This window comes from Gopherus flavomarginatus, chromosome 1, assembly GCF_025201925.1.
Source record: "Gopherus flavomarginatus isolate rGopFla2 chromosome 1, rGopFla2.mat.asm, whole genome shotgun sequence".
NCBI lineage: Eukaryota > Metazoa > Chordata > Testudines > Testudinidae > Gopherus > Gopherus flavomarginatus.
The window spans coordinates 129,836,160-129,908,091 of record NC_066617.1 but is presented as its reverse complement, the minus strand read 5'-3'; the positions used below and the strand labels follow the sequence as shown (position 1 = coordinate 129,908,091).

The 71,932-nt window shown below is 42.9% G+C and overlaps 2 protein-coding genes across 3 annotated transcripts; one reads left to right on the top strand and one right to left on the bottom strand.

Annotated features, from left to right (window-relative positions):
• Positions 1 to 1,663: 1,663 nt before the first annotated feature.
• Positions 1,664 to 25,075, bottom strand: LOC127032648 (poly(U)-specific endoribonuclease-like). The gene is made up of 7 exons (XM_050919988.1): positions 24,963 to 25,075; positions 18,009 to 18,108; positions 9,896 to 10,007; positions 8,651 to 8,772; positions 8,450 to 8,562; positions 7,427 to 7,580; positions 1,664 to 4,152 (listed from the first exon to the last, which is right to left on the bottom strand). The coding sequence occupies exons 1-7, from the start codon at positions 24,971 to 24,973 to the stop codon at positions 3,889 to 3,891; spliced, it is 876 nt and encodes a 291-aa protein (XP_050775945.1). The 5' UTR covers positions 24,974 to 25,075; the 3' UTR covers positions 1,664 to 3,888.
• Positions 25,076 to 33,445: 8,370 nt separating this feature from the next.
• On the top strand, positions 33,446 to 69,780 carry LOC127032639 (NADH-cytochrome b5 reductase 3). Of its 2 annotated transcripts, XM_050919974.1 has the most exons (10): positions 33,446 to 33,573; positions 45,027 to 45,193; positions 46,313 to 46,444; positions 51,409 to 51,481; positions 52,215 to 52,321; positions 56,165 to 56,294; positions 64,516 to 64,599; positions 64,697 to 64,782; positions 67,739 to 67,838; positions 68,659 to 69,780. In XM_050919974.1, the coding sequence occupies exons 2-10, from the start codon at positions 45,185 to 45,187 to the stop codon at positions 68,829 to 68,831; spliced, it is 894 nt and encodes a 297-aa protein (XP_050775931.1). In that variant the 5' UTR covers positions 33,446 to 33,573; positions 45,027 to 45,184; the 3' UTR covers positions 68,832 to 69,780. The 2 variants fall into 2 exon arrangements, with proteins under 2 accessions (XP_050775931.1, XP_050775922.1); XM_050919965.1 differs by lacking the exon at positions 45,027 to 45,193 and having other exon boundaries at positions 33,455 to 33,573.
• Positions 69,781 to 71,932: the final 2,152 nt, after the last annotated feature.

Below are 71,932 nucleotides of genomic sequence, written 5' to 3'. Positions count from 1 at the left end.
AAAGATGGATCGATCAGCAAAACAAAACTGAGGTAATGACACTGAGTGATTCATAGATTTGTTTTTACAGAGTGTTTTTGCCTTGGCAGAGTGTACTGAACACAGTGTAATGAAGAGATTTAGATTTTTACCCATGACCATCCAGAAGGGAGAAGGATTGCAGAATGAGCGACACAGAGAGGTAGAGTAAAGGCAGGGACACGTCACATCTCCCAGACCTGCAAACAGAACATATTTCTTGTGTCAGCATGCTCAGAGTGAGACTGCACTGAGATGAGTTCTGATCCCTGCAGAGATGAGCCCATTTCTGAGAGAAGAGCTCTTCCATGGGAAGGAAACTGCACCATGTATCTAGTAAAGAAAACAGCTTGATAACAGAAAAAAAAAAAAAAAAAAAAAAAAAAAAAAAGAACAGGAACTGTGCCAGGTTTGCAGAGTATTAACTCTGTTAAATGCAGGTGCTTGCTGAGTAGAGCTGTATGAATGAATGATAGATTTTTTTGATTCAATGGCTGAACTGAACAAATTTTAAAAATGGTTTTGGGCTGATTTTAAATTTTTTTGAGGGGGAATCAATACTCAAAAAAAATTGTTTTGGGTCAAAGGCAACATTTTTTTGGCCCAAAACAAAATATTTGTTCTGTTTTACCCTCTTTGCCTTTTCCTGCAGTGTGGAGTCTGGGGTGCTTATCAGGATTATCTGTGTCTATTTCATTTAATCATTTCTCTGCCACTGCAGAGGCCTTGAGCACTGGTACACCTCAGGCCTTCCTAGTCTGTACCTATGGCACATACTAGTGCAGTCTCCTGTGGGCTATAATACCTTGGTCTAATTTTGGTTGTTGGGTTTAGCATAGATATTGTTGGGTTTAGTGGTGTTGGTGGCTGTCCCTTCTGGCCTTAAATTCTGTGACTTGACGACTCAATTCTTTTTTAAATTTAAATCGCAGTAAAATTCTAAATGAAAAGATGAACCAAATGAAAAATCATTTGAAAATGTTGAAACAACACTTCATCATTTTTTTTTCAGAGATTTTTTTAATTTGCTTTTAGTAAGCAGCCAAGAGTTGCGAGGAGAGGCCTGGAGCTGCTGACTCAAATTTCATTTTATTGGAATGTTTCTCTTATATGGAGTATTAATACTATGCCAGCTGAGGAAGTAGCCTCCCCCACCCCCACAACAGCTACATAGCCAAACGAGATGATTAGTCATTTTTCACTCTGTTTTACCCATTTTTTTTCTGCTGAAACAAACAGCAGAAGAGCGAAATATAAACAGAGGCTACTTTTTAATCTCTTTGTATTTGAAAATAAATAGAGGATGCATTTGTATCTCACTTTAGATTTTCAGTTTGACATTAGAGGGAGAAGTTAATGTCCAAGAACATTTCACGCTCTCTTGTACGACACCACACTACACAACAGAAGCTAACAGCGATAGAGCACAAGCATTCCTACAGGTTGTTTAAAATGTACCCATTATTAAAATGCAAATTACTGTTTATTTTATGAATAACAGAATTCTTAGCTGGTGTGAACTGATGTAAGTTCCTTTTGAATATATTTTACAGCCATCCATAAAAAGATATTTGAATCTGGATTTGCCCTGAAACTAATGACATATGATGTTACATAAATCAAAAATTTCACAGAAATGCCAATGTAAAAAAGAACCAGGACTTTACTTGAAACTTTCATAGAAACATCTGATGTTAGGTGTCAAACAAATGAAAAACTTGCTACCACAATTAGTATAAAACCTTTTTGATTTTATGAAAATATAAATTTGTTAAAATTCACCATATTTGCAATCAAGAAAAAAAGGAAGCAGCTTTTTCATCTTATTACAGTGAAAACTCAGCAAGTAAATTTTTTGGAAATTTTTTTCCATGAACAGCAATAATTCTTTAACAGACTTCCTTGGCTTAGTAGGACTACATTTTTTAAATGTTTTTTTTTTTTTGGCTAATAGAGCTTTGCTTTAAATAAACTTTCTATCAATTTAAAATGTTGACAGTCTACGTGTGATTATTTTGATCCCCTCACGGAGAACAAAAAAACCCAGAAAACAATTGCTTTAGGCGATGGTGGTGTACAGTATGGAGTTATTAAGAAACCTGGTTAGGAAACTGATTGCCAGAGGAGATGGTGAAGTATGTTTTGAATGGATCTGGACAGGAGAAATTCTTTTTCTTATTTTTTTAAAATGCTGCACATTCAGGTCAATTTTGTGCTGAATGTTTAGAGTGGAATGTTAAAGAGTGTTCAAAAGATAAACTCTTAAACAAACTACCCAATGGTGCCCACAGGCAACATTTCCATCTTGGAATTGTGGAAGCATGATATTGCAGGGAGCTTTTCTTAAAAATCTCATGATATTTCTTAGGCAGAAAACACTATCTGGGCAGTGTGTATATGAGTCAAGAGCCCCTTGATGGCTGTGCTCTGTCAAGTATTCAACAAGCCAGTGTCCATGTAGGTGTGTATAGTGATGTGTGTTGATCACTAAGCCTTGTGAGCTCAGAAGCGCGTTACCATGTGGGATCCCATCTGATGGGATCACATCTAAGAAAGTCTCTTTTGTGTAAGGGTGTGTTGATCAAGCAGGTGATACCCGCTTAGTGTCCATAGTCACCAAGAATTAAATAAGACCCTTTGTCTGTTATTTAACTCAATAACGTTGTCAAGAACCCTCCTCCCCCACAGTCCTGGCCAACAAAGGCTTAGCAAAGCATATTTCTGCTCTCGGGTTTCCATTTTAATGAACAGTACATTCCTGGTTGGGAGACAGGCTATGGGCAATGATAGCATAACCCTGTGCAAGCTCCTGAGGTGTGATTAACAGCAGGCAATCTTTCATGTGTTTACCTGCCATCTGCACATAGCACATGGTCTCGCTCACACAGCTCCCAGCCTCTAAGCCTCGATTGAGTAGCATAGCAGCTACCTGCTCACCATCCACCTCCAGCAGCCTAGAATTAATATCAATAAAGTTGAAAACTGAAGGCCCAAAGCCAACAATGATTAATTAGGATAGCTGTTCCAAGAATACAGCTGCCTGTGGAGACAAGACAAAATGTCATTGCCATGCAGAGCCCACAGAACATTTAGCCCTGGCACGAAGCAGGACCCCAGTTAATTATTTCACTACTCACAGAGGTGAAAGTAAGCCGGTACCCCGACTATGGCGTACCGGCTTCAGGCAGTCAAGTTATTCTGGCTTCCTGCTAGTTTTCATTAATCATTGTTTTAAGATGTGTCCTGTCCTGTAGAAGAATGATTGGATGTAGTGTGATAAGTGCTGCACTGACTTTCATTCCAGGAAGTCCTTCTGTGTTCATAAGGCTTGTGCTGGTTGGGAAGGGGAGGGATTATGTCATAATTGTCCAGATTGCCATTGGCAGAAATCCTTTTCTCAGTCTATAACTGAGGATGGGAGCACAAAATACAGCTATTCAGTATTGTTTTACACTGCCATAATAGAGAGCTTAATTTTAACACTAATGCCACAAGATACAATTATTATGGGATATTCTGGTCTGTATTTTATATGGTTTTATCAGTCTTTCTAGGTGTGCAGTAGTTAACAAATAAAACCCCTATTTTCATTTTAACAGGGCATAGTTTAAAAAATTGTTGTCTGGTCAGGAAGTTAAAAGTACAGATTTATGATTTATGAAGGCACTTTAATACAAAGTCTTTCATCCTTGGTTACAGTGATAAAAAGGATTTCAAAGCCTGGACAGGCACTGAACTTTTCTTTAAAAGGCACATCTTAGGTTAAGTATCTTAATACAGAACAAAAGGAAATTATTCCAAACATGACATTTAAAATTATACAAAACTACAGTTAAACTCAAAAAGAAAATCAGGTTAGCTTGGTCCTTTTCAATACAAATCTTCATTGTTGCTGCTAAGGAGGACAGGATACGCTGTTCCAATGTATTTACCATGGCGATACACAACTATCTGTAGTTCATACTCCTCTAGCCGCACCATCTCACGAGTGACCTTTTCCTGAGACTGAAGAAAAATGATCGTATAGAGGGCAAATTCAAACTCAGGGCTGACACCAATAAAGGTGCTTCCCACAGGTTTTACTAGACCTTTCCAGCTGAACTGTAGGCTCAGAACTTGATCATCTTCATCAGGCTGTAACCAAAAATAAAAGACATGAAAATCCCTGAATACTCCTTATGACCAGACAGATATATTTTCACATTCAGGTTTATTCTGCAAACACAAATGTGGGAGTGTAGCGGGGTGGTTACTCCGCTCCTGCCCTGAAGTGACATCTCTGTCAGTTTCCCTTGCATCAGTGTCTAAAATTATGGCCTCCTTTATGGTTGAAAGGTGACATCTATAGGCACAAATGAAAACTGCACCACTGTGAAAACAAAATAAAACTATGTACAACTCCTCACTTAAAGTCGTCCCGGTTAACATTGTTTCATTGCTGATCAATTAGGGAACATGCTCGTTTAAAGTTGTGCAATGCTCCCTTCTAACGTCATTTGGCAGCCTCCTGCTTTGTCCACTGCTTGCAGGAAGAGCAGCCCGTTGCAGTAGCTGGTGGGGGCTTGGAACCAGGGTGGACCGGCAGCCCCCTATCAGCTCCCCACTCTCCTAAGTTCCCTGTGTGGCAGCTGCACAGCAGGCTAGCAATTGCTGGGCTGTTCCCCACCCCCTCACTGCCATGTGCTGCTCTGCCCTCTGCCTTGGAGCTGCTCCCCGAGCCTCCTGCTTGCTGTGCAGGGGTGGGGGGAAATGGGGTGGGCTAATGTCAGGGTGGCTGCCTCCTGTCTGCTCCTGCACCCTGCTTACCCTTTCTGCATATAGAGCAGGGAGGGGACACAGACGGAGAGAGACAGAGAGTGCTTGGGGCAGCAGCTGCTATCTCAACTTCCTGATCCACTTACAGAGACAATGCACTTAAGAGTGGGTCAGCTTACTTAAAGGGGCAGTGTGCATTTTTCTCTCTCTCTCCCACACATAAGGTGTGTGTCAGCCTCTGTCTGCTATACTGTCTCCCCTCCCCTCCATTCCTGCTGCCTTGTAGAGTGTGAGAGGCTACATTAACAACGTGTTAACCCTTGAGGGCTCAGCCGAGTGCTAGTTCATCATGTAGCAGCAAGGCATTCCCTGGGAAATATCCCATCCTCTGCCACCCTCTAACTTCACCACCTCAACCACGCTTCACAATCATCATAGCTGTGAATAGTATTCAATTGTTTGTTTAAAACATATACTCTGTGTGCGTGTGTGTGTATACACCTCTACCTCGATATAACACTATCCTCGGGAGCCAAAAAATCTTACCGCGTTATAGGTGAAACCACATTATATCGAACTTGCTTTGATACGCTGGAGCGTGCAGCCCCGCCCCCCCCCCCCCCCGGATTGCTGCTTTACCGCATTATATCCAAATTTGTGTTATATCAGGTCGTGTTATAATAGGGTAGAGGTGTATATAATATATAGTTTTTTTTGTCGGCTGAAAAAATTTTCCCTGGAACCTAACCCCCCCATTTATACTAATTCTTATGGAGAAATTGGACTCACTTAACATTGTTTCGCTTAATGTCGCGTTTTTCAGGAATGTATCTACAACGTTAAGCGAGGAGTTACTGTACAATACAGCACTTTTATAGCAGTGATTCTCAAACTTTCCAGACTACTGTACCCCTTTCAGGAGTCTGATTTGTCTTGCTTACCCCCAAGTTACACCTCACTTAAAAACTACTGTACTTAAAATAAGAAAATGTCACAGCACATTACAGAAAAATTGCTGACTTTCTCGTTTTTAACCATATAATTATAAAATAAATCAATTGGAATATAAATATTGTACTTGTAGTTCAGTGTATAGTACAGGTCTGTCTCATCTTACGTTGGGGTATGTTCTGCAGACAGTGTGTAAAGCGAAAATTGCATATAGTCAAAATTACATTGAGTGTAATGGCGGGCGGAATCACCCGTACTACGGAAACAGTATTTAAATTGCTATTTTTCTCTTTTTTTTCTGTTTTTGCCGACCACGTAAAGCTGAAATCCTGCATGTTAAATGCGTCTCAGATGCGACAGACTTGTATTTAGAACAGTATAAACAAGTCATTGTCTGTATGAAATGATAGCTTGTACTGACTTTGCTAGTGCTTTTTATGTCACCTGTTGTAAAACAAGGCAAATACCTAGATGAGTTGATGTACCCACTGGAAGACCTCTGTGTACCCCCAGGAGCACGCGTACCCCTGGTTGAGAACCATTGTTCTATAGCACCTCTCACTCACAGTTCTCACAATACATTGCCTGAATTTAAGGGACACTATTAACTTCAAGTTGATACTTGCTTGATTATTTTAACCTACTATTGTTACAAGTAACACCCAAGATTATTTTTGAGAGAATATTTTCTCTATATTTTCTGTACTTTCTCTTTGTGCATTAGCTAGCAATTTGAGTAAGAGTCATTTTTCACTGTTTCCTCTGTTCAGTCAGGTCAGCGTCCCCTGTCTGTATAGGCACTTCACACAGCCATAGTGCAGAGAATTCATTTTTGTAAATAGGAAAATGATTGTTAAACCAAAACAATTGGCAGGGGTTCTCCAAGGCTAAAACTATTTTTAATTCACAATTTTTATAACTCAGCAGATTAAGTTGTCGGTGTTCATTTAATTAAGCCTCACAACAGCACTATGAGTTAGGTATGATTGGCATTGTGTTACAGATGAGGAAACTACAGTACAGAATGTTTAAGTGCCTGATCCAAAGCCCATTGAAGTCAATGGGAGTCTTCCAATGACTTCATTGGGTATTGGATAAGACCCTAAGTCCCAAGATCTCAGATCAAGAGAGTAACAAAAAGTCCCAGTCTCATTCTTTAACCCTGATACATCATGCGAATGACAAAATTATGCTGTTTTTTTATGGACATACTTGTCTGAACCCATTATCCTAACAGAGCTCAACAGCTCCCAGAATTGGGCCCTTTGAAACTTAATGCATTGGGACTTGGCAGAAAGGCAGCAAACTTACAGGGTTCTGGCCAATGTCATCTGAAAGGCAGGGGAATTTCCAAGGGATTTTTGTGGTGAATACACTCTGCATCTTTCAATATAAGGCATTCTTGCTTGAGTCCAGCATGGTAAATCAATGGAGACACTAGCGGATTATTAATCCCCTCTGACCACAAGTGGTATTGGGGGAAAAGGTGGCTTGAGAAAATTTTAGCATCTCAGTGGGGAATTAAAAATTGGGTGGGCATTGAGCTTTAACAGCAGACAAAATCAACAGCAAAAATAAAAATAATCTGTCTCCCCCAACACCATGATGCCCTGGACTCATTAACAGAGACATTGTGAGTAGATTTACTCACCTTATCTATAAATTGTACACATACAAACAGACAACTCTAAATCTCTTTTACCCTGCTCTTTTTCCTCCTGGCAATATAGCCTTTGTAGTCAACTTGTTTATGCTTTTCCTGAAGGTAAAATTGTACCCAGTTGTGCAAACCCAGAATCTCTTTTCCATGTTTTGTTTCTCCGACAAACACATGTTCGAATCCACAGGAATCAGGCCTACAATAAAATCAGCATAAAAAATAATTAGCTACAAAATTTAATTTGCTGGATGCAGAAGGCCAGGAAATGAACAAAATTGGCACTTGCTGAGAGTTATCCATGAACATTGCCAGTTTTGAATGTTTTCTTTTTCTTTTTTGTGGAAATAAAAATAAAGAGCTGGTTGTGAAATCTAAAGTTGCTACTTGATGTTAAAGGAATAACTACTGGTAAAAAACAAACAAACAAAAAAAACCCAGTGGACCAGAACATTTGTCTTTTCCATTTTAAATTGACATTTATCTGTAAATTGCTTTTTGTCTCTCAAATGCATCTATTTTCATAAAAGGGATTGCGTATCTGGTAATCATTCAGTCTTCAAAAAATAAAATAAATAGTCTTTGACAAGCCAGGACAGTCTATTACAGAAACAGTGGGACATTAAAAATTACTTTCACCCAATTAATACATAACCAATTAATACATAACTTTCTCCATTTTCTGTGGTTATGTCTGTGAGACATACAGACTTAGCCCTCGTCCAGACTAACCCGCGGCATCGGCGGGTTAAAATCGATTGCTCGGGGATCGATATATCGCGTCTAGTCTGGACGCGGTGTATCGATCCCCGAGCGCGCTTACATCGATTCCGGAACTCCATCAATCCGAACGGAGTTCCGGAATCGACACGGAGAGCCGCGGACATCGATGCCGCGCCGTTCAGACTGGTGAGTACCTCGATTTTAGAAATTCAACTTCAGCTACGTTATTCCCGTAGCTGAAGTTGCGTATCTAAAATCGATTTTAATTCCTAGTCTGGACGTGGCCTTATTTCTTACATCCTCTTAAATATGGTTACTACTCAGATCCACATTGACCATACATACCCCTTTCCTGTTTCCCTGGTGTATAGCTGAAACCAGATGTCATAGAGCTGAGACTTGAAATCATTAAGACTGGGTTTTGACCAATTTTTTCTAACTAAATATTGATGAGTAATCTGGAGGATTGAAAACAAGGAAATATAATTAGTTTAATTTACAGTTAACTGTGGCAAGTGATAAATCATGAAGAGCTGCTCTACTCACTTTCATTACTTCTGTTTCTAAGATAGCATCAAGAAAACGATTGTTTTCAGCCATTTCTTGTGGGGTCACAACTTCTGCTACACCAGTTGACGTTTCATAGTTATCCAATAGGGAGACAAAAGCTGCAAAGAAAGATTCCATTCAGCCTGGCACCTGGTATAGATGTTCAACAGTGTGTAGACTAAAATCACCTTTGTAGCTTGGCCTCTAGAAGGCAACATAATCACAAAAAAAGGATCAATTCTGGTATTCTATCTCGTATAGCAGATATATAAATAACAGTGTTCTGGTGAAGCTCCACTAATCGCTGTATCATTGCATCTTTCCTCTGATCAAGGGTTTTAAGCCCAGTAGGCATTGCTGTTCAATAATATGAAGTTTGCCCATCCCCAGGTGAGCCCAGCCCTGGCGTGGGTGCTAATCCTTGCCAAAAAAAAAAAAAAAGATCTATGTGAATAATAGGTCCTTGTTCCACAGTAGAAGTAGTAATGCCAGAAAACATCCTCCATGCAGAAAAGGAGTCAGTGTGAACTTGAATGGCTGCAAAATGAGAAATAATGTTACAACCCAATTAATTAGTTAATGATTCTAGAGATACCAAGGAATAAGTAATAAATTGGAAAGGCAGTTTCTGGAACTGCCATTTAACAGGCATAAAGCCAAATTCTGCTCTGAGTTACGCAGCTGTGTAAATACAGAGAGATTGCTGCCACTGCTTATATTGCCATTGTCTCACAGGTATAACAGATATCAGAATACTGCTCAGAGACTTTTGTTTGAAATAAAGGTAATGTTGGTAGTTTGTATTCTCTTTTAATACCGGTGCAGCCAACCATCTGAGCAACAAAAGTATTAAGTGTGAACAAGTTAGATTTTAAAACTTGCTGCGTTCTGCTGATTGAATTTATTCTTGTAAATACGTATAATTCTAGCCAATCTTACCAAAAATCTGTACATTGTTTACCTGCATATTTCCTCTGGAGATCAGTATACTTTCTGAAATAGAGGCCACAGGTAAACTCCAAGATCTTATTGAAAATCTAGGGGAAATTCCCTTTCAAATGACATACTGCGTGATGATCTTCATCTCCAAATAGTCTCCATTCAAGCTATACATAATGCTACATTTTAAGTCAACATTTTAAAAAAATGCAGATTCATCATTCCATTTCCAATGTTACCAAAATGGCAATGAGAAGAAAGGATGCACAATTACTGAGGAACAAACCACAGGAAAGATCTCACCTGCAAAAGTTTTTATGCTCTTCAGACGCTCTTCATTTACGTAGCGAAACAGCGGCTCAGATGCACTGTCCCTTGCAACACCGCTACTCTGTTGTACAAAGCCTGCTTTTTCCTATGAGAAATATCCAAACAAAACAATGAAGGATGCAAAATGTATTTAAAGGGGATAATCCCTCTCCTAGTAGTAATCAAAGCACAGCAAGAAGTTAACTGCTATTAAAACTGTTTATTATACTACAAAACAATAGAGATCGTTATACAATAAATCATAGCATCAAGAAGAGAAAAATATTATTTTTTTGTCATTGTAAGAGTTTGAAAGGGTCCTGTTGCCTCCTTCTCAGGGCTAACAGTGATGGCTCATTGGAGCATACCTATAATGAATGACCAAAGATACCTCTGTGTTGTATAAATAATAAGCAATCAAGTGGCGCAATGTGGGTCTGATGCTGCACTCCTAGCACAAACAAAACTCCCATTGACTTCAGGGAAATTAGTGCCTGCTTTAGAATTGTGGAATCAGGCCCAGAGGGGGAGATTCTCAAAGGTATAAAGGACAGCCAGGCGCCCAACTCACATTGCCTTTAAATAAGAGTTGGGCACTTAACTGCCCTTTGTGTTTTTGAACGTCAGCCGTGTTCCAGTAAGAGATTTTAAGTTTTCGGAGTGGAAATTCTTCTCTTGGATTCAAATTCTCAGTGTAGCATCCAGGCCAAGCACTGCGTAGATGCACTGCAGAGCTGGTGTGGTACATACCCAAACCCCTGGTGCAAAGGAAAGGAGGAAGAACATAGCAACTGATCCTCTAGCCCCACTTCCAGCAGTCCCTAGCCCACCCATATAGTGCGCCCCTATGTGCTGCTGCATTCCACACTGAATAGGGGTGCACATGCCCTGCAGGGCTGCCCACATTTAGTTCCCTGCTCCATCACAAAGCAAAACTGCACCAGTTCCCCTGCAAAGGGAGGAGTCTAGACTTAGCGCTTGGTGTGTAACACTCCGATAATAATTTTAGTATTAATGGAAAACAGAAATCAGATAAATCAATATCTTTAGAAGAAAATAGAAAACAATTTGCACAAAACTTTTGGGACTTAAACTTCATTTAAAAAAATACTCCTCTAATATTTTTTATTTGACACTTGCCAACTTGCCTTTCTTTTTATTTCAGTTGCTGGAAGTCGCTGCTCTTACTCCAAGTGCAGCTCAGCTAGCTGAAGAACAGAATTGTCATTCTAAATGGATGCTGTGAGAGTTACCTGTTTTCCTGCCTGCCATGCATTATAAAATGCTCTGACGAGGTTGTGGTTTCACAGCCATGGTGTTAACTGTTTCTTCTCTCTGTATATGGTAAAATTCTGCTAGACAGCAGAACCTCACTAATTTGTGCTTTGCCAGTCCGTGCCCTCATAACTTATACACACATAGCCATCTCTTCCTACTTTATGATAAAAAAAATAAGCTCAGAATCACTGTAGTGAGGTCTGATACTATTAAGATTTCATTACTTTTACAGAATATGCTATGGAATATTTTCTAGCATATTAAAAATTATTGTGTGTGTTTACCTCTCACTTGAATATTAATTCAATAGCTAGTTGTCTTTTGAGCCCTAGCACAGTAGATTTCTTTAATAAAACAGAGTATTATAATAAGAATGACAGACAATAATATGCACTATGGCCTCAATCCAGCAAAGCATTTCATCACATTCATAAATTTAAGCATGTGACTAAAGCCCTGCATGGATACAAAATTTGTATCCGCATCCAATGTGAGATCTGCAAACATGGTCTGTGGATATCCACAGGTTTGCAGGGCTCTAGATATAAAGTTTGGATCTGCATCCATCTGCGATCCGCAAACATGGTCCACAGATATGGATATCCGCAGATATAAAGCAGATATCCATAGATTTGCAGGGCTCTATGAATAGTCCTACTGAAATCAACTGGCTTGACTGATTTGCTGTACTGGTTCATTGATTTCACCTCCTGGTTCTCACTACAGGTGGTTGCTTTGGGGCCTGATCCTACAGTATTAAAATCATTGTTACGGACTTCAGTGAGAGCAGGATCGGGGCCTCAGTGACTAAGGGATGTTGCTGGTGTGAGAGAAACTGACCTCTAAACAGGAAATTATCTGCTATCACCAAGGAATATGGAAAGCAGAATTCCGCAAGGATCTATGGCCTCCATGATGTTCAACATTTTTACTTGGCTTCCTATCTCTTGCTCTGCTCCTTTAGCAGATAGCTATTTAATAGTCATAGAATTCTAGAACATTTTCCAGCGACTAACCGGAATCTACGGAAATACAATAAAACTCAAATATCTGATAAAGAAACAGATTTGTTACAGAATAAACCTTCTGGCCAGCCTTTCAAAAGTAGGAGCTTAAAATCCCTATATGGAAACCTACCTGATTTTCAACAGTGCTGAGCACCAAACAGCTCTCACTGAAGCTTTTGAAAATGAGACTAGTGCCCAAGTATGGATTTGGGGGGGGTCTAATTTTGAAGCCAATGGAAGCTGTTGAGTGCTCAGCATTTCTGAATTCTGATTTTAATTATATTGGTATAAATTCAGAATAACTCCATTTATTTCAATGTGCTACAGAAAGCAGAATTTGGCCTTAGATGTGTTAAATGAAGACATTTACCAAGCTAAAAACATACTGCATTATAAGCAATGTGCTACTGCTAGATTTCATTGCCCCTCCCCCCATTGCTACATTATGCATTTAGCTAATTTCAGGCATCATAAAATATGTTCCTTTCCTCATTCTCATAACATTTGATTTACCTGGCATTGAAAAAACTCAAAAACATTAACAACTGAACTGGCACTTCTCCACATGGTCTCTGTTAGAGCAGACAGGCATTACATAAGAGGAAGAAATCTGACAAATCTTGTTAACTCCATAGGAAGAAAAGAAAAAAAGCAAAGTGAGTCACATTATGCCCTGACTGTGCAACCCGTTCAAAGTGAGTGGGGTTGACTGAAGGCAAAATTGAGCCCAATGTATATAATTTATAACAGCAACCGTATTCAGCATAATTCCCACAAATGTGGCATCAACAATAAATTCTATATTTAAATGCCTCAGTTTAGTGGAATATGTTTTATGCTGCTGAGTTTTGATCCCATTTACACATATGAACTGTGAAACTTTCCTAAAGGATCCTGTTAGAAAAGCAGAACATTTTGATGCAATAATATTAGATGACTAGTATGTTTAATCTATACATGGATTTTGAACAAGAAACAGTGTTACCAGAGCAAGCAGATCCTTCTCTAAATGCTTAGTGCCAGCTAAATATCAGTAAATTACCCCTGGCTGAATATCTCCAAGAAAAAAAGTGTTTAACTGTTGACTCTGAAACTCCATGAGCAGACTGGATCTCAGAGCCCAAGCTCCAGCCTGAGCCCGAATATCTACACTGTAATTTTTAGCCCCACAGTTCGAGCCATGTGAGCCTGAGTCAATTTCCCCAGACTCTGAGACTTGGTGCTGCAGGTTTTTTATTGCAGTGTCTTCATAAACAGATAGCTAAGGGTTAATGTCTCTTTCACCTGAAGCACCTGACCAGAGGACCAATCAGAAAACCAGATTTTTTTCAACTCTGGGTGGAGGGAAGTTTGTGTCTGAGTCTTTTGTCTGTCTGCCTGCTTTCTCTGAGCTTTGGAGAAGTAGTTTCTGTTTTCTAATCTTCTGTTTCTAAGTGTAAGGACAAAGAGATCAGATAGTAAGTTATATGGCTTCTTTTCTTTGGTATTTGCATGAATATAAGTGCTGGAGTGCTTTGATTTGTATTCTTTTTGAATAAGGCTGTTTATTCAATATTCTTTTAAGCAATTGACCCTGTATTTTGTCACCTTAATACCGAGAGACCATTTGTATGTATTTTTTTCTTTCTTTTTTTATATAAAGCTTTCTTTTAAGACCTGTTGGAGTTTTCTTTTCTGGGAAATTTCAGGGAAATTGAGTCTGTACTCACCAGGGAATTGGTGGGAGGAAGAATTCAGGGGGAGATCTGTGTGTGTTGGATTTGCTAGCCTGATTTTGCATTCCCTCTGGGTGAAGAGGAAAGTGCTTTTGTTTCCAGGACTGGGAACGGAGAGGGGGAGTCACTCTGTTTGGATTCACAGAGCTTGTGTCTGTGTATCTCTCCAGGAGCACCTGGAGGGGGGAAGGGAAAAGGATTATTTCCCTTTGTTGTGAGACTCAAGGGATTTGGGTCTTGGGGTCCCCAGGGAAGGTTTTTCAGGGGACCAGAGTGCCCCAAAAACACTCTAATTTTTGGGTGGTGGCAGCAAGTACCAGGTCCAAGCTGGTAACTAAGCTTGGAGGTTTTCATGCTAACCCCCATATTTGGACGCTAAGGTCCAAATCTGGGACTAAGGTTATGATAGTGTCACAGCAAGGAAACAGTAGATGTGGTATATTTGGACTTTAGTAAGACTTTTGACACAGTCCAACATGACATTTTCATGTGCAAATTAGGTAAATATGATCTAAATGAAATTACTATATGGTGGGAGCACAGCTGCTTGAAAGGCCATACTCAAAGAGTAGTCATCAATGATTCGATGTAAAACAGGAAGAACACATCAAGTAGGATCCCAGAGGGGTCTGTCTTAGGTCTGGTGCTATTCAATATTTTTATCAATGATTTGGATGATGGAATGGAGAGTATGCTTATAAAATTTGTGAATGACACCAAGCTGGGAGGATTTGCAAGTACTTTGGAGGACAAGATTGGAATTCAAAATGATTTTGACAAACTCGAGAAATGGTCTGAAACCAAAAGCCTGAGATTCAATAAAGATATGAACCAAATACTACACTTAGGATTGAAAAATTGAATGCACAAATACGAAATGGGGAATAACTATATAGGCAGAAGTATTGAAGAGAAAGATTTGGGGTTAATAGTGGATCACAAATTGAACGAGTCAAGAGTGAGATGCAGTTGTGACAAAGGCAAAAGTCAATCTGGCATGTATTAATGGGAGTGTTGTATGTAAAACACAGGAGGTAATTGGTCTATTTCTATGTGGCACTGGTGAGGCCTCCACTGGAGTATTGTGTCCAGTTCTGGGTGACACACCTGAAGAAAGATGTGGACAAACTGGAGACAGTCCAGAGGGCAGCAACAAAAATGATAAAAGGTTTAGAATACCTGACCTATGAAGAAACATTGAAAAAAATAGGCATGTTTAGTTTAGAAAAGGGAAGGGTGAGGGAGGACATCATAGTCTTCAAATATGTTTAGGGTTATTAAAAAAAGGATAGTGATCAATTGTTCTCCATGTCCACTGAGGGTAGAATCATAGAATATCAGGGTTGGAAGGGACCTCAGGAGGTCATCTAATCCAACCCCCTACTTAAAGCAGGACCAATCCTCAACTAAATCATCCCAGCCAGGACTCTGTCAAGCCTGACCTTAAAAACCTCTAAGGAAGGAGATTCCACCAGCTCCCTAGGTAACCCATTCCAGTGCTTCACCACCTTCCTAGTGAAAAAGTTTTTCCTAATATCCAACCTAACCTCCCCCACTGCAACTTGAGACCATTACTCCTTGTTCTGTCATCTGGTACCACTAAGAACAGTCCTCTTTGGAGCCCCTTTTCAGGCAGTTGAAAGCAGCTATCAAATCCCCCCTCATTCTTCTCTTCTGCAGATTAAACAATCCCAGTAGGACAAGAAGTAATCAGCTTAGTTTGAAGCAAGAGAAATTTATGTTAGCTATTAGGAAAGACTTTCTAACTATAAGGATAGTAAAGCACTGGAACAGATTACAAAGGAGGTTGTGGAATCCACATCACTGGAGGTTTTAAAGAATAGATTAGATGAACACTGGTCAGGGTTGGTCTAGGTTTACTTGGCCCAGCCTCAGCATTGGCATGGCGGGGGGTGGGGGGGACAGGGAGTGGACTAGACATCCTCTTGAGGTCTCTTCCAGCTCTATATTCCTGTGATTCTATGATCAATGGATTTTGTCTTCACAACACCCCGGTGAGGTAATGAAATAATATCCCCCTTTTACAGATGGGGAACTGAGGCACAGGGTAGATGAAGTGACTTGCTCAAAGTCAAATAAAAGTCTGTGGTAGAGCCAGGAATTAAACCCAGATCTCCTGTATTCTAGCCTACTAACTTAACCACAGGATCATCCTTCCATGCCAAGCAATGTAAGAGGTACTCCGCCTCTGTGGGCAGAGAGCCTCATTCTCACTTTACCTACCAGCCTGGTTAATTTTACTCCAGAATTGAAGGCAGTTTGCATTTTCTAGCCACAGCCTGAACAAGCAGCATGCACTGCCTCGGAGAAGAATAGATAGTTAGCAGGTTGGAAAAGGTGGGGCTTGTCAGGAGAATAGTACTGGGAAGAGTGAGGCTTTCAGAATTCACTCCAGATGGAGTTCCAAACTGGCTCCATCACCCAGTGGCCAGAAAATCTTCCTCATCCTCATCTACTGACCACAATCCATAGGCGCTAACCAATATGAACACTGTTGAAGACCTAGAGTGAAATCCTGATCTTACTGAACTCAAAGGGAATGTTGCCATTGACTTCAGTTGGGACAGGATTTTACCCTTAGAGATTAGCTGGTGTTTAATTCCCCTTATCAAAACATTGCAAAACACATTTCCCCATAATAGACTGATCTGATAATACTGACGATTGTACGGAAGATGCAACAGGTAACTAAATGGCTAGCACACTCAGTGACAGAATTGCCATACATTGTGTCTTGAAGATTTCTCAGGGCAATACAAGGAAATCCACACTGTCATCAATAAAGGTAAAAAACTTGGGTTTCTCTTAGTACAACATTGAGAAACATTTTTAGAGAACAACAAGTTTATATGTATTGGGTCCAATTTATGGGCTCAGCACAATGCCCAAGATAGCAGGGAAAAGGAGACCTTTGACAAAAGCTTGAGTAATTGCAAGGCTGCTTTAAACTATATTCAATTGCAATAGCTCTATAACAGGGTGACTGTCACCTTAAGGATAGTAAGGAGGTCAGTCAAGCTCTGTTCTGTGATGTGTCCCTGTAAGTCCTGGGACTTTTTAGAAAGCATGAAGACCTATGGATAGCAAAGCTAGATTATTTTATTATTATTTATTTATTTGGGGGGAGGGAGATGGTCCCAGACTACTTTTTCTTTAAGGGTCTGAGCCCAAGAGCCTTGTAGGGTGGGTGAGGCAGGGTTCCCCTCTCTCCTAGCCAAGTAAGACAAGCTCTGGAAAGAAGGCTGTTTATTTTCTGTCTCTTCCTTCAGAACAGGGGAGATAGCAGTAGATGAAGGTTAATTTGCTCATGCTCTCAGCCTGAGGGTGAAAGGGCTGACTGGAGAAAGGCCAGCTCGGGGAGAAGTTGGCTGGGTTTCTACAGCTGGCCTAATTTACAACTCCATCTCCCAAGGAAGAGAGCTGGGGAAGTCCTGTCTTAAGGAGAGGAACAAAGGAATTGTCTGGGGACTCCTGAACGGAGGAAGGAAACTGACCAAGGCTCTTACACGGACCCAGAGTGGGTGCAAACATGGGTGACTAAAGAAGTGAGTAGAAAGAGTCAATAAACCAGACCCCTCAAAGGGAGTACATGATTGAACTAATCTAGTCTGGGTAACTGACTGAAAGAACCTGAGTGGGCACTGAGGCAAGGTGCTGCAGATCCACACCTGGCCACAATGGGGTATGCAGGGATTGCCCACACCTTTACCAGATCCAAGGGGCAGTTATGTTTGCCAAAAGTAGCCAGAATGCAGAAGTTCTCTGGTCATTACCCCTATGCCCCAACCAAAATCTTGGGGGAGGTGGGGGGTATTTGAGAACAGAGCCAGCTATTTGGCTCTGCTGCCCAGGGAATTCTATTATGCTGAGAATGTCTCAGGGGTCTGTATCCAGCCTCTTTGCAGCCTCTCTACAGCACTTTTTCTGTCATTCTAGTGATGTAATGGACCTGGGAATTGGGCCCATTATATATATATACACACATAAACAGTGCCCCCCCCCCCCAACCCTCTGTGCTCCTACTCCCACTATTTCATATAGATTCATCCTGTCCTCACTCCTCCTGATATTTATTAGCTAAATTACCTGTAAGTCAATTGTATAATCTTTCCCAGGCACAAAGCGGTTAACATCTGCATCCCATAGCTCATTGAAAAGTTTAGAAAGTTCATGATTTAACTCCAGCCTGCAAAGAAATTCAGAAAAATATCAATGCTTAAATAAAAAAAAAAGACCCAGATCAATATAACTTTGTCAACAGCAGCATCCATATTTCTGGTGGTACTTCAGTAGCATTTAGGTGATTTCAGGGCATTGAGGGAGCTTTCTCTGCTCATGACACTCGCAGTCAGTGCTACTCTTGTCTGAGGGGCAATATTAATTAGTAGTACAGTCTGTGGATAATACCTAAAGTACTTTATGAAGAAATGGGAAATTATTTATTTTGTAAGTTTTCAAAGTAAGTTTTTCCTTTTTAGAGCAATTGATATTACTTTTGAACAGTAGATTTCAGTTTTATTTTATAATTAGTGAAATCTATTAATAAAAATTTTTAAAATAAAGATGACAACCATTCATCCAGAAGGATTCTATAAACTCATCACAAAAATGCAGCCATCTCTAGTGTGGAAGGCAGCAGATGTTTAACAGCCAACAGCAACACTACACAACAGAATAGAAAAAGAAGTGAAGAATTCCATTTTTTTTATGGTTGGTTTTCTAGGGAAGATCCCTTACTCCATCACATTCCCTATTCCCGCCAATTCTCCACCTTCCAATCCTTCAAATTCCCATATCAGAGCAGCTTTCCTTTGCTCAAAGAGGGGATTTCCTTCAGAGTACATCATTGCTTCTCCTAGATCAGTCAGGAAGATTGTTGTGGAGCAATTCATGGTGCTTCCTCCCTTCCAAAAAACCCAGTGGACCTCAAAACACCAGCATAAAACTAGACTAATCCAGGGGCAAATCGAGTCTCGCGTCTGTGGTCTTCCTCCAGCATGGAGTGGCACTAAGCACTCACTGTAAGGCTATCATGTTGGCCCCTCCACACTTTGAAAGACATTTGTCTCACTTAGAAATAGAATTACATAGCCACCAGCAAGGAGCTTTCATCAAGAAGGCATGTGAAGGTGACATTTTGTTTCTCTTTAATATTCATGACGAACCTGCTAGCTGATAACTGGGCTCCTACTTTACCTCCACCCTGGCTGAGGTGGAGACTGCAGGGCAGGATATGGTTAGCCAGTTCACCATCCAGCCAGTAGAGAGCTCCAAAATCCCCAGAATGCAAGAAAAGGAAGTAGTGTGCTGAGGTCAGAGGGGACCAGGCTCAGGAATCATAGGACTGGAAGGAACCTCTGTGGGTCATTTAGTCCAGCCCCTGCACTCATGGCAGGACTAAGTATTATCTAGACCATCCCTGACAGATGTTTGTCTAACCTGCTCTTAAAAATCTCCAAAGATTCCACAACCTCCCTAGGCAATTTATTCCAGTGCTTAACTACTCTGACCGCTAGGAAGTTTTTTCTAATGTCCAACCTAAATTGCCCTTGCTGCAATTTAAGCCCATTGTTTCTTGTCCTATCCTTAGAGCCTAAGAAGAACATTTTTTCTCCCTCCCCATTGTAACAATTTTTATGTATTTGAAAACTGTTATCAAGGGGACAGAAGCTGCATGAGGCCAGGCACAGCAGCCTGAGGGTTGGCAGCAGAGGGAAGGCCAGATAGCAGTCAGCCTGGGATGAGTAAGCTGAGAGTGGGCCAGACACGTTCTGTTGTTGGCAGAGGAGAGCAGTAGCCACAGCAGGAGGATACAGGGCACTAGGTTATTCATCCTGTTCCTTTGTGGTCCACGGGAAGAACAGGATTGCCTTGTGTTGCCCACAATGTGCTCATTTCACTTGCAGCTCTGCATAAAGACAATGACTATTATAAAATCTCACACTTCAGGGCTTCAGCCAGTTACCTACAGGGATCAGGATAGAATCCTCTGCCCCTCCATCATGGAGCATACCTGATTGTATAGTAAAGCAATCCTTTTACTCAAAATGTGTGAGTATTTATGGGAACCCAACAAGGGCTGGACCTTGAAGAGCCTAGTGCTTAGAGCGCATGGTACACAGGCCATGATACGAGGGATCAAAGGGGACTGTTGTACCACAGCACTCACTATAGTACCCCGTAGTGGAGCTGGTTACAGTATTTTTCCCTTTGTTTTACATTTATAGTGAAGTTTTGACCCTATTTCTTCAAGTGGTACTAAGTTTGTGGAACTAGCCTCAGTTCTTGGGTATATCTTCACTTCCGAGTTCACTGGGGCTCTTCCTTAAGTGTTATCCCTGCCCTCCCTCCAGTCCATACACAAGACCCTATCGCCCAAGTGTGGTGGTGCTTTTAACCAGGACTAGCTGATTGATCTCAGGCCCCAAGCTAAAGCCCCAGTGAGGCTTTCACTTGGCCTGGGTACCTGATCATTTTGTACTGAGGACGCAAGCAAAATCACCCATGCGCTGATGGTACTCCAGTTCCCCCCATGTGTGCAGAAGGACAAGTTCTCCCACAATTCACCAGGCAAGAATCAGAGAGCAGCTCAGGTTAGTGCAGCACAAAGAACCATGGAATCTATGTGCTCCCCAGAAGTCCTAGAGACTCACATGGGTGAGCATAGCAGCAGTGAGGACACAGTAACTCGGCTATGGCTATGCCGTGTGGCTGCTCACAACCAGGCTAGGCCCATCCCAGTGCCCAGACTGAAATGCTAATCACCCAAGTTAACTCTACAGTGAAGATACACCCTTAGTAACCAAGTGATTGTGACATTTCTTTCAATAGTGAAGAAAGCTAACAAGGTCAGGACAATCTGAAAATACAGCCAGTAGGACCTATCTAGTTTCTATTTCTTAGTCTGCTGTGACTGTTCAAATGGGCTCATTTATAATCCTTCTGACTTTGCAAAGTAAAATTTTATTTGGTTTAACTATTTGAATTGGCAAGTCCAGCACATTCGTTCAGAACGATACAATGAGGACTTACGCAAATTTATATTGGCACAAGAACCAAGCATAGATAAACAAGACATTGATCACTGATCACTGAAATGCCAATCTGAACGGTGTCAAATCAAAAGTCTAAACTGACAGCTATGGGCAAAAATCTGCCCTTGGGTGCACTCGTACAGGGTCCCATTGACTTCAATGGGAGAGACTGGCATGTATCTTAGGGCAGAGTTTGGCCCTTTAGAATTTAAGTATAAGCAAAAGATGAATGAAAGTGAAGGAGAACAGCATATGTCCGTTTGTTCACATGCATCTATTTATTTTTAGATATTTGTAATTCTATTTGGAGCTCTTAAATTAGCTTTAGAACAGACCGCTTGAATAAATTGAATGGCGAAATAATATTACCCACAATACATAGTGTAGAAACCAGACGCTGAAAACAAAACCCACAGAAAATGTGCTATGTAAGTGCAGGACAGGAAACAAAACTACCTGAGGAAATGACAGACTCTTGTATTTACCATGTGTTACAAATCTACATAACTGTAAAAATCAACTCCATGTCTTGTGATAACAGGAACTTGTGACACACTGCTTCCCTGACAGTAACAATATATGTGCACAAATATTAAACTGCCATTAACACAATGGCTTTGGTTATAAAGCGGATGTGGAAATGAGGGTCTCCTTGCAATAGCTGCCCTGTGGATTCGCTTCTCTATCCTGTATTCCTTCTAGCATTACACACAATCCTGGCCTCTTCAGCAGCCGCAGTTCATTTAGCCCTGAAGGCCTTGCACAGAATACACATCAAATCCCATTAAATGATTCTATTTCATTAGTCAAAGAAGCTTGTCATTGATTGATATGAGGCACTCCCTGCTCCTGCTGGTCTTAGCAATCAAACTTGCACTGAAATTGAAATCAAGGGGAATAAGGGCCAAATCCATCACTAGCATTAAGCAGCTGGAACAAAGGTTGAATCCATTATTGGTGCTAACTTAGGCTTTTACTCAGGGTGAACTTGGCCAAAGAAATGAAAACTTTATTCTTCTCACAACGTGTGAAAAATATCTCCCAGCACAAGGCCCCTGATAATAAATTTCAGAGGTATAACAATCATTGCTTTGCACACTTGCTGTGTGCCTGGGCAGATTCCTTTATATCAGACTATAGCTGCAAGTCAAATTAACTCTTTTCTTACCAAAATACCAATTCAGTTGCATGTCAGGAAGCATATTGGAAGCAACAAGTTGCCATACTCCCATCATACTACAATCAATCACTGAATGTCACAGAACTGATCACCTCCTATGTTTCTTCCTAGCTGCTTTTGAAGCTCCTCCCACTTCTGACCTTGCCTTCTCTCTCCCCCTACTACCTTTCATCTCACATCCCAATCCACTGCTGCTGTTCTTGCCAACCCATACAACCTCCCCCTCTCTTTCCACAGATCATTCTGACTTACTAATGATTTTTCCCAAGCCCACAGATCTTAAAAAACCAAAACAAAACAAAAACCCAACAAACAAGGGGTGAAGAGGTTAAAATGAGTGGTTAATATAGCAATGCAATGGACAACTTCATATACTGAACTCTTGGTTTCCTTTATTCAAGGGCTCAGCGATTAAAGTTATAAATGGGCAGAATCTAAGTCAGTTTCCTTGACATTCTGCAGTACAAGTGTAGGAGAGAAGGGAACTGCTGGACTTTCACATCTCATTTGCTTAGAGTTGGTTTGGGAACAAGTAATATCAATATAAAACAGACGTTTGGGTCAGATTTAAAAATAAACCACAGGATGATTAGGTACTAAGCACTTGTCATGCTTCATATACAATTATCATAATTATAAATACACATTCTGTAATACCTTCCATCTAAGGATCCTAGATGGCTTTATTAACATTCGTGAATTGAACCTCACAGCCCGCCTGTGGGGCATAAGGATCACTATGTTCAATTGACCATTGAGAACTTATCACATAAATTCTTAGGTACTCTTGCAATGTACCTATACAAGTTCCCAAAAGGCACGTCTACATTTGAATGTTTTGTTGTGTTTTAGTGTGTTAATAAACTCAGGTTTACTAACATGATTGTGAATTCTAGTTCAGACAGGATACAAACATTTTTTGCTAGGGTTAAACATGACTAGCAATTCATGTTTGTGTCCTAGACCAAATGTTTGAATCGTGTCTATGCTAAAATTTACAATTATGTTAGTTAACACTTTAACTTCATGTAGCTAAAGCACAAGATTGACCCTTTTTTGCCCTTGAAAGATCTATATTAAATGTAATAGTTACCCCTTATTGGACCTGAGTGATTAGAAAATGTGTGCCTAGAATTTCAGTCACTTCACAGTACACAATAACTTTCTCTTTTCTCTCCTCTGTCCATGACCAAAATATAAAAATGGCATCCATAAACGTAGGGATTTTCCAGCTCTTTTCGTTGTTCCTTTTCTTTTCAAACAGGACAGAGCATATACACAGATAGTATCTGAAGTTTAGAATGAAGGTGAAAAAAACAAAAGGCAAAACCAAACCCTTCCAAGACTGAGATTTTAGTTAATAAGTTACAGTGTCATTCTGAACAAAGTGTTTCTAAATGTCACAAAAATACCTTAGCCATCTGGCGTGACAACCTCTGAGACTTTGAAGCCCCAGGACATAATACATTTTAAGCATGAAGTCTCGTATGTTCTTGATTTCTTCCCTATTATTCCTCCTTCCATACTCTTGATGATATCACCTCAATTACTAGCATTGTGTTTCCATATAAAGAAAGATTAAAACAATTTCTGCATGACAAGACAGGCCGTGTTTTGCATAGGATTAAAAATGAATTTTGCATGAGTGTTGCTGGTTTCAGCCATCTCAAATCTATGTTTCAGTTTCAGTGCTATAAAAGCTATAGTGAGAGTGTAAGAAGCAAGAGGGCTGCTGGGATGTAGCTTCTTGACTGAAACTTTACTATATTCTAACAGGTGTACACTTAAAACAAAACTCCAACCTTAGCATTGCTGCTAATTTAAAACAAGACATTTGCATGCTATGCCATTTGCTCTTTGTGCAATTCAGCTGTAAAATCTCCCCCAGCCCCACAGACACATTATCTCCCTTTTCACCTTGTCCAAATAGTTTCTGCGCAAGAAATAAGTACTGGTGTAACCAACCAAAACAACCAGCCTGAAAGCTAGTTCTAATGAATTCAACCAAATCAATGCAACAAAAACTGTAGTGTAAATGTGCAATGCAACACCCAAACTGAAGGCTTGTATGTACATCTTCTGCAATGTAATTTTATCCTCAAGAGACTTTTAGCAGCAGTACAATTGTTAAAAGTCCTCTAATCTTCACATCATTTGTGCTTTTAAAAGAAGCAAAACATTTGCCCAGGTTGCTAAGTAAACCCTTTGCATAAAGATTTAACATGCATTTAAAGATTCCCTTAAAATTGTACGTAATGGTTAGTAAAAGAAATAAACTATCGATTCTCCTCTCATTTATTCCAGCCGTAGGTGCAACTCCATGGGCTTCAGTGGAGTTACGCCTGATTTACAACCTTATGATACATTTGAGAGAAGAATCCGATCCAGTAAACAGGACTGTATCTGTAGAATGGAGATCAAGCTTCAAGTTTCAAAGATAATAACAACTGTATCAATGCAATAAACAGCCTAGAAAGACCCTATAATTCCACAAAAACACAAGAGGGATTGATGAAAGACTAGGAGGGGCTTGCATCATTATAACTTTACCTTTACAAGGTATCCTACAACATCAGCTGTCTTAAAACATCTAATCTTAGTATCACATTATTTTACATAAAGCAGCATATGATTCAATTGCCTTTTTAGCCCCCAGCAGCTTTTCAACTTGAAGCAATAGAACAGAAACAATTAGCAGAATGTTATTGCAGTGCTGCACTCTAATTAAAGCCCCCTTTAAATACAGGTGCCCTAGAGAAGCACAACTCTCTTGTCTATTTGTCATTAAAAAAAGAGGAATAATGGGCCATTGTGATTCTCCCTTACCTACGAGCCATGCTGAGAGAATATATTTCTCTTGGCAAACACACTGGAGAGTAATATCCCAGCTGAAGCTCAAAACCCTGCAGCTCAGTGAACAGACTGAAGAGGTGTCTCTTTCCCACAGCCTACTTACCCATAACTGTCAGTCAATGTGATAGACCGGGCAAGGAGGCAATGGAGATGCAGACACGTAGCTATGGGAGGGGAGTGTGATAGAGGAAGGGGAGGGGCAACACCTGACAATACTAACTTTTTGTCTAGCTGCAACCTCCTAGTAGCTGGAGTAACTTGTCTGGTGTTATGCATGCTGAGGAGACAGAGAGACGGTAAACAAGACTTAGATCTGCCTTTTCCTCATTCTTAGCCTCTAGAGCTTTTGTCATGGTGGATGTGCAGATTTACAAGGCACACAAGAAAAAGAGCTCTGTAGGGAATTCCAGAATTGAATTCTTTGCCCACTACTTTCCACATGGTGTATGAATTTTACATCCAGAAACAATCACTTCAAACCTAAAAATTTAGTATTGACTTCACTGAGAGCAGGCTTGGGTTCTTAGTGTCATTCTCATGCTTTTGTTTTATTGTATGGTTATTATAAATCAACAAATAAAAAGTTAATGAAGATACAGTGTACAGGGAAAAAACACCTTCCTGCCTTTCCGCTCACAACTATCATGATAGCTGACATTTGGAAAGTACTGTGAAGGGCTATAAAATCCGCCTGGAGCCATCACCCCTTCCTGCACCCCAACCCCCAGTCCTAGCCCAGTGAAAACGGGTGAGTGAGCAAGGATGTGGGACAGCGAGTGATGTGGGGGGAGGGCAGACTGAGTAGGGCCTCGGGGAGGGGAGAGATGGGGCAGGGAGTGGGGTAATGATGTTCAGTTTCCTGCAAATAGAAAGCTGGCAACCCTAGGTTCAGCTGAAGGGCTGAGCCTTGTAAGACTGGACTGGAGTGTTGGAATACCCGGACACTACAGAGCAGAGGCTTAGCTGAGTGCTGGAGCCTGGCCTGGCCTGGCCTGTAGGTGGCACCCGGGCATTAGGGATACCACCTGGCCTTTATCTGATGGGCCTTGCCAGTTTTTTTGGATTTGCCAGTTGCCAGAAAAATAATTTAATCTGCTTGATTATTTTTTACGTGGGTCTAAAGATTTGCATTATTTTCACAATACATGGGATAGCTAATGTTAAAGTTTTTGTGCCCAGCTAATGATGCTGCAGTGTTCCCTCTTCTGCAGTTTAAATAAGAAAATGATGTTATCAATCTTATCTGTATGTGTTCTCTCTGGAGTGGCTCTAGAAAGGGGGGTGGGAGTGGGTTATAGAGTTACCTTGTGGTTGGGTTTGCGGTGGGCTTTTTTGCATTTCAGAGGTGGTAACCCTACTGGCATAAGAACCCCAGTGGCAATGTGGTAGATAATGCGGGCATGAGCTTCCCATCCTTGGAGACTGACTCAGACTGTTGAACACCCTCGGCCTAAGGTCAAGAGTTGGTAAGATGGTGACAGCATGGATCTGAGATGCCTTCTGGATGACCAAGATTCAGCAATAGCAACAGCAGCTCCTGTGGCAACTGACTCTCCAGCAGCAACAGCAGATCCAGGACTTAGGGGCACAGCAGCAACAATAGGTCCAACAGGTAATGGCCCTGCTGTAGCCTCAGGGGCTTACTGGAGTTTCCTCTCCAGTGGCTTTAGGCTTGGCCAGCCATGGTCATGTCAGTGAAACTTAATGAAAATGGGCCCTGAGGATGACTCAGAGATTTTCCTGGTGATGTCTGAGCAAGTGGCAACAGCAGTTCAGTGAGCCATCCTGGAAGCACCTTATCTGATTGGATCAGCACAGGCTGAGACCAAGGGCTGGATGCAACAGCAACCCCAATGAGGATCTGTCTGGGGAATCAGTGACCTGATGCCCTGGTGTGATGGGATCCCCAGTGTACAACCTGGAACTGTGGGACTGTTGTGCCCCCTTAACGCTTCAGTCTGGGCTGTCTCTCACAATGCTTTGCTAGTGACAAGCCGCAAACCCCTCCAGGTGCTGTTATCACTCAGCCACCAAAATGCAGAAACACAGCCAGCTAAGTTGCATGAATGCTCTGCAAGCCACTCATGAACTATACAAAGGGACACACAAGCAAATCCCCCCAGCCTTGCACCCTAGAATGTACCATCTTATACTGCTCAGGACCTTCTCTTGAACAATGCAAGCTCATTAATTAGTTTGCCACTTTCTCAAAGGATAGTGGACATATACCAGCCTGTGTAATCCGAACAGATCCCCAAACACTTTAGACAAACTCACTGGTAAGGAAAAAATATTAAAACAAGTTTATTAACTATAGAAAGTTTTAAAGTAATTATAAGTGATAGACAGAAAGGTCATAGATAGTTATATTTTATTTTCTTACATAAACACATGTTCTAAAGCCTAAACTTTCAGACTAAGCAAGAGTTGAATCAAACAGTTTTTTCACTCCCACTGGATGTTGCAGGTAGGTTATAGTTCTTAATACACAGGCTGACGTTCCTTCTGAGTCTGAGACCAGTCTCCTCAGTTCAAAGTCTTTGTTTTCCCAGTGATCTTGTTGCCTTCATGGGGTCTCATGATCCCACTGTCCCTTATTTTATACTCTCAGTTCATGTCCCAGAGAAGTTACTGACCCAGACGTGTCCTGTGGGCCTTGCTGAGTCCCAGAGTTGAGCAATCCCCATTGTGTGGTTGTCATTGTATAATCCCCCACTCTGAACCTTAGCGTCCAAAAGATGGGGTACCAGCATGAATTCCTCTAAGCTCAATTACCAGCTTAGTACTTGTAGCGCTGCCACCAACCAGGAATTCCAGTGCCTGGTACACTCCGGTCCCCCCCAAAACCTTCCCCGGGGACCCCCAAGACCCAGTCCCCCCTGGATCTTAACACAAGGAAAGTAAACCCTTTCCCTCACCGTTGCCTCTCCCAGACTTCCCCTCCCTGGGTTACCCTGGAAGATCACTGTGATTCAAACTCCTTGAATCTTAAAACAGAGAGGAAAATTCACCTTCCCCCCTCCTTCTCTCTCCCCGTCCCAGACTCTCCCTGAGAGAGAAAGTAATCCTAACACAGAGAGAAAATAACCTTTCTCTCCCCCTTCCCTCCTTTCTCCCCACCAATTCCCTGGTGAATCCAGACCCAGTCCCCTGCGGTCTCACCAGAATAAAAAAAACAATCAGGTTCTTAAACAAGAAAAGCTTTTAATTAAAGAAAGAAAAAACAGTAAAAATTATCTTTGTAAATTTCAGATGGAATAGGTACAGGGTCTTTCAGCTATAGACACTGGGAATACCCTCCCAGCCTAAGTATACAAGTACAAATTAAAATCCTTTCAGCAAAATACACATTTGAACTCCTTCCAGCCAAATACACATTTGAACTCCTCCCAGCCAAATACACATTTGCAAATAAAGAAAACAAACATAAGCCTAACTTGCCTTATCACCTAGTACTTATTATTTTGAATTTATAAGAACCTGTATCAGGGAGATTGGAGAGAAACCTGGTTGCACGTTTGGTCCCTTTCAGAACCCAGAGAGAACAACCACCAAATTCTAACAGCACGCACAAAAACTTCCCTCCCTCAAGATTTGAAAGTATCCTGTCCCCTGATTGGTCCTCTGGTCAGGTGACAGCCAGGCTCACTGATCTTCTTAACCCTTTACAGGCAAAAGAGACATGAAGTACTTCTGTTCTATTAACTCTTAACTATCCGTTTATGACAGTGGTGCTCATGCAACTGTTTCTTACAGAATTGTAAATCTCTTATTTACAATTCCTCTGGTGGTCAATGGCTTGTGATGGTTGCTTAATGCCTGTTTGGATGTCACTTTGTTGTCACTGGAGAGCTAGCAGTGGGCGTCTCCCAAACTCACAACATATTTCAACAGCAACCATATTGCAAAATCTCAAAAATTCATACACACTAATGATATACATATTTTGACAGAACAATAAGTTTCAGCAGATCATGACCTTTCATATGGTATCTTACATGGCATGCTTTGTATGAAATATCACAACCATATACAAATGATGAATATGGGGGTTACAGGATGCTACTTTGAAGTACAGTGTATCACACCCAGTTCCAGAAACAGAAGCCTCCTGTGGGATCCAGCAAACGCCAATGCCTCAGCCTGGTCCTCTCTCGAAGGCCATCCAAGCCTGGACAAAGGATGCTGGAGGCCCTGCAGTCTCCTCCACAGGAAAGCACATTTAAACTTAGAGATTGGATACTTTTGCTTCTCCCAAGTGCCAAATCCAAGGACTATAAATGCCAAGGACCGTACAAAGTAATCTGTCAGGTAGGACCAGTTACATCTGAAATCAGACAACCTAAGAAGAAGAAGAAGGTTGGAAACCCTGGAAGGAGCAGGTGGGCTTGTTTATCACTTCATATCCCCCTGGGCCAGAGCTAGGACCCCAAGCATCCACCTCTGACCCAGAGCAAAAGGCCCAAGTGAGACAGCTCATGAATGCCTTCCCAACATTATTTTCACCCTGGCCAGGAAGTGGGACTAGGGGCAGGGCTGTCCCAGGAAATAAATGGAGAGGAACACCCTGTGCTCTCTTTTGGCAATGTCCACCCTCAACAGTGACCTGCAAAAGATTTTTTAATTGGGCTTTGCCATTTTTTTTTACATCAAAACCAAAGGTTTTTAAACAGAAATCCCTTCAATAGCTTATCTTTTACGTTTTTCATCAATGAACCCTACAATCACCCTACAATCATCCAACCTAGATTGAACCTGAAGTTCAAAACATATAGGGAAATTTATTAAAACAAAACCAAAAAAGTTTAGGCTTTTTAAAAATACATCACAAAGAAACAAAAAAAGCCTGGGCAAGCCACCTTAAAATCACTGGTTACCATCCTTTCAATTCCCAGCTCTATAGCTCATTCACTTCTTACTGTTTTCCTTCCAAGACAGCATTTTTAGGACCTATGGCTACTTTATGGATCAACCTTTGGTATAGGTCCCCCATCAGGTTCTTATTCTCTACTGGATCACCTGCAATAAATTAACCGACGTATTGGAGTATAAGCTTTCACGGGTGAATACTCACTTCGTCAGATGCATGCAGTCTATAAGGTGCCACAGACACCTTGCTTCTTACAGACCAAGACTAACACGGCTACCCCTCTGATACCTGAAATAAATTAGGGCCCTGATTCTCAGGTGCTCTATTTCTGCACTTAAGTGGGAAAGATGGCTTTAAGTCAATGTTGTGCTCCCTTTATTTTTGGATATGTCTACCCTGCAATCAGGAAGTACGATTGCAACACATGTACGCATACCTAGTTGGCTTTAATTTACCAATAGTAGTGATGCCATGGTAGCAGAGATATCAAAGCACTTTACAAAGGCGATCATGTTTATATGATTTCATAAGAATTTTTTAACATTTTTATTTGACTCAGGGTCTGCTTGCACTACACTCATGTAGATATACACAAGCTAGCTTTAATCTGTCTAGGTCAAGTCCTGGAGTAGAGCTGGGTGGATTTCTTCAGATTAGCAGGTTATTCAAAGAAAAACGTGGTCACAGTCAAATAAAAACTAGTCACAAATTTGACATGCTTAATTCTGGCTGCTTACCAAATGGTTAGACAAGATAGCTGTAATGCTGCTGTCCTTCCTACCCCCTCCCACTTTTATCACCTTTAGCTTAGTGGTTAAGGTACCTGGGATGTGGGAAACCTACATTCAAATGCCTGTTCTGGAACAGACCTGAAAGGGACTTTTTGATTCACCAACAATTTCAGATTTGGTTTGCCCTTAACCATTTCCCCCACTTCCCATCCAGCTCTATACAGGAGTAGTGAAGCTGAGCGAGTGCACACTTCACCATGAGCTGTACAAGTGCTCCTGGGTAATTATTTGTGCAGCTAGCTCACACAGAAATGTGCACGGCTGCATCTTCACTGCTCCAGTACCTGAGCTAACTAATTAAAGCTAGCTCCAGTATGTCTACATAAGCTGCAATCACACCATGTGCTTGCAGAGTAGACATACCCTCAGTCATGTATTTTATAAGGGGTCCTCCGGACCATAATGCACACCTTGTTTCTTGTCACCTTAGCTCTTGCTAATGAAACCGTGCTGAGGACCTGATAATTTATATAATAAAATGACTGACTGTGAAGCCATAATGTTTGCAGATGATTCAAGGGAGCAGACACTACCTGCAACTTCAGAGATGCACGTAGAGGCCTGAGCCCTGTCCACCTTGACAAGGCAGAGAATCTGAAACCAGCTTTATGTTGGTTGAGAACTTAGGTAGTATGGGTGTACGGAAAGTTACATTTCCCTAGCACTTTTCGTTGTATGCAGGGGCACCATTTGGGGGGGCAGGGGAGGGCTCTAGCCTGGGCCCTGAGTTTCATTAAGGGAGATCTACTCACCCTAGCCCCAGGCAGAGCTCTTAACTGCAACAGCTTGAGTGTGATGAGTTCAGCAGCTGGGAGCAGCACAGCCTTTGGGGACGGGAGTTTGTTTATAAACAGAAGCAATGAGGCAGGATGATTAAGATAAAAGGCTTATCATTAAAATAAATTAAATAAAATAAATTAAAATAAATTAAGAATCCTTAGGTGATCCTGAAAGCACTGCCAGGCACTTCAGTTAAAAGATAGGAAACAAAGGGTAGGAATAAAAGGTGAGAATGGAGAGCAATAAATAGTGGGTTCTCTCTCTGTACTGTTCAACATATTCATAAAGGATCTGGAAAAAGGAGTATGCAGTGAAGTGGTAAAATTTGCAGATGATACAAAATTACTGAAGATAGTTAAGTCCAAAGCACACTGCAAAGAGCTACAAAGGGATTTCACAAAACTGGGTGGCTGGGAAACACAATGGCTGAAGAAATTCAGTGTTGATAAATGCAAAGTGATGCATTTGGGAAAATATAATCCCAACTATACATACAAAATGATGGGGCCTAAATTAGTTGAACCTGTCAATAAAGAGATCTTGGTGTCATTGTGGATAGTTATTGAAAACATTTGCTCAATGTGCAGTGACATTTAATAATAAGAGATATATCAATCTCCTAAAACTGAAAGATCATTGAGTCCAGCCCCCTACCTTCACTAGCAGGACCAACTACAGCTTCTTGCCCCATATCCTTAAGGGGTCCCCTCAAGAATTGAACTCACAACCATGAGTTTAGCAAGCCAATGCTCAAACCATTGAGCTATCCCTCCTTCAATATGCTAGTAGCTTAAAAAAACTAATAGAATATTGGGAATCATTAGGCAAGGAATAGATTAAAAATATCATATTGCCTCCATATAAATCTACAGCATACCAACATATTGTATAGTGCATGCAGATTTGGTCACCCCATCTCAAAAAAGATGTATTGGATTTGGAAAAGGTACAGAGAAGGGCAACAGAAAGGATTTGGTGTATAGAACACCTTCCATATGAGGTGAGATTAAAAAGACTAGGACTTTTCTTCTTGGAAAAGAGATGACTAAGGGGGGATAAAATAGAGGTCTATAAAATCATGAATGGTGTGGAAAAATTGAATAAGGAAATGTTATTTACTCCTTCACATAACACAAGAACTAGGTGTCAACCAATGAAATTAATAGGCAGCAGATTTAAAACTAACAAAGTATTTATTCCTAGTCAACCTGTGGAACTCTTTGTCAGGGGATGGTGTGAAGGCTAAAACTGAGTGGGTCTAATAATTATTTAACTGTCTTTCTTTTCTAAAGGAATTAGATACAGGGCACTTGTCAGCTAACTGCTAAGTTATCTGCCCAAAAACTAGAGTTTGCAAGTGCCTAAGTAGACCCAGTAATCACAGTTAAAGTTGACCCCCCCCATCCCCACCAAAATCTGAAGTGGCATGGATCGTACTGATCTCAATGGACCAGACAGTCACTTGCCCTCATAGCAATCACCTGGGACCATGGGGGAGAGAAGGGCAGGTTGTGCATGTAAGATGATCTGTATGTTTTATATGGGAGCAGCCAGACATACAAAGATGAAGTGAGTTGCCCAATGCCAAACAACAAGCTCTGGTGGATGGGGCGGCAGGCCCCGATGCACTACCTGCCCCAGCCATGAGAGCACCTGCTTACTGTGCCTACAGCATTTTCTGTCTGGAGAACCAGGCACAGCCAACGCGCTGTGACCACAGCTCCCAGCTCCAAGGAAGGGGCATTAAAGGTTTCCTCCCCACTGCCAGGACCTTGCGCGTTATCCGCCCCGTGCAGCCTGAACCATCCCCTCCCCGCGTCTCCCTAGCGCACAGCCGCACCCCAGAGCCTGCCCCGGGGTGCGAGTGGGAACCAGGCCGCGTCCCCCACAGCCAGGCGGCGAGCGGGTACCAGCGAGGAACCCGGCGAGCTGTCAGCCAGCGTGATCGGCAGCGGGCTGCGGCAATGCAGAGGCAGGCCCGAGGGGCGGTGACAGCGCGGGGCGGAGCGCGCTGGTGGCGCCGCGAACTCGCCACATTGTAGCGCACAAGGCCGGGGGGCGGGGCGGCCTCTGGGATCTTCTCAGCGCAGCAGCAGCAGCAGGGAGGGAGCCCGGCGCAGACATGGGGGCGCAGCTCAGCAGGGTAAGGGGCCGCCTGCTCCAGCCCGGGGGGGGGTGGCCAGTTCCCGGCGCCCAGCGGGGGTGGCACTGGAGCCCCTGGAGCCCTTCGGCTGGGGCAGGGCTCCGGCTCCTCTTCCGCGGTGGGGCGCGGCAAGGCCTCTTGCTGAGGCTGTCACTGCTCCCCCTTCTCCCCCGGGAACAGGGCCCCACCCTGGCGCTCCCTTTTGCAGAGCTGCACGGTGCAGCCTTTTGTTGCGTGCAGATGCCCCCCTCCCTCCGAGCGCGTGTGTGGCACCAAGTTGCCCTACCTAGAGGGAGGGGGGCCGCTCCCAAGGTCTATTGACCATCAGCGCAAACAGAATAAATTGGGGAGTCGAAACTGCTGCCCGCGGGATTAGCGGGTGCAGTTGGTTTGCTGTCTGTAAAAGCCAAAGACGGATTACAAGGGGTTTGGCGATAGTCCGTGAGCAATGCCAAGAGGGGAAAAAACCTTAAAGCCTTTTTAGAGCCTAGGCCTTATCAGCAGCTCCAAGGCTTGTGCGGTGGAGTTTGTGACTCATCGTGTTTGACCGTCAGTGGAAAAACATTTCAGATTCCTGTTTTCTGGATGATCACCAGTCTATGGCATCTAAACTTGCCTCCACCCAGTTCCTCTCTTAAACAGGTTGCGGGTATATATGAACCTGGTGTTAAATGACATAGTGCCACTTACTTTTTGTTTGGGTCTGACTGTATTTCAAAGCTTCCATTATCCAGTAAACAGAATAGGGAAGGGGCCTTACAAAGCAAAGCAACTGCTCTCACCACCCTTCAGTAAAAAATGTGGGTGTGTGATAACAATAGACATTCTGTTTTGAAAGAGCTAGTGACCTTAAATGTTGAGAAGGACAATTTTTTTTTTTTTTATTCCTTGCAAACTGACAAATTGAATGTGCCTGAAGAAGAGCCCTTACCACACCCACATCCTATGTTTTAAAAGGGCACTAGCAGAGGCCTAGTATTTGGGGCTGGCTGGTTGCTTTTCAGCTAGGATCTAGTGTCCTCACTTTCAGTTTTCACACGCTTTGTAAGGTGCAGTGCTTGTACGCTGGGCTGTGTAGCTCCAGAAAGTGCAAAATTAACTGATTTTTATAATGCAGTGATTATAACGCCAAATAACTGGTGGAGGGAGTGCTGGTTGGCCAGCCATGCTGCTAAGGAAGAGTCTTAAGAAATTGGCTTACATTGGATTTCAGTGCATAGGGTTGTGTGTATGTCTGAAGAACTACACCTCTGTTCGTTGTTAAAAATCAGTTAAAAAGTTTAAACCGAAGTTCTTGTTCAACTATAAGTAGAATATAGCACTAGCACTGTGAGGATATTATTAGTTTAATGCTCTATTTCCCATTCTGATGGGAGCGGTTGTTATAAAAGGCTGATATTTAATATACTACACATTGATAAGGGCTTGCATCCCTGCTGATTGAAGTGTAATTCAGAATAGTAAGTAAAGGCCCCATAGAAGAGGAGGCACAAATACTTTAAACCATTCTGTAAGTGAATGAGTTGCCCATTAAATCTAAGAATGTACAGTCAACTTTATTTCTAAATAAATTCTCTTAGTTTCCTGCCAGATAGTTTTAAAATTGTCATAAACAGATAGCTAAGGGTTAATGTCTCTTTCACCTATACAAGGGTTAACAAGCAGTGACCTAAAACACCTGACCAGAGGACCAATCAGAAAACAAGATTTTTTCAAAACTGGGTGGAGGGAAGTTTGGGTGTAAGTTCTTTGTCTTGGTTCTGTGACCCTCTCAGCTCTGAGAGTGATCTCTCTCTATCTCCAGCTTTCTAATCTTCTGTTTCCAAGTTGTAAGTACAAGGATAGTAAGACAATAGGTTTATATTATTTTTTTGTATTTACATGTGTGTAGTTGCTGGAATGTTTAAATTGTATTCTTTTTGGATAAGGCTGTTTATTCATTTTTTTCTTTTAAGCAAATGACCCTGTATTTGTCACCTTAATACAGAGAGAGACCATTTTTATGTCCTTTTCTTTCTTTTTATATAAAGCTTTCTTTTTAAGACCAGTTTGAGTTTTTTTCACTGGTTAAGGCTAAGGGACGAAGAGAGAGGGAAATCTCTTTGTGTTAGATTTACTAGCCTGACTTTGCATACCCTCTGGGTGAAAGGGGGGGGGGAGGAGATTAGACCTCTCAGTACTTCTGTTTCCAGGACTGGAAGCAGGGAATCTCCTAGGGTCGTCCAGGGAGGGGAGCCTGGGAGGAAGTAACAAGGAAACAAGGGGAGGGGGTTATTTCCCTTTGTTGTAAGACTCAAGGCATCTGAGTCTTGGGGTGCCCCAGGGAAGGTTTTGGGGAGACCACAGTGAGCTAGGCACTGTATAAATCTTAGCTGGTGGCAGTGATACCAGGTCCAAGCTGGTAACTAAGCTTGGAGGTTTTCATGCTAAGACCCATATTTTGGATGCTAAGATCCAAATCTGGGAAAAAATTTTTCTGGTGGAACTGTGCTCATTTACGTCAACTGAAAATCTGGCTTATGGTCTCTCGATGTACAGCATCCTCCCTCTTCTTTTCGTGAAGGCCTGCTTGAACATAAATGAGATCTTCATTTTGGCCTGAGTACAGAGGCCTAGATATGGAGGAAAGAAGTTCTGATGGCATTTATACCATGGCTCATATTTGCTGTATCAGAGTGCTTTATGATTCTGAAAGCAAGCACATTAAGGTTGTCTGTATCTGTGTCGTTAATTTCAGATGTATTCCAGAGATAATATTTAATACTTGTATACTGATTACTTAGAAGGGTGGGGCGGGGGAGGAAAGGCAATTATCTTGTGATATTCTACTTGTGTGCATTAGGTACACGGGGTAGTATTTATGCTAAAATGAAGTCTCTGTATATGGAATAATTTAAAGTAAGTTGTTCATTTATATTGCTTATTTCTCAGGTTTCTTTTTCCTTGCCACTGTCTGATTTTTAAAAAATGATACCATGAGCTGTCAGCTGTGGCTGAGACCTTTGCACAATTATGTGGCTTGTTAAGAGATGGGTCTGTGTGGAAAAGTGTTAACGGTCATTAGCATGCATCATTACCCTTTTCCAACAGCTGTCTAACCTCTCATTTCCACTCCCTTTCTCCAGTGCAACTGCTTAAATATTTCTAACTGGGGGTGTTGGAGGGTGACCTGCAGGAATAGACTGGAGGCAGTATTAAACTATAGAACATCAGATACCGTTGCTTCTAGACCACAAAGGCAGAGAAAGAAGATGGGTAAATGATAAAGGCATAATGACCAAATGTACCACTCCCCTCCAAAACCACAAACAACCCCTCCATGCTAATTAAATTTTCTTAAAAGATGAGTCTAGGTTGGGATGGGGAGATAGCAGCTGAGCATCCTGGATGGTGTAAAACACTCTCCTAGGAAGGTTTTTAATTGCTCTCATTTTATTACAATTTAATGACAAGAGTATTTTCTCCCTCGGAGTATGCCTGATAGATACGCTGCTCTCAGGTGTTGCCATCCCTTCAGATAAACCTAGTAGAGTAGTAACTCCTCTAAAATGTACTCTCTAAACCAGTGGTGGGCAACCTGCGGCCCATCAGGGTAAGCTGATTCCGGGCCATGAGACGTTTTGCTGACATTGACCGTCCGCAGGCGTCCCCCCGCAGCTCCCAGTGGCTGCGGTTCGCTGTTCCCGGCCAATGGACAATGTCAGTGTCAGCAAAATGTCTTCCGGCCCACAATCAGCTTACCCTGGTGGGCTGCAGATTGCCCACCACTGCTCTAAAGGCTATAATTCTGAATGTATTTCATTGTATGCTACTGACCACACCCCAGTGCATGAGCCGAGGATCCTGGTCCAATAGTAAAATGCCATTGTTAAAAGTAGAACTTTTCATAAAATATTTGCTTGTTCCCCCAACAAGATGCTTAATTGCAATAATAAAACCACCTGTTCTGAAATAATTTATCTCTAACGAGGCACATCCTAGCTATCAGAGAGCAAGACTTGCCAGAGCAATGTTTGGAAAGAGAACTTGCCTTCTCTCAGTCATAAGAACATAAGAAAGGCCGTACCGAGTCAGACCAAAGGTCTATCTAGCTCAGTATCCTGTCTACCGACAGTGGCAAATGCCAGGTGCCCCAGAGGGAGTGAACCTAACAGGCAATGATCAAGTGATCTCTCTCTGCAATCCATCTCCATCCTCTGACAAACACAGGCTAGGGACACCATTCCTTACCCATCCTGGCTAATAGCCATTTATGGACTTAACCACCATGAATTTATCCAGTTCTCTTTTAAACGCTGTTATAGTCCTAGCCTTCACAACCTCTTCAGGTAAGGAGTTCCACAAGTTGACTGTGTGCTGCATGAAGAAGAACTTCTTTTTATTTGTTTTAACCCTGCTGCCTATTAATTTCATTTGGTGACCTCTAGTTCTTGTATTATGGGAATAAGTAAATAACTTTTCCTTATCCACTTTCTCCACATCACTCATGATTTTATATACCTCTATCATATCCCCCCTTAGTCTTCTCTTTTCCAAGCTGAAGAGTCCTAGCCTCTTGAATCTTTCCTCATATGGGACCCTCTCCAAACCCCTAATCATTTTAGTTGTCCTTTTCTGAACCTTTTCTAGTGCCAGTATATCTTTTTTGAGATGAGGAGACCACATCTGTATGCAGTATTCGAGATGTGGGCATACCATTGATTTATATAAGGGCAATAATATATTCTCAGTCTTATTCTCTAGCCCCTTTTTAATGATTCCTAACATTCTATTTGCTTTTTTGACTGCCTTTGCACACTGCGTGGACATCTTCAGAGAACTATCCACGATGACTCCAAGATCTTTTTCCTGATTCGTTGTAGCTAAATTAGCCCCCATCATATTGTATGTATAGTTGGGGTTATGTTTTCCAATGTGCATTACTTTACACTTATCCACATTAAATTTCATTTGCCATTTTGTTGCCCAATCACTTAGTTTTGTGAGATCTTTTTGAAGTTCTTCACAGTCTGCTTCGGTCTTAACTATCTTGAGGAGTTTAGTATCATCTGTAAACTTTGCCACCTCACTGTTTATCCGTTTCTCCAGATCATTTATGAATAAGTTGAATAGGATTGGTTCAAGGACTGACCCTCGGGGAACACCACTAGGTACCCCTCTCCATTCTGAGAATTTACCATTAATTTCTACCCTTTGTTCCCTGCCTTTTAACCAGTTCTCAATCCATGAAAGGACCTTCCCTCTTATCCCATGACAGCTTAATTTATGTAACAGCCTTTGGTGAGGGACCTTGTCAAGGGCTTTCTGGAAATCTAAGTACACTATGTCCACTGGATCGCCCTTGGCCACATCTTTGTTGACCCCTTCAAAGAACTCTAATAGATTAGTAAGACACGATTTCCCTTTACAGAAATCATGTTGACTATTGCTCGACAGTTTGTTTTTCTATGTGTCTGACAATTTTATTCTTAACTATTGTTTCGACTAATTTGCCCGGTACCAACGTTAGACTTACCGGTCTGTAATTGCCGAGATCACCTTTAGAGCCTTTTTTAAATATTGGTGTTACATTAGCTAACTTCACATTTGAGTTCTTTCAGAACTCTTGGGTGAATGCCATCTGGTCCCGGTAACTTGTTAATGTTGAGTTTATCAATTAATTCCAAAGCCACCTCTAGTGACACTTCAATCTATGGTTTGTCACCTACAAAAGCCGGCTCAGTTTGGGAATCTCCCTAACATCTTCAGCTGTGAAGACTGAAGCAAAGAATCCATTTAATTTCTCCGCAATGACTTTATCATCTTTCAGTACTCCTTTTGTATCTCGATAATCAAGGGGCCCCACTGGTTGTTTAGCAGGCTTCCTGCTTCTGATGTACTTAAAAAAACATTTTATTACTACCTTTGGAGTTCTTGGCTAGCCGTTCTTCAAACTCCTCTTTGGCTTTTCTTATTACACTCTTGCACTTAATTTGGCAGTGTTTATGCTCCTTTCTATTTGCCTCACTAGGATTTGACTTCCACTTTTTAAAGGAAGTCTTTTTATCGCTCACTGCTTCTTTTACATGGTGGTTAAGCCACGGTGGCTCTTTTTTAGTTTTTTTATACTGTGTAACTTAATTTGGGGTGTACATTGAAGTTGGGCCTCTATTATGGTGTCTTTAAAAAGCACCCATGCAGCTTGCAGGGATTTCACTTTAGTCACTGTACCTTTTAACTTTTATTTAACTAACCCCCTCATTTTTGCATAGTTACCCCTTTTGAAATTAAATGCCACAGTGCTGGGCTGTTGAGATGTTCTTCCTGCCACGGGGATGTTGAATGCTATTGTGTTATGGTCACTGTTTCCAAGCGGTCCAGTTATAGTTACCTCTTGGACCAGCTCCTGTGCTCCACTCAAGATTAAATCCAGAGTTGTCTCTCCCCTTATGGGTTCCTGTACCAACTGCTCCATGAAGCAGTCATTTAAAGTGTCGAGAAATTTTATCTCTGCATTTCGTCCTGAAGTGAAATGTTCCCAGTCAATATGGGGATAATTGAAATCTCCCACTATTACTGAGTTCTTAATTTTGATAGCCTCTCTAATTTCCCTTAGCATTTCATCATCACTATCACTGTCCTGGTCAAGTGGTCGATAATAGATCCCTAATGTTATATTCTTATTAGAGCATGAAATTTCTATCCGTAGAGATTCTATGGAATATGTGGATTCACTTAAGATTGTTACTTCATTTGATTCTACATTTTCTTTCACATATAGTGCCACTCCCCCCCCCCCCCCCCGCACGACCTGTTCTGTCCTTCCGATATATTTTGTACCTCGGAATGACTGTGTCCCATTGATTGCTCTCAGTCCACCAGGTTTCTGTAATGCCTATTATATCAATATCCTCCTTTATCACAAGGCACTCTAATTCATCCATCTTATGATTTAGACTTCTAGCATTTGTGTACAAGCACTTTAAAAACTTGTCACTGTTTATTTGTGTGCCCTTGTCTGATGTCAGATTCTTTTTTATGTGAATGTTTATCATCTGATCTGGCCCTTACATTATCCTCTGCTCCTGACCATAACCTGGAGATTCTCTATCATTAGACTCTCCCCTAAGAGAAGCCTCTGTCCGATCCACATGCTCCTCTGCATCAGTCAGCTTTCCCCCATCTATTAGTTTAAAAACTGCTCTACAACCTTTTTAATGTTTAGTGCCAGCAGTCTGATTCCACTTTGGTTTAGGTGGAGCCCATCTTTCCTGTATAGGCTCCCCCCATCCCAAAAGTTTCCCCAGTTCCTAATGAATGTAAACCCCTCCCCTCTATACCATCATCTCATCCACGCATTGAGACTCTGAAGCTCTGCCTGGCCCTGCGCGTGGAACTGGGAGCATTTCTGAGAATGCCACCATAGAGGTCCTGGATTTCAGTCTCTTCCCTAGCAGCCTAAATTTGGCCTCCAGGACATCGGTCCTACCCTTCCCTAAGTAATTGGTACCTACATGTACCACGACCACCGGCTCCTCCCCAGCACTACACATAAGTCTGTCTAGATGCCTCGAGAGATCCACAACCTTTGCACTGGGCAGGCAAGTCACCATACGGTTCTCCTGGTCATCACAAACCCAGCTATCTATGTTTCTAATGATTGAATCTCCCATTACTAACACCTGCCTTTTCCTAGCAACTGGAGTTCCCTCCCCCAGAGAGGTACCCTCAGTGCGAGAGGCAACCCCAGCACCATCTGGAAGGAGGGTCCCAACTATGGGAAGGTTTCCCTCTGCTCCCATTGACTGCTCTGCTTCCCTGGGCCTTTCATCCTCCTCAACAGTGCAGGGGCCGTCTGACCGGAGGTGGGACAATTCTACAGTGTCCCGGAAAGCCTCATCAACGTGCCTCTCTTAGCTCCTCCAGTTCTGCCACCCTGGCCTCCAAAGCCCATATGCGATCTCTGAGGGCCAGGAGCTCCTTGCACCGACTGCGCACACATGCCACCCGCCCACAGGGCAGGTAACATACATGCTGCATTCAGTGCAATAAATAGGATGGCCCCCACTCTGCTGCTGGGCTTCTGCCTGCATTTTCTCCTAGTTTAATGAAAGGGTCGTTTAAAGCAAGAAGTTTTGAATGTAGTTTGGTTTATAGGTTTTAAGGGGAATAAAGGGAAACAGAACCGGCACGGGACCCCTGCTCCCTTCCCACTCCCCTTCCAAACTCCCTTGCGAAACTCCCTGTTAGCAGCCCCTGTTAGCTGATTAAGGCTCAGCCAATTGCCAGAGGCTTCTAGCTTTCAGACCTTCCTTTGAAGCTCACAGCCTCCAACTGCCAGCCACAGCACACGGTCCTTCAACCAAACAGACTGACAAACAAGCTCAGCACACAGCAAGTAACCCCCAAACACACTACAGTCAGTCACTTACCCCAAGGATGCTGTATTTGCTTCTCCTTCACCTGGAGAACTCCCTTGTGAAACTCCCTGTTAGCAGCCCCTGTTCACTCAACTGATGTAAGTTGGTGTAGCTCCTTTGACTCCAAGGGAGCTATCTTGATTTATGTCTTGTCTGATGCCCTATATTAGGAGTGTACAGAACATTGTTCATCCTGCTAGTACATTTCAGGCCTGTTTTCTTATCAAGAGTGATGAATTATTTTGGAAAGCAGCCAGCCTGTGTTTTTCCCATCAGCTGACAATGGGTCTTTAGCTGCTGGATCAGAATGTATCTGAACTACCCTACTCTACTTTTCTTTTGAAGCAGAATCCCGTGAGGCTCTTGCATTAACTGACCATAAATAACAAAGTGCCTTCTAGTCTGCGTTTATGAAGCAGACAGTGTATTAGTCGTGTGGCTCAAAACTAATGGTAGAAATTACCATACCGTGGCAGATCTGTAGTTCAGCACCCTGCCTCCAGGAGTGGTGGCTGTCATGTGCTTCAGATGAAGATGTAAATGTGATATAACAGTTTAATAAATAACAGTAATACTTTGCACTTACAGTACTTGCCATATGTGAACTGAAAGTTGTTCACAAAGTTGGGGTGGATTTAGCTCCGTTTTACAGATGGAGAAACTTACTTACAGAGAGGTGAAGTAACTTGCCCAAGGTTCCTCAGCATGTCAGTGACAGAGCTGAGAATAGAGTCTCGGCTCCTGATTCCCAATCTCATGCTCATTTAATTATCAGTAGCTGCTCCTTTGCTAATTAATAACTGCATCTTTAAAGGGCACTACATTATGTTAGGCCTAAAATTTGGTCGGCCTCAAAAATCTTCTGTAATCTGGAGTTTCTATTCAGTATTCTGTCCATCTCTGTCACCAAGACATGAAACATAAAAAGTAACCTTTTGTGCATGATATATAGCTTTCTGCTATTGCTGCATCAGCAATTATTAATAAACAGTCATCTTAGCCCTGGTTTACACTATAAATTTACGTCAGAATAACTGTCGCTCAAGGTTGTGGAAAATCTACAGCCTATAGCAACACAGTTATCTTGACTGAACTCCTGGTGTAGACAGTGTTATTTTGATGGGAGGGCTTCTCCCGTCAACATCATTACCGCCTTTTGGGGAGGTGAAGTACCTACGCTAATGGGAGAAGCTCGCTCATCGGCATAGGTAGCATCTTCCCTTAGTGCTACAGTGGCACAGTGTTAAGGTTCCTCCCCCACACTGAACTTTAGGGTACAGATGTGGGGACCTGCATGGACACTTCTAAGCTTAATTACTAGCCTAGATCTGGTAACACTGCCACCATTCAGAAATTTCAGCGTCTGGAACACTTCCTGTCCCCCCAAAACCTTCCCCTCCCTGGGCAACCTTGAGAGGCTTTTTTACCAAGTTCCTGGTGAACACCGATCCAACCCCTTGGATTTTAACACAAGGAGAATTTAACCATCCCCCCTCTCCTTTCCCCCACCAATTCCTGGTGAGTCCAGATCCAATCGCCTTGGATCTTAAAACAAGGAAAAATTAATCAGGTTTTTAAAAAGAAAGGTAAAAATCACCTCTGTAAAATCAGGATGGGAAATACTTCACAGGGTAATCAGCTTCATATAGCCCAGAGGAACCCCCTCCAGCCTTAAGTTCAAAGTTACAGCAAACAGAGGTAAAATCCCCTCAGCAGAAAGGAACATTTACAAGTTGAGAAAACAAAAAATAAAATGAGACAGAAAATAAAATTAAGACTAACACACCTTGCCTGGCTGTTACTTACAAGTTTGAAACATGAGAGACTGATTCAGAAAGATTTGGGGAGCCTGGATTGACGTCTGGTCCCTCTTAGTCCTAAGAGCGAACAACCCCCAAAACAAAGAGCACAAACAAAAGACTTCCCTCCACCAAGATTTGAAAGTATCTTGTCCCCTTATTGGTCCTCTGGTCAGGTGTCAGCCGGGTTTACTGAGCTTCTTAACCCTTTACAGGTAAAAGAGACATTAACCCTTAATTATCTGTTTATGACACACAGCTGTACTGGTGCGGAACTGTAAGTGTAGACAAGCCCTCAGAGTTGACATCTAATGGTCAGATAACATGGAAGTGTAAATAGTCTTGTTAGCTTCAGATCCATTAGAAACTGGTGTGCGCGCATAACATCAGTATTTACCGTTAAAATGAGATTAGTTGGGGGGAGAAGGGGGACCTGTTTCCGAGCTCTTGTGATACTAATGCATAAAATACAAAACCCCCTACATGAAACTTTTGTATGTTAATTGAATACAGCTGAGTTTTGGGAAGAAAGGGTTTAAGATATTCTGGCTTCATTTACATTTTTTTTTTTGAGCAGAGGCTTCCATAACAGACTTAAAATGATCTAATACAAACAGCCATTTATGTAAGAATCAGTAGCTTCTTGACACGAGTTGCTATAGTGTTCAGTAGTGATCACATTTATGGCACTATGGCTTGAAAACAGCCAATCAGATTACTTTGTTTTATAAGCTAGTGAAAGTGAAAAATGCCCAGTTTTGTCTTAAATTCTCTCTGAAAGTTGTAGTGTACCAATGCAGTCTAACATTTGGGGGAGGGGGAAAAAAAGAAAAATAAAATTAAGTTCCCTGCCCTTTCTGATTGAGGGACAAAATCTTTCACTCCCCGTCCCCAGGGGAAGAAAGTATAGAAAATTCCGCAAGGAGAACCCCAGTTAACTCCTGTGACAGTGATACTAAGATATGACTATGATATAATCATAATGTGTTTTATAAAAGGTAAGTCATGTGAGATGTCGTTGGAAGGGTTATGATTTACTGAATATGATTATCCTATTTGTGTGCATGTATTATTTTTGTATCTGAAGTTAGGAATATTGACTTTATAGCTTTATTACAAATGTGTTTACACCTGGGGAATGCCCACTAGACAAAAGGTTCTCAGTCTAGATGGCTGGCTGGGAAGGGCCCATTAGAAAGGCCTTAGAGGTAGCCTATTTCCCTTATCTTGTGAGACTTGGCAACTTTGCATGCAGGGAACCTTCTTGAGGAACAGCCCCTGACTCACAGCTGCTGTAACTCTAGAAGGACATGTGACCAGGTCAGCTGGGACTGGACTCTCTCTCTCTTGGAATATCAGTGTTTTTCCAGTGACTGGTGTGGGAACCAAGCTTTGAAACAGAGTCCCCACCATATGCAAAAGGTATTTAAGGCAGGGGTGTGACATCATTGTGGTTCTTCATTGACTCCCGGCACCAGAGAGACTCCTGGAAACACATGAGGAACAAAGACTGAACAGTGGAGGGGAAGGAGGGAGGGCTGTACCAAGGCTAAAGAGATTTTTAGCCCATGAATGGAACACCTGGGGATTCTAAACTGTAAGCTAGTGAAGCTTGCCCCTTAAGAATCTGCTGCCTGTTTGTCTCATCATTTAGGGTGAGGATTTGCTATTCATATCCGACCTATGTAGTTGATTAAGCTTAATTTGCATGTTTTGTTTATTTGCTAGGTAATCACTAAAAATCTATCTTTAGTAGTTAATAAACTTATTTTATGTTTTAATCCAAACCAGTGTGCGTTTGACTAAGGTGTCTGGGGCAGACCTCAGCTTGGTTACCACAAGTGTGCATGGTCCCCTTCACATTGAGGAAGAGAGTTGACCAGGGCAGGACGGTGCTGCTCTGGGGTCCGAGGCTGGTGGTTAACTGCATGTAACTGCAGCTGGGTGTGTCCCTACCCATGTGAATGCTGGTGAAAGTGCAGGCTTGGAGGGCTTTGCAACTTGTCACAGCAGCACAGTGTGAGAGGGAGCCCAGACTGGTGGGTCAGAGGGCTCAGTGGTACCCCAGTACCAGGTAGCATCCCAGGGGAACCGGTCACAACCCTGCTTGTTGTGTGGGAATAGACCATGTACACTGCACAGAGGGCTCCTATGAGGCCTATGCCATCCTTGCATGGACCTTCTGCAAAGGGAGAAGCTTCTTCTAAATGACTGACTGGACATATGAAAACAAGAGTCAGACTAAATCTATCAGCACGTCTATAATCTGTTCCATGCTGTGATATCTGAGTGCTGGGAGTCTAGAAAAACTAAGGCAAACTAAATATGTATCTAAATTGCCACATTATTTATAAACCAGAGTTTATACTTACTGCAATGAGGTATCTTTGAATGGACTTTTTTCTGTATGTTCATGATATAAGCATACAGAAACTGAGGTTATGTCTCATGGGTTGTTTCTGACATGACATTATCCTCATGGTATCACTTCACTGAAACAAACAGCGATATTAATATTCTTGTCTTTATGCATTGTTGCAGCTTGGAGTGATTGTGACGTACCCGTTATGGCTAATCTACAGCTGGTTCACAAGACTCTTTAGGAATCCCCCTCCTGCAATTACCCTGGAGAACTCTGAAGTGAAATACCCATTAAGGCTGATTGACAAAGAGGTAAGTAAGTGCACACTTGTACAGCACTGAGCACATTGACAGCACTTCCACATAGATATTTAATGCCCATATCATTCTACAACTTGAGTAATGTTGCAGCAATATTGTGCCTTGTTGAGAATTGTAAACGTTCTAAGGCTGCAGAGGTCTGTTTCTGGTTAAGCCATGTAAATGTTTATATTTAAACACAGGAGAGAGCTTATTATTTATAAATGCTTTTTACCTAGTTTAACTGATGCTGTCAAGTTTACACTGTATTGTAAGCATCTAATTTTTTTTAAACATAGACTCTAAACTCATACTGTTTTATTGGTGTTGTCTCCATGCATGCCAAATGGGAAAGACTCTCTTCTGGATTATCCTGTGCAACATGTCACCCTAAAATCTGCAGGATTTGATTATTTTCTTTGTAAACCTTTTTTCATTTCCAGGGAGGTGAGAAGAGGGGAGAAGAGACTCATTTTAAGATCAGTTCTAGTCACAAGTATTGTAGTGCAGTTTGCATCTTTGTGGATGGGAGTTCAAAAAAGACTTCTCACATAAACAGGAAACATGTTTGAAAATCTAGAACTGCTTTGGAAAAATAGCTTAATGAAAAATGTTTCTTGCTAAAATGAACCTTTGTAATTTATACTTCAGTGTTGCAAAATCCACGTGTGTGTGTGTGTGTGTGTAGGGGGAATAATGTAACTTCTTGTGTGTCCTGCTGAGTATTTTAAGACATGTTAAATTGCATTGGATGAGAACTTCTTAAGAGTTTTAAGGTTAAAAATATCAGTCACTATTTGAAAAAGTCTCCAAAATACAGATGTGTGTTGCACAATTGAATATGAATTTCAGTTTGAATATGGAGCTTAGGTCAGGCCTACACTACAAACATACATCTGTATAACTACATTGCTCAGGGCTGTGGAAAAGTCCACACCCCTGAGAAACATAATTATACCAATCTAACCCCTGGTGTAGACAGCACTATGTTGATGGGAGAGCTGCTACTGCCTCTCGTGGACATGGATTAACTATGCCAATGAGAGAAGCTCTCCCATCAGTGTAGTAGCATCTTAAGTAAACAGTTACAGCGACTCATCTGCATTTAGTGCATCTGTGATGCTGCAGCTTCTGATGTATGAACCTACTCTTCTTTGAAAACAATTTTTGTTACTTACAGGATATCTTCTGATGGAAGAGAACTATTTTCTTAAGTTGACTGCATGCACGTGTGTGTTTTCTGTGGTCATTCTTCCCCTTCCCTCCCAAAGGCTAAACTGGATAAGGGGAGTGGTAGTACTCTATGAAGCTCAACCCAGATTTTGCCCACCCCGATGTCAAAATGCATTGCTTCTCACACTAGATTGTGCAGCTGTTGTTAATATAAGAATTCCTCTCCTTTATAGCATGCTTAGATCGGTTAGTGAAATCACTAAGTGTGTTACATCCTGAACTGTTACTAGGTTTCACTGTTCTCACCCCTGTGAAGTGAATAATACTAGTTAATACCATTGTCAGAGAGCCATTGTTTCAAACTGCCCAAAAACTTCATTGCTTTTGTTTACATTCCATTCATTTTTTTGTGAAAAGAGGCCTTTTTAACACTACCCAGAATAATGTTAACAGTTGTTGTTAACAGACGCAGAAGAGAGCGTGCTGAACGTGGTCCATTTGTTAAACAAGGACCAACTGTGTTTAGCACTGTTTCACCTAACCATTGTTATATCCTGGATTAAAAAGAGTTGCCATCAGTTGTACTACTTACAACTGGGTTAGTTTCATAGTGTAGATGAGGCTTGGGCAAACAGAATTGTGCATTTAGACATCTTTAAACCATTCAGGATTCTAAAGAGAAACTATCTTATGATGTAGTAAAATTATCATATTTGGACAGCTTTGGTTGATGTGACATTCCAGTTAAGTGACGAGGTGATAGAGAAATGGCAGTTTACTATAACACAAATTACGTTCAGTGCATTTCATTCTTTCTAGATTCCTGTTTGGATTCCCTTATAATGAACAATCAGATCTTAATTTTACACCTATTTAACACCTGGTTAAATAAACCATAATCCTTTGGCACAGGCAGAATACATCTCACGCTAAGTGGAACTATTAGGACTTTCCAACTTGAGCAACAATGGTCAGTAATTTTTGCTATCATTGGTTACATCACTTCCCTGGGACTCAGGCCTGTCCTATGCTTAAGTTAGGTCAACACAGCTCTGACACTCAGAGATGTGAAAAATTCACACCCTTGAGTGTTGTAGTCATGCCGACCTAACCATCATTGTGGACTCAGAAGATGGACAGAAGAACGCTTTTGTCGGCCTAGCAACCCCTTACATCGCTGTAGGAAGTGTCTATATTACAATAGCATAGCTGTGGCACCATAGCTCTGCCACTGTAGTGCCCACAGTGTAGACATGGCCTCACTTGGTAGACTATTACAGAAGTTTTAGTGTGCAGCAGCAGGGTCCACATGGACACTTACTGTGTGGCAGGCTAGTGCGCGGTAGATTTACAGCCCAGCTTGCCGTGAACTAAGTGTTTGTCTAAACAAGCCCATAGGCTATGTCTACACTAGCACTTTTGTCGGTCAGAGGTGTGAAAAAATACACCCGTCTGACATAAATTTCACCAACAAAAGCACTGGTGTGGACAGCACTGTGTTGGCAGGAGACGTTTTCCTGCAGACATAGCTACCGCAGCTCGTTGGGGGTGGGTCAATGATGCTGACGGGAGAGCTCTGTCCTGTTGGCGTAGAGCAGCTACACGAGAGACCTCACAGCAGTGCAGCTGCAGTGGTACTGCTATAAGGTCTGTAGTGCAGACGTAACCTAAGAGTCTGATTCTAAAATCCTTAGTAACAGCAGTACTCCAGCTGATTTGAATTGAACCCTTAGGGAAAAGTCCTATAGAGTTTAATAGGAAAGTAACCTGTTTGTAGCAACTATTCTACAATCAAATCTAATTGAATAGATATCACTTCTATGGGTATTTAACCATTGTATGTAAGGGACAGAATGTTCTATTACATTTTATAGGGATCTTTTATAACAAGATGCAATATGGTACAATGGATGGAACATTGGACAGGGAGAGCTGGCTTCTCTTTTCTGCTCTGTCACTGTCTTGCTGTGTGCCCCTGGGCAATTTGCTTAACAGTGCTGTGCTTCAATTTCCTCATCTATAAATGGGGGAAATGATGCCTACCCACCTCTGTAAAGCATTACATATGAAAACTCTGTGGAAGTGCTAAGTATTTATCTAAGACAGGGGTGGGCAAACTTTTGGCCCGAGGGCCACATCTGGGAATAGAAATTGTGTGGTGGGCCATGAATGCTCACAAAATTGGGGTTGGGGTGAGGGCTTCAGGGTGGGGCCAGAAATGAGGAGTTCAGGGTGCAGGAGGGGGCTCTGGGCTGGGGCGGGAGAGTGGGGTGTGGGCTCTGGGGTGGGGCTGGGGATGAAGGGTGCAGGAGGGTGCTTCGGTCTGGGATCAAGGGGTTTGGCAGGCAAGAGGGGGATCAGGGCTGGGGTTGGCATGGAGAAAAGCTCAGGGGTGCAGGCTCTGAGCAGGTGCTTACCTCAAGCAGCTCCTGGAAGCAGTGGCATGTCCCTTCTCCAGCTCTATGTGAAGGCGCAGCCAGGTGGCTCTGGATGCTGCTCTGTCTGCAGGCACCGCCCCTGCAGCTCCCATTGGCGTGCCGGAGGGGAGCCATGCCACAGCTTCCAGGAGCTGCATAGAGCGGCCTCCAACCCTGGTCCCCAGCTGGAGCGCAGCAAGCCCCAGATCCCACTCCCCAGCAGGAGCTCGAGAGCCGGCTTAAAACAATTGGCGGGCTGGATGCAGCCAGCGGGCCGTAGTTTGCCCACTCCTGATCTAAGGGCTGCAAAGTAATCAGTGGCACTAGAGTTCAGACCCGAAGTATTCTGTAATGGAAGAAAAAGCGTATAAGGTGGAGTGGAAAGGGGGAAAATGAAACAATGTCTCATTAGTGCTGGTTCATTCTCCCCATCCAAATACATCACATATCATTTAATATTTATATCTAAACTGAAGTGTCACTTTGGTCCAATGATCATGACTTATACTGTTTAAAGAGTTATGATCATAACATTTGAGAAATAATTCGCTTTGATTTATTTGGGGATAAATGATTGTGAAATCAGTAATAAGGTCCCAAGTTTTATAGCAGGGCTCTAATCTGCAGTGTGTGTTCTTTCCCACTGTAATTAAGGAAACCTTTATAAATAATATTTTAAAGCCACTAATGTAACAAAGGAGACCAACTTGATAGTTGTTGATCCCCTCTTATACCCACCAGTGTCATTTCCAGTATTCTGCTCCAGAACTAAATTAGAATAACTAATTCATCTGATTTACAACATAGCCAAAAGTAAGTCTCATGTTGGAGAACTGTTTCTGAATCTTCTGGCATTGAATTTCCTCCTTTTTGTCTTTTATCTAAATTTAAACTACAAATAAAGAATTGATTTGATCCTCACTGAGATCTTTGGATGGAGTTTTGTACAAGTGCAGAGCATTATAAAGTTATTGCCTATACTATATTTCAAATAACTAGTTTTTATTGATTTTCTTGTTAAATCTGAAAGGTTTCTCCCCCCCACCTTTTTTTGCATTTGTCTTAAGTATTTATTGGTTTTGACCTCACAAATTGAAATATCAATGTTATTTCTTATTTCTTGAAAAGAGAGAGGCTTTCAAGGAATTTGAGTGGAAAGTATACTTTTGATACAGCAGTGAAACAGTGCTAAATTGACTTCTTATTTTATAGCATATACACAGTGCTGAAACAGTTTCAGTTATATATCTGTGGATTAGGGTGAAACTAACTTTTAGAAACAGCCTGACTGACATGTCTATTAAAAACAAAACACAAAAAACACCAAACAAAATACAAAGTATTTCCAATGGTGTGTGTGATGGTTTTGTTTTTTTCCCTTTTCAGGAAATTAGCCACGACACGAGAAGATTTCGCTTTGCCCTTCCAACTCGAGAGCACATTCTAGGTCTCCCTGTTGGTATGTTTTATATTGGCAGCCTGGTTTTATCATCATGAATCAAAGCTTTGTTAATTATACCTGTCACAGACCTCTGAAGCAGTATGGGGCTGCAAGAACTAAAAACATTTTAAATTTAAAAAACATTTTAAATGCTGCTGACATTATTGTATCTTCCCCGTAACGTCATCTGATTCATTCCAGTTGCAAATTAAAATGAAATTAAAAAAACTCCTACTCTAAATGCACATCAAACTGCAGCCTTAAATATGGAGTTCCTAGGACATCTTTATAGTTTGCCTTTTGGATGTCAGCCATTTGTGTTCAGTTATGTGTAACTGACACGTATGTTAATGAGGTGCTAATCATACTCGAATGTGCGAATCATCCTTGAACATCCTTTTGCACGTCTGTGTATGTGTGTAGTATATAATATCTAAACATATGCTTATGGCTGCTACAGTAAATAACAAACGTGATTGAGCTCCGGGTTGGATAACTTCTCTCTAAGGCTGGTGTAGCTGAGCACTGCCGGTTCAGCTGGATTTCATGCACACTGAAGGAAGAAATCTAGCCAAGGTAGTATGGAAATACAGGAGAGCAAGGGAAAAATTGTTGCTTCTGGACCAAAGGGGTAAAGAGAACCTTAGGACCCCATCTGGCTTTTCCACCAAGTCATTGTCAGCCGTAGTGAAAGAAAATTTGCTCAGAGCCCCTCAAAAATAAACCTACTCTTCCCTCCTGCTGCTTGTAGGACAGCATATTTATCTTTCTGCACGGATTAATGGAAATCTGGTTGTCAGACCCTACACACCAGTCTCCAGCGATGACGACAAAGGCTATGTGGATCTTGTTGTTAAGGTAAGGATATCATTGTGCCATACAATACTTGCCTATTTATAAGCCTTTAAAGGTCACAGTAAAAAGCATGGTGGTGTAAAAATACTTGTGTGATTCCATGATGTCTTACTCTACTGTGGTTATTGGCTTCCATTCAGTGGTACCTCAGCATGCAAATCAATATTGATTTAATCCATATAGTGTTCTGTGATTTTTTTTTTTTTTTTTTTTTTTTTTTTTAGTCTATATATGATGAGACAGGGAGTTGAAGATATCTGTACACACAGTCTGCAGGTTTCCAAAGTTTCTGTACCAAAGGGAATCAAATTTGTAGAAGTTCACAAAACTCTCCAATATTATTTAAGAAGCAACCAACCCTGCCTGAGCTCCTGTGTGCTTGTTCCATGAGTGATGTGGTCAGCATGATGTACGGAGGAGCATTATTAAATGTGGGAGCTGGTAGGCATGGATGTCACTGATCCATAACATTGTGGGTGCTCTATTTGGCAAGAAGGTAAATTGGGATCATCTAATGTTCTGAATTTTCCCCTCTCAAAGCCAAGTTGAAGTATTCAGCAAATATTTCTAAAGCTGATAGAATTTAATGTTAAATTACTACATTACTTTGCTGTCTGTCTTCAGAGTTTCGTTTCCTGTTATGTGTTTGTTTCTCACACAGTGACATGTTTTATGAAGCGAATCGTAGAAATGTAGGGCCAGAAGGGGCCTCAAGAAGTCAAGTCAAGTCCAGCCCTTTGCACTGAGGCAGGAGCAAGGAAATCTAGAAAAGTGGTTCTCAACCTTTCCATACTGCTGTACCCCTTTCGGGAGTCTGATTTGTCTTGCATGCCCCAAAGTTTCAGATAACTTAAAAACTACTAGCTTACAAAATCAGACATAGTGTGCTGTGATACTTTTTGTATTTTTATTACTGAAAAAATGCTGACTTTCTCATTTTTTACCATATAATTATAAATCAGTTGGAATATAAATATTGTACTTACATTTCAGTGTATAGTATATAGAGCAGTCTAAACAAGTCATTGTCTGAAATTTTAATTTGTCCTCGTTTTGCTAATACTTTTTTATTTAGCCTATTGTAAAACTAGGCAAATACCTAGATGAGTCGATGTACCTGCTGGAAGATCTCTGCATACCCCCAGGAGTACGCATACGCTTGGTTGAGAACCACAGATCTAGACTGTCCTTGACAGATGTTTGTTCAACCTGTTCTTATAAACCTCCAGTGATGGGAATTCTACAACCTCTCTTGGAACCTTATCCCACAGCTTAACTTCCCTTAGTTCAAAAGTTTTTGAGTTTTTTTTCCCTAATAGTTTACCTACATCTCCCTGGCTTCAGATTTAAGCCCGTTACTTCTTGTCCTACCTTCACTGGACTTGGAGAACAGTTTATCATAGTCCTCTTTATAACAGCCCTTAATATATTTCAAGACTGTTATCAGGTCCCTCCTCAGTCTTCTTTTCTTAAGATTAAACATGCCCAGTTTTTTTTTAACCTTTCCACATAGGTCAGGTTTTCTAAACCTTTTATCATTTTTGTTGCTCTGGAGTCCTCTGGACTCTCTCTCCAGTTTGTCTACATCTTTCCTAAAGTGTGGCACCCAGAATTGGATGCAATATTCCAGCTGAAGCTTCACCAGTGCTAAGTAGAGTGGGACAATTACTTCCATCTAACACCCATTAGTACACCCCATATTAGCCTTTTCCATAACTGTATCACATTGTTGATTTATCCAATTTGTGATCCACTGTAAACCCCAGATCCTTTTCAGTAGTACTACCAGCTAGCCAGTTATCCCACATTTTGAAGTTGTGCATTTGATTTTTCCTCTGCAAGTGTAGTACTTTGCACTTGTCTTCAGTGAATTTCATCTTGTTGATTTCAGACCAAGTCTCTGATTTGTCAAGGTCATTTTGAATTCTAATTGTGTCCTCCAAAAATGTTTGCAGCCCCTTCCAGCTTGGTGTCATTTGTAGAGTTTATAAGCATACTCTCCGCTCCATAATCCAATTAATTAATGAAAATATTGACTAGTACCAGACCTAGGACTGACACCTTGGGACCCCAGTAGATACTCCCTCCCAATTTGGTAGCGAACCATTGATAACTGCTTTGAACTTTCAACTGTTTATGCACCCACCTTATTAATTTCATCTAGACCACATTTCCCTAGTTTGCTTATGAGACTGTCATCTATTACTCCGTCAAAAACCTTAGTAAAATCAAGAGCTACAGCTTCCCTCCTATCCACTGGGCCAGTAACCTTGCCAAAGAAGGCTTGGCATGGCACGATTTGTTTTTAACTAATCCATATTGACTATTTCTTAACACTGTTATTGTTTAGGTGCTTACAAATTCATTGTTTAATAATTTGTTTTAGTATCTTGACAGGTTTTGAAGTTAGGCTGACTAGTCTGTAATTCTTCGGGTCCTCTTTGTTCCCCGTATTTTAAATAGGTAATACGTTTTCCCTTCAGTCCTTTGGGACCTCCCCTCTCCTCAGTGAGTTCTCAAAGATCATTGCTAATGATTTTGAGATTGCATCTGCTAGTTCCTAAAGTACATTATGAATTTCAATAGGCCCTGCCAACTTGAATACATCTAATTTATCTAAATATTGTTTTTCCTGTTTTAGCTTGCACTCCTTCCCCTTGTTAACATTAATTGTGTTGAGAATCTGGTCACCATTCACCTTTTTAGTGAAGACAGAAGCAAAATAGGTATTAAACACATCAGCCTTCCTCAGGTCATCAGTTATTAGCTCAAGTATCAGAGGGGTAGCCGTGTTAGTCTGGATCTGTAAAAGCAGCAAAGAATCCTGTGGCACCTTATAGACTAACAGACATTTTGGAGCATGAGCTTTCGTGGGTGAATACCCACTTCCTCAGATGCATGTCAAGACATGCATCTGAGGAAGTGGGTATTCACCCACGAAAGCTCATGCTCCAAAACGTCTGTTAGTCTATAAGGTGCCACAGGATTCTTTGCAGTTATTAGCTCTTCCTTCCCCGTTAAGTAATGGACCTAGACTTTTCAGTGTCATCCTCTTGTCTCTAATGTATTTAAAGAACCTCTTCTTTATTTTATGTCCCTTGCTAGGTATAACTCACTTTGTGCTTTAGCCTTTCTGATTTTTCTCCCATTTTGTCTCGTTTGTTACCCCTTTGCCTTTTGTAGGCTTGTCTTCTAATATTGAATAAATGGCTAAGGGGAATGTTACTCATAGAACTTTCCCATGTAGACAAGACCTGTCAGTTACACAATTATGATGCTTGCTTTTATTCTGGTATAAGAGTGGCTTTTTTGGCTTAGGTTAAACCCTTTCCCAAGTGACAAGGCCCTCTTATACAGGAATGTGTGTATGTGTGTGGCTGGGGCAGGAGAAGGAAATTACACCAGTATAACTATATTTGTTTAAATTCACATCTTACCTTATACTTGTAAATACTGGTATTATCTTTCCTATGTAGACAACCCCATAGCTCAATTGGTAAGGGGTCTAATCTTGAAGTGTTTAACATCCGCTGCTCTCATTGCCTTCACTTGGAAGCTGCAGGCTCTTGATACCTCAGAATTGGGCCCAAGGTTAACAGATCTTGAGGCTGTCTCTGTGTAACAAAACTGCCCTAGGACAATTTTCACCTGTTCAACTGACTTTAAAATAGAACTCTCTCTTTTTGGATTCTCAGATCTCTGTTTTAGCTTGTCTGACAGCCATGTCTCATTCCTTATTGAGTTTGGGTATATGAATTTGTGTATTACAGAAAATTAAGGCAAAAACTTGTTTTTGGTTTTAACTCTTTTAATGAAACAGTTCCCTTTAATCTTTATTTTTAACAGATTTATTTTAAAGGGGTCCATCCAAAGTTCCCCGATGGAGGGAAGATGTCTCAATATTTAGACAGCTTGAAATTAGGGGATACCATTGACTTCAGAGGTCCCAGTGGATTACTTGTCTACAAGGGAAAAGGCAAGACTGATTTTGGAAATATTGTGTCCAGAATAACAAGCACAGAAAATCTTACGTAATTGTGATGCATTGTAATGTAGGAGTAGTGATCACTAACTTTTATACGGGTTCTGGCCTTTCCTACACACCAGTTGAACCACTTGAACTGTATTGGGGTACTTAGAGAAGTATACTTGCTCTAGAGTGCATGAGTGCTGTTGTTGTAAACGTGCATATTATAGGAAGAGGGAATAAGGTCTTAGCTACATTACAAGGTTTGCTGGTAGTACAGACACAGCTCTATTCCCAAGAGTGCGTTTGCTGGTAGAACTTGTGTGTTTCCCTGAGTGAAATAAACTATAGCAGCAAAAGTACATTTATGCCACTATGACTGTGTTTCACTAAGGCTTTTGCTGGCATAGAAATGTTGCCTCCAAATCACAGCCCTAACCAGCATTGCTATACTGGCAGAAGTTTCTCGTGTAAGTCTGGTATAAGTTACACCAGGATAAAGCAAAAGACGGTTACTCACCTTTGTAACTGTTGTTCTTCGAGATGTGTTGCTTATATCCATTCCAATTAGGTGTGCGCGCGCCACGTGCACGTTCGTCGGAGACTTTTTACCCTAGCAACACTCGGTGGGCCAGCAGGTCGCCCCCTGGAGTGGCGCCGGTATGGCGCCTGATATATACCCCTGCTGGCCCGCCCGCTCCTCAGTTCCTTCTTGCCGGCTACTCCAACAGAGGGGAAGGCGGGCGGGTGTGGAATGGATATGAGCAACACATCTCGAAGAACAACAGTTACAAAGGTGAGTAACCGTCTTTTCTTCTTCAAGTGCTTGCTCATATCCATTCCAATTAGGTGATTCCCAAGCCTTACCTAGGCGGTGGGGTCGGAGTGAGACGTTGCAGACTGTAAAACCGCTGCGCCGAAAGCGGCATCGTCTCTAGCTTGCTGGACCAGTGCATAGTGTGATGCGAAGGTGTGCACAGAAGACCAGGTGGCCGCACGGCAGATTTCCTGTATGGGGACATGAGCCAAAAACGCGGCCGAAGCCTGAGCCCTGGTAGAATGGGCGGTAAGGGCCCCCTTTGGCACGTGGGCCAAGTTGTAACATGTCCTGATGCAGGACGTGACCCAGGATGCGATACGCTAGGAGGAGATTGCCATGCCTCTCATGCGTTCCGCTACTGCCACAAACAATTGTGGTGAGCGTCGGAAGGGTTTAGTTCTCTCAATATAGAACGCGAGAGCCCTTCGGACATCCAAGGAATGGAGCTGTTGCTCTCTTCGGGATGAATGCGGCTTTGGGTAAAAGACTGGCAGGAAGATGTCTTGGTTAATATGGAAGGCGGAGACGACCTTAGGGAGGAACGCCGGGTGCGGTCGCAGCTGTACCTTGTCCTTATGGAACACTGTATATGGAGGGTCCACGGTTAGAGCCCGAAGTTCCGAGACTCGCCGAGCCGACATGATAGCGACTAGGAAGGCCACTTTCCAGGACAGGTACAGCAGCGAGCATGTGGCTAAGGGTTCGAAGGGGGGGGCGCCATGAGCCTAATAAAGACAAGGTTCAGTCCCAAGTAGGGGTAGGCCGTTTGACCTGAGGGTATAGCCGCTCCAGGCCCTTGATGAATCTTGACACCATAGGGTGGGAAAACACGGACTTGCCAGCCTCGCCTGGATAGAAGGTGGATATAGCCGCGAGATGGACGCGCAGAGAGGAGATCGCCAAGCCCTGCTGCTTGAGAGACCACACGTAGTCCAAAATGGTGGGGACTAGCACAGAGAGTGGGTCGTGGCCGTGCTGGTTGCACCAGCAGCAGAAGCGTTTCCATTTCGCTAGGTAGGCTGAACGTGTGGAAGGCTTCCTGCTGCCCAACAACACTTGTTGTACTGCATCAGAACAGCGCAACTCGGACTGGCTTAACCAGCCAGGAGCCATGCAGACAGGTGGAGGGACTGTAGATCCGGAGGGCGCATCCTGCCGAAGTCCTGTGTGATCAGATCTGGCCAAAGAGGTAGGGCAATTGGATTCGCCAGGGACAGGTCGAGCAGCATGGTGTACCAAGGCTGCTGCGGCCAAGCCGGAGCGATCAGGATGAGGCGGGCCTTGTCTCTCTGGACCTTGATCAGGACTCGGTGGACGAGAGGGAAGGGTGGAAAGGTGTAGCAAAGACGTCCCGTCCACGGAATGAGGAACGCGTCCGACAGGGAGCCCGGGGAGCGACCCTGTAGAGAGCAAAACACCTGGCATTTCCTGTTCGATCTGGAGGCGAACAGATCTATCTGGGGAAACCCCCACCTCCGGAAAACGACAGAGGACGTCCGGACGGACGGACCATTCGTGGGACAGAAAGGATCTGCTCAGGTGATCCGCAAGGGTGTTTCGCACTCCCGGGAGAAAGGAGGCCACTAGATGAATAGAGTGGGCTATGCAAAAGTCCCACAGACGTATTGCTTCCTGACACAGCGGGGAGGACCAGGTCCTGCCCTGCTTGTTGATGTAATACATGGCCGTTGTGTTGTCCGTGAATACCGCGACACAACGGCCGTGCAAATGGCGTTGGAATGTCTGGCATGCTAGGCGAACTGCCCGCAGCTCCCGCACATTGTGAAGAGTCAACTCTCTCTGTGACCATAGACCCTATGTACGCAGGGTCCCCAGGTGTGCACCCTAGCCCAGCGATGACGCGTCTGTCGTCAAGGACGCTGAGGGGCGTGAAACGGCAGGCCCGCACACACTTGGGAGGGCGTTGTCCACCAGCCTAGGGAACCGAGAACATTCGGTGGAATCGTTACGATTGTGTCTATGGCGTCCCTGCCCGGTCGATAGACCGATGCGAGCCAGGTCTGCAGCGGGCACATGCGAAGTCTTGCATGCTTGGTGACGAAGGTGCATGCGGCCATGTGTCCCAGGAGAGCGAGGCACATTCGAGCAGACGTGGTCGGGAAGGCCTATAGGCTTGTGACCATGGACACTATGGCTTGGAATCGGTGCCGGGGGAGGCTGGCCGTTGCGAGGTTGGAGTCCAGCAATGCCTCGATGAACTCTATGCTCTGCGTGGGCACCAGAGTGGACTTGTCCGGGTTGATGGTCAAGCCTAGACTCGCAAACAGCTCCGTGATGATGGTGATGTGCCCGGTCACCTGCGCCTCCGCCGTGCCTCGAATGAGCCAGTCGTCGAGGTAAGGGAAGACATGGATACGACGACGGCGCAGGGCAGCGGCGACGACCGCCATACACTTGGTGAACACCCGGGGGGCTGAGGAGAGCCCAAAGGGGAGGACCGTGAACTGGTAGTGGTCCTGATTTACCACAAAGCGAAGATACCGCCTGTGCAGGGGAAAGATCGCAATGTGGAAGTATGCGTCCTTCATGTCGAGAGCGGTGTACCAATCTCCGGGATCCAGGGAGGGAATGATGGATCCTAAGGTTACCATGCGGAACTTGAACTTTTTGATGAATTTGTTCAGGCCTCGCAGGTCCAGGATGGGTCGAAGGCCCTCTTTTGACTTGGGGATTAAGAAGTACCGGGAATAAAAACCCCTTGCCCCTTAGCTCCCTTGGCACCTCCTCTATAGCTCCGATGAGCAGGAGCTTGTGAACCTCCTGGATGATAAGTTGCTCATGAGCGGGGTCCCTGAAGAGGGACGAGGAGGGAGGATGGGAGGGGGGTGGAGAAATAAACTGAAGATGGTAACCAAACTGCACCGTGCGCAGGACCCAACCATCCGAGGTTAGCTGGGACCATGACGGCAGGAAGGGGCGGAGGCAGTTGAGGAAATGAAGTGGATCCAGGGAAGGGATTGGTAAGCTGCTCTCGGGCGCACCTTCAAAAGTTCGCCTTGGGTCCCTGCGGTGGTTTGTCGGACCCGGAAGTATTACCCCTTTGAGGACCTGGCTGACGTCTACGGTTCGGCTGACCTCACCTCCGGTTGAAATCTTGTCTGGGGCGAGGCGGGGGGTAAGTGCACTGATGGTAGGGGCGGAATGGCCTTCTCTGAGTCTGGGGCGTGTGCATTCCCAGTGAGCGCATGATGACCCAGTTATCCTTCAGGCTCTGTAGCCTGGGATCTGTCTTCTCAGAGAAAAGGCCCTGCCCATCGAATGGCAGGTCCTGAATCGTGTACTGTAGCTCTGGCGGTAGTCCGGAAGACTGCAGCCACGATATACGGCGCATGGCTATGCCCGATGCCAGTGTTCTTGCTGCCGAATCTGCGGCATCTAAGGACGCTTGTAGCGAGGTCCTGGCGACCCTCCTGCCCTCTTCCAGGAGAGATGAAAATTCCTGGCATGAGTCCTGGGGAAGCAGCTCCGTAAATTTGCTGACAGCCTCCCAGGTGTTGTGGCTGTAACGGCTCAGGAGGGCTTGCTGGTTCGCCACACAGAGCTGAAGGCCTCCCGTGGAATAAACCTTGCGGCCCAGCAAGTCCATGCGCCTGGCTTCCCTGGATTTTGGCGCAGGAGCTTGTTGGCCGTGGCGTTCCCGCTCATTGACTGACTGTACCACCAAGGAGCAGGGAGCGGGGTGTACATAGAGGTACTCATACCCCTTGGATGGTACCATATATTTCCTTTCCACTCCGCAGGCAGTGGGTGGAATGGAGGCCGGAGACTGCCAGATGGTGTCCGCCTTCGCCTGGATCGACTTGATGAAGGGGAGAGCTACCCTGGTCGGTGCCTCCGCAGAAAGGATGCTTACCACCGGGTCCTCCACTTCCGGGACTTCCGCGACAGGAAGGTTTATGTTCTGGGCAACTCGCCTCGGAAGGTCCTGGTGTGCCCTGAGATCAATTGGCGGGGGCCCTGATGAAGATGTGCCTGCTACCGCCTCATCTGGGGATGAGGAAGAAGACACCCCAGGGAGGAGTGGTTCCTGAACGGAAGCCTCATCCAGAGGAACCTCCACTTCTCGAGCATCCTGCCGCGCCAGGGGATCCATAGGGACTTCCTCCATACCTGGGGGGGTGGGGGGCGGCTGACCGTGGCCTCTGGTGCACGATGCTCCGATTGGCCGGAGTGAGCGGGGCCCGAAGGTTCGCCCTTGGCTTGGTGGTATGCCCAGGGCATCCAAAAGGGCCATTGTGGTGGTCCCTGGTCCGGGTGGGCCTGCACATCCGAACCCCCATAAGAGGCGCTGTCCATCCGTGAAGAAGCGGACGAGTGCCTTGAAGGCCATGGAGGAGTCGTCGATGACTGCGTCAGGCCTCTGCGCACCCCAATGTCACTGCGCGGTGCCAGCGAGCGGTACCGGGAGTCATGGTGGTACCTCGATCTGGACCGGGACCTGCTACCAGCTCGGTGCCGGGAGGTTGACCGGTGCCGTACGCTGCCGTGCCGGGATTGGCTGCGGTAGGAACGTCAGTGCCACGATCTAGACCGGTGCCGAGAGTAGTACGATGGCGACCGGGATCTGGAACGGTGCCGCGAGTACGACCGGTGCCGCAGGTAGCGGTCTCGGGACTGCGAGCGGCGTCTGGATCTCAAGCGGCGATGCTGAGAGTGGTCCCTCGATCTGGAATGGGACCGATGCCCAGTAGTGCCCGGCGAATGCGGCCGCACCATGGCGGGCTTGCCCATTGATTGGAGAACCGGGGCAGCTCGGGCTCTGTCATGGCGATGAGGTCGCGTGCAACGGAGAAGGTCTCCAGCGTGGAGGGCGCGATGAGCTCAACCGCTGTTCTCACTGGGGAGCTGAGATGAACCGGACCCAACGGTCCCTAAGGAGCCGGAGTCGACGGTGCGACGACGCTCGGTGCCGCGGTGGATGACGGTGCCGGGAGGTCAGGTTTGGAGGCACGCTCAGACTGCGGTGCAGTTGTAGGTACCGCAGGAGGCCTGTGCTTCTTGCTCCTCGGGGAGAGGGAGCGGTGCCAGCTAGGGTGCCGGGCCGGTGCCGAGCGGGAAGTTGAAGCCTTTGCCGGTGCCGGGTGGTCTGGAGCGGAGGCGACACTTGGCCCCGGTGCCGGAGTCGGTGCCGACGGTGGGGGAGTCAGCGCTGCCTCCATCAGGATCTGCTTCAGGCGACTGTCCCGCTCCTTCTTCGTTCGGGGCTTGAACGCCTTGCAGATCCGGCACTTGTCCACAAGGTGGGACTCGCCTAGGCACCTCAGGCAGGAGTTGTGCGGATCTCCCGTGGGCATCGGCCGATGACAGGCCGCATAAGGCTTAAAGCCGGGTGAACCGGGCATGGGCCCCGGCACCGCGGGGAGGAAAAGGGGGCGAACCCCCGATCCTCTGTATAACTATTTACAACTACACTTAACTAACTTTATAACTACAACTATTTACTATAATAACAGAACTATATACACTATACTGTAGAAGAGTGAAATGCTAGGGAGGTGGAGAACGGCTAGCCATGCTCCACAGTTCTAACGACCGACACGGGCGGTAAGAAGGAACTGAGGAGCGGGCGGGCCAGCAGGGGTATATATCGGGCGCCATACCGGCGCCACTCCAGGGGGCGACTTGCTGGCCCACCGAGTGTTGCTAGAGTAAAAAGTCTCCGAACGTGCACGTGGCGCGCGCACACCTAATTGGAATGGATATGAGCAAGCACTCGAAGAAGAACTTTTACATACTGTTAATTGTGCCCACAGCAGGGATTGTACTATATTGGCAAAAAATAGCACACCTAACTGGCATAGTTATACTGATACAAAACTGTGTATAGACCAGGCCTGACCGACTCAATTCCTAGCAAAGAGCCAGTAGCTGTGTTAGGATCCCATCTGCATGACAGTTAATAATGGTTAAACTTGGTTACTTTGTCCAGGCCTCTATGAATGTGGCAGTGTAGACGAGTGGATTCACCCCTGTGATGCATCCTGCTGGTGACTTCTGGGAATTAGCTCATTCTAGCTCTGGAGCGCTCTCTGCAGGCTGATGAGCCGCCTGTCCTCTGGTCCCCATGTCCCTCCCAGGACCCGGTGCCCTTGTACCTGGGGTGCTGCTCCTAGCAGTAATCCCCTCCGTCTTAGGGTCTCCCCTCCCTGGGGAACCCCCACCCACTATCCTCACCTCACCTCAGTATCAGGCTACTGCCAGTCATCATCTAGCCCCCACGCCCTGGACAGACTGTAGTATCAGCCTGCTCATCACTGGCAAGGTTGGGTTTGGACCTGCTGCCTTGGCCTACCCCTGGGCTGTCCTCTGCAACCATCAGTACCTGTTGGCCTTGTGCTAGGCTGCTGCTGAGGTCTTTCCAGGCTGGAGCTCCCCAGCTTCTCTGCCTTTCCCCAGCCCTGTTCCACTCAGGTACCCTGTCTCCAGCTCCCTGCAGCCAGGCCCTTCTCCCACTACAGGCAGAGGGAGACTCTTTGTCTGTCCCTGGCTTCTCTGCCTTTAAAGGGCCAGCTGAGGCTGTTTGGGGAGTGGCCCCAGCTGCAGCCACTTCCCCCAATCAGCCCAGCCTAAAAGCTGCTTTCTCAAGCCACAGACCCCTCCCAGGGCTGTTTTTAAGCCCTTCAGGGAGGAGCGGAGTAACCACTCTGCTACAAGCAGGAACATGTAATGTCATGGTTAAGAAATGGGCTTTATCCCAAGATAGAGGAGAAGTGTTTGTAGCCTCTGTGGTGTGTCCACACTAGCCATCAGGAATCAATTAACTCTAGGTTTTAAAAAAACAAAACACAACACAGTGAAGAGAAGCCCAGAGAGCTCTTTTAAAACCTGGTCGTGACCTTATTCGACTCCACCCACTGGTGTGGTCTTTGTGTAATTGCTGATGGACTGGATTTGTATTATAGTGTTTAGATACTTAATTTTAGTCAGGTTTCCTCCCCACAAATTGAGGTGTCTCTTAGACATAGTCCTTACATACAGAGAATGGATTGTGAGCTCTTGAGGGCAGGTTGATTTTGTCGGGAGGTGGAGGATGGTCCTTATCAGGCTCGGCTCCTGCTCCTTGATCAGGGCCACTAGACATTACTGAAATGCAAATCATGATAGTTTGATGTTGAGTAATGAGTCAAAAAATCTTGTCTAATTATAATACACTAGTAGCATTCATTTTTGACGCCTTTTAAAATAGTTAGCACTTTTTAAACATATCGGTTTGTCCTCACAATAGCCTTACGATAGCCAGATGGGAAAATGAGTGGAGAGGTGATTGCCCAGGGTCTGAGACAGTCACTATAAATCAGAATGAGAACTCAGGATTTGTGATCCCAGTCCTCTGTCTAAATTAGTGTTCAAGAGTACTCCCTAATATTTGTCTTTCCTCCTTTTTTCCAGGCACGTTTGCTATTCGTGCTGAGAAGAAATCTGAACCTGTTCTTAAAACAGTGAAATATGTTGGAATGATTGCAGGTGGAACTGGTATGTAAGAATGAAGTTTCATTCTTTGTGCACCTTGTTTCTGCCAGACTATTAGATATGTTGCTGGTGGCCAGTTTTAATTGCAGTTTTTTTTCAGGCATAACTCCTATGCTGCAGCTCATTCGCGCCATCATGAAGGACAAAGATGATCCCACGGTTTGTCAGCTGCTGTTTGCTAATCAGGTAACTCTTCTTTTCTTCTTGTGGCAAAGCATTAAAATTGTTCTTAAGTTTAAAAAAAAACAAAACCCAGGTATATGCAAACGTCTCCAGAGATAGCACAGAACACAGGTACAATTCAGTATCATAAAACCCTAAGCTAAAAGTGAACAGAAACTATAAAAACAGCCACATGTGAGGCCATTGCAATGAGCACACTGTTCTCTACATTACTGCCTGGTAACTTTTGCCCTCACATCTAACCCTTCTGTTTTTTCCTGTGTCCTCTTGTTGTGTTCTTTATCCAGACTGTAAGTGTTTTTTGAGACAGGGATTCTTTCTTCTGTTTCTTTCTTTCCTGGAAGTGCTTAGCGCTTTTCTTTTCTTCTTTTTTTTTTTTTTTTGCGGGAAGCCCTTGTCAAAATTTTAAAGCTGCCCCATCTAGCAGCGGCATCATTTGCTCTCTTTAGTAATACCCCTCTTCCCTCCCGCCCAGGGGCATGGAACCAGGTTTGTGTAGGGAAGTATGAATCTGACTATTTTTGAACACAGGTGCAGTATAAACTTAATTGTGCCCAACAGATAACTGCAAAATGGAGGCGCGAGTGCCATGCCATTAGAAATAGCAGCTTACTTGGTGTAGAACCAGCACTACAGAAAGATATTTTCTGATCTATTGGGGGCCATATTCTACTCAGGCCCTGTTTTCAGATTTCAACTTCTCTGAAAGGTTGCGTTGTGTTATGCCACTACATGCTGTCTTTCTTTAAAAAACTCCAATGAAGAGTCGATACCGGGAATCTTAATATGGTAGTAATAGAGCTGGTAAATGATACTCTCAATTTTAAAACAGGAAACCCTTGTTTATGAATGTCATGATTTAGCTGAGCTAAACATTAGGCTTACAAAAGAGGAGAAACAGAGGTAGGTGTTGTCCAGCACGATGGCTTAATTTGGATACAAATCTCTCTCCACAGTCTAGGAGGTAGGGATATAAGTTTGATAGGAAGTCTTAGTCCCATTTGGTTCTAGTAATCAAATATCCCCTAATTAAATGGTGTAGCAAACACTCTCCATTGGTACTGAACAACTTGTCTCTTAAGCCAAACCAGCCACTCTTACCCAGATAACATACTGCCACACATACCAAAATGTATGAAGGGCAAGATTCTCAAAAGGTCATATTATAGGCACCTAAATAAAGTAACTAGATTTTTTTTTTAAATGGCTCAACTCCCAGTGTTTTCAGAAGGAGTTGGTAGGTGTTGAGTATTTCTGAAAATCTGGGCATAAATATCTAAGTATGTTGTATCAAGTTACACTAACCCAAACAAAAGCAGATGTGTGGGTTGACAGTGTATGATACTACAGACTATCCTCAGTGCTTCAACTTTATCTTGTATCCACTGAAGTTATTTTAGTCCTAGATGATGATGTAGAAATGAGAATAGTAGAAGTTGGTGATGGAAAAGACCTGTTGGGTCATCGAGTTCTCTGCCAATATAGGATTGACCTCATTGTACATTTATCAGAATTATGTCTAGCCTAGACTTGAATGTGCCCAGTGATGTCCCATTTCCCTTGGAAGCGCATTCCATAGACTAATGCATCTGACTGGTTTAGAAGTTTTTTTCCAGATGTTAAGCCTAAATTTTTCCCTCTTCTGTTTCGTCCCAGTATTTTACCACTCCAAATGCCTCTCCAGTCTTGGTTTTTACACCCTTGAAAAAACTGTCCTGGCCTGGTCATTATTTAGCCAATTAAAGGATAAAATGTCTCATTCAAAGGATAGTTCATACACTAAGTGCTTCCATAATTGGCTCCTTTGAATTTTTTCTCCCCTCTACCCGTGTACGCAGTCCTTTGCACCCTTAATCACTTTTGTTGCTCTTCTTTGAACTCTATTCAGTCTGTCAATATATATTCCTAGTTTGGGGTACCCTGTATTCCAAGTATAGTCTTAACAAAACTTTGTACAGAGGACCTGCTATCTCTCTGTTCTTGTTTGTGCGCAACCAAAAATCGCATTGTAACATAACACTGAGTTGCAAATTCCTAGCTCCTCTGCCTGCTGTCACCTGTAAAATGTCCGTAATTTTTGCTGCTTTCCAGATTTATCCCTCAAGTTAACCTGTGTTTAGGATTGTGCATATTTCTTGTAGAATCTCATTTTATTTCCTACCCATATTTGTAAACACTGTAGACCCTCTTGTATTATTTTGTGTCCTCATGGGTGTTTTACACATTCATATTCAATACTTACTGCTAATCTCACTGCATGCTGTTAGCCCCTTTTAGACCATTGAAAAAGTCTTCTAATGTCCAGTTCAGATGCCTGCCTTTATTAGTCAGATCCAGAAATAGCTTTCTTGTAACCGATGCAGTTTCATGTTAGAGCCAGAAATAGGTGCCTTCACAGCAACAAGTGCTGATAAACTCCCTCCATAGTATCCAGTATATTACTTTCATTGGTGCCAAATTGCTGCGTGGCTGGGTAGAGTATGAAAGGATTAGCACTGCTTCATAATGTGAGGCTGAAAAGGAGATGGAAAAACTACCCTCAGAGTCTACTAGCATTATTTATACTATAGTGATGTTGTGCAGTAATTTCCCAGGTTTTTTGAAAGCTGAATTGATACTGAAGACTGTTAATACAGCATTTGAGTTTTGTGGTGCTGCATCTAATAACCATGTAGTGCGGGGTGGTTTTGTCGTTTAAAAAAAAAGAAAAATCTAAATATATATTTATTCCTTTCCATGAGACAAGGTGTGGTTTTTTCAAAGATCAAGAAGCTGGGAAATCTGGGGTCTGTTTCTGACTCTGTCTCTATCTCACTGAGTTATCTTAAACTTTGTGTCTCTCTCGCTAATATTGAGATGATAGCTACTGCACAGGAGTTTTGTGAGGCTTAATTTGTTACAGTTACAAGACTGGTTCTGGGACTCTATTGAAAGAATAACTCCTTTCCTTTCCCTGCAGACTGAGAAAGACATCCTGTTACGTTCAGAACTGGAGGAAGTTCAGGTTCAGCATCCAGAACGCTTTAAGCTTTGGTACACATTGGACAGAGCACCTGAGAGTAAGATCTAACATGCCACCCCTGTCAATGCACCAGATTACTATTGCTGATGATTACAATTCTAGAATCCCCTCTAACTTTTTCATCACTTGTTAAGGCAACTAGATGCCTTCAGAGCTGACATGGTGACTTCTGTAGGAAGGAGCTTGGTAGCTAGTGCCTCCGAAGCTATGCAACTGGTCAGGAGAATGCTACTATGTAGTCCTCCTCTTTGACTTCGGCAGCAAACATGAACAAGCCCCCCATCCCCCCCCCCCCCCCCCCGGCTGTTCTTCTGACTCTAGTTTCAGTATATTCTGAAGAAAGAAAAAAGAGCGTTATTGACACAAGAATTGAGGATTAAATGTGTTAGCTAATGTGAGAACAAAGAGGCAATCTCATTCCCCTTTTTGGGGTCAGTGGTTTTGTGTGTTCAGTGCCAGCAGCAAGCTGGGGAACCCTGAATCCCTCTGTGAAAGGGTTAACACACTAAATACCTATGTTCTCTTAAACAATGAATTAAGAAGGAAGGTCATATGGTACTAAACTGTGATGGGGGAAACTTGGGTTCTGTTCACAGCTCTGCCAAAAACTTCTACTTTTAGTAAATAACTTCCTCTATTTCGGTTCCCCATCTTTAATATGAGGATAATACATTTATCCTCAACACTCTTGTGTTGTATTAATTACAGTCAAGGTGCTGAAATACCCTCTCTTATTCTGTGTCTAAGTTCCTGGCACAGTGGAGCCCTGTTCTTGGTTGGCCCATAATAAATAAGGGTGAGTGTTGTTATAAATCCTGTTTAATAAAATACCTTTTTTTTCCCCCCTTTCCATTCAGATTGGGATTATAGCCAGGGATTTGTGAGTCAAGACATGCTCAGAGAACACATGCCCCCTCCTCAAGATGATGTTCTAATCCTCATGTGCGGCCCTCCTCCAATGATCCAGTATGCTTGCTTACCTAACCTTGAAAAACTGGGATACACCAAGGACATGAGATTCTCCTACTAAAGAAGATTTAGCTGTGCTGTAGTGCGGAAAGAAAGCTGATGTAAGGAAAAGCATCTAGTTAACAGGGAACAAGACAAAGTATGCACACAAGTGGCTGGTGTACAGTGCTGGGAAGCTACATTTAAATTATAATCACTTAGATTTCTTAATGAGTTTGGAAGACAAGCCATCCGTTTTAGACTCAAATTTTAATTTTTACTGTTTTTGGTGTTGTGCGAAATTTTGGCACAACACTAAAAACAAACAATTTAACCAGATTGCAGGTGCGTAGTAATGTATGATGTTTCCCTTAACACATTCGTCAGAGAGACTCATTGACTACAATTCAATGTCAATTTTCAGCAGTAAAGCAGAATTTTTAAGGGAATGAAGAGGTCAGTTACATTGCTTAGCATTGTAATCACAGTGGTAACTAGTTACTTCCCAACACTGTGTATATTGGATAGCATACATGGTGTGAACTATGGCCACCTATGAGAAGGACACCTTTATTTACCTTACTATTGCCAAATCTTAATTATCTCAAAGCTTTTACAGTAGGCGGGTCAACAGTGGCTGCCTCTTCCACAGTCATTTTGCAGAGGTGAAATCTGGTGGTTTATTGGTTATGACAGCTATGGTGTAAGATGTCAAACATAAATACACCTACTAGGAACATAATTTCTAGTTGTATTTTGGACTGACCTCACTTAAAGCAGATCTTTTCCAGCTGATCACCTTCATTAGCCATTCCCCTCTCAAGGACCTGAGATTAATTCCTGAAGGCAGGGGCTTTTGAATATAGAATGTTGAAGCAGTTATTTAAAGAGCTGAAGGTGCTAGACTAGGGGGGAGGTGTTCCCTCTGTAGAAAACTGTAGATTTGACTACTTTTCAGAACTGCTCCTGCTGAGATTTCACTTGCAAATCTCTAGGTGTACGAAAATCCCACTAGTAAAAACTACTATTTAAAGTAAATTTAACTAAAGTAAAAAACTAAATTTAAAGTAATACTCATTTAAATATTAGTCTCTTTTTGTACATTTATTTCTCTGCTAAGTTACTAAGCATTTATTTCTTTAAGTTACTACTCTACATACAGTGATGAAGTAAAACTCCATTGAGAATTTTGCCCAAAAAGGATGTGTAAAATTGAACTTGTCTGACAGCAACTTCATCTGTCTAGCCAAATCCAAAAGTGCTGGGTTGATTGTACCTAAACTGTGGATCTTTCCACACAGAATTTTTTACTTTCCAGCAATTGAGGTAGAAGCTGTCCTACCTATAAGTTGTCAAAAATATAATTTCTTGTTTGAGTTGCTAAAATTGTTGGCTGAAAGATTATATTCTCTGGGCAGCAGTTGCATCTGACACTGAAAGAGTAAGTAATATTGATACTATAACCTCATAGTAATATGTATCTTTGTAATTTGGAGGACCTCCTCTTGTGCCTATGTACAGCTTTCTATTCTGCACTTAACGGGTGGAAAAGATAATATTATTCATTCTAGATTTCTTCACATTTAGTAGCCTTGCTGCTGGGAGATTTGTCAATCTGTGCTTCTGACAGTCTGAAACTTGGGCTTCAGTAGAACTGTACTGCATCTTCTGAGTACAACTGAGGTGTTCCTGCTGCTAATTTAAATCTGTCTTTGGAGCAGGCACTATGTACAAGTTTAAAGTAAAGCATTGGTGTTGCTTGTATCTCTAGGGGACAAACATACCCAAAGATTTTTTCTTTTATGAGCAACTCTATAGCTGGTTAATCTCAAGCTGTTTTGTATTACTTATCATATGTATTCACTTACTGGCTTTTTCAAAATGTTTGTGCAAGAAATAAAATATTGTGCTGATTGTCATTTTATGTAAGTATTAACTTTGCAAAGCCACCGATGTAGGTACATTGATAAAGAACTTGCTACCTCTTAATAAAATCCTACCATGGGTGGGAAAACGACTAATTGCAAAACAAAGTTTAAAAAGAAACAACAAACAAACCTATTCTTACCCAACTGCTTATCTGTTTCCTTAGCTAGATGTGTGGAAGAATAATTTTTCTGTAATCAAAACCATATTGTATTTCCTGACATTAGGATTTTAGTACATCATCTTTAGTAGCAGCAGAGACCCCTTCAAAATCAAAAAGGGATATATATGTAAGAATCTTCCATACTTGCCTTAGATATGTAACTATTAAAAGCAGCATTTGCAAATATTTTATTACAGTGTGATGGGATCATAGTTTTCATAGTATTTTCCCCATACTTACTTAAGCTGAGATGTGTTGGCAAATTACTACAAGGTGAGTCACTATGCTTCTTTGAGATGTTGCCCCCTATGCATGTGCCACTACTTGCCCTCTCCCTGACTCTGCTTTAGAGAAGGAACTGAGGAGAGGTTAGCCCTCATGGCACAGTGCTACAGAAGTTCTCCTATTAGCAGTGCATAGACACCTAGAGTGGAGCACCCATCAGGACACTACTCAGCACATGCTTTTACTTTGCTCAGTAGGTTCTGCTGACAAGTGATGAGGAAGCAGTCCCTTGTGTAGAAAAAAAGCATCCTTGAAAAAACATACTATGCTTTAGCTGGGGTGGGAGGAAGGGTCCCAGCTCTAGCACACTCCTCCCCCTAGTGGCTTTGATATAGGCAGGCAATGCTTGTAGAAAGGAGGAAACATGGGTGTCCAGTGTTTACCTTCTCCATGGTATCCAGCATCCTAGCGTGCAGAATGGATTAGCTTTCACCACCACCATGTGGGTCTCTTAACCCAACATAGAGGTTACAATCACTAACAAATGGAGTTCACCCTATGATCCAGACATACTGCACCTGCCATTACTTCAGATTGGTGTTTTTTTCTGATGAAATTGTCTAAAATGCTGCTACAAATATACACAATTCTAGACAGCAATTTATCGGGTGTAGGTCTTCTCATAGAGTTCCTTTGAGTCCATTTCCTATCTCTGCTCGCCAGCGTATTACAGCTAAAACATTAGCAAATGCTTTAGAGTGAACTCAGAAGGGAAAAGGAAGTGTTTTTGCATTAGAATGATGTGGATGCTATAAAATTGCCTGTTTCTTAAGAGTAGATGGTGCTAACTTGTAGATTCACCTACATTC

Coding starts and splice junctions, on each gene's coding strand:
- LOC127032639 (XM_050919965.1), top strand. CDS start 33,553: ATGGGGGCGCAGCTCAGCAGG. Junction 64,600..64,696: donor AATGATTGCAGGTGGAACTG/GTATGTAAGAAT, acceptor GTTTTTTTTCAG/GCATAACTCCTATGCTGCAG. Junction 67,839..68,658: donor ATTGGACAGAGCACCTGAGA/GTAAGATCTAAC, acceptor CTTTCCATTCAG/ATTGGGATTATAGCCAGGGA.
- LOC127032648 (XM_050919988.1), bottom strand. Junction 10,008..18,008: donor ATTATACAATTGACTTACAG/GTAATTTAGCTA, acceptor TATTTCTCATAG/GAAAAAGCAGGCTTTGTACA. Junction 4,153..7,426: donor CCAGGAGGAAAAAGAGCAGG/GTAAAAGAGATT, acceptor TTTTGGTTACAG/CCTGATGAAGATGATCAAGT.